General features: G+C 46.2%; 5 protein-coding genes and 1 pseudogene across 5 annotated transcripts; all 6 read left to right on the forward strand.

Moving 5' to 3' along the window:
- The first annotated feature begins 7,213 nt into the window (after positions 1-7,213).
- On the forward strand, positions 7,214-10,854 carry LOC127346524 (disease resistance protein RGA2). Its single transcript, XM_051372820.2, has 3 exons — positions 7,214-7,637; positions 7,940-9,100; positions 9,615-10,854. The coding sequence occupies exons 1-3, from the start codon at positions 7,350-7,352 to the stop codon at positions 10,560-10,562; spliced, it is 2,397 nt and encodes a 798-aa protein (XP_051228780.1). The 5' UTR covers positions 7,214-7,349; the 3' UTR covers positions 10,563-10,854.
- Positions 10,855-11,226: 372 nt separating this feature from the next.
- On the forward strand, positions 11,227-13,741 carry LOC127346534 (BURP domain-containing protein 14-like). The gene has a single exon (XM_051372829.2). It carries the CDS (start codon positions 11,227-11,229, stop codon positions 13,534-13,536), a length of 2,310 nt encoding a protein of 769 aa, XP_051228789.1. The 3' UTR covers positions 13,537-13,741.
- Positions 13,742-18,084: 4,343 nt separating this feature from the next.
- Positions 18,085-21,070, forward strand: LOC127346432 (uncharacterized). Its single transcript, XM_051372801.2, has 5 exons — positions 18,085-18,340; positions 18,431-18,669; positions 18,758-19,024; positions 19,111-19,448; positions 20,588-21,070. Exons 4-5 carry the CDS (start codon positions 19,113-19,115, stop codon positions 21,068-21,070), a joined length of 819 nt encoding a protein of 272 aa, XP_051228761.1. The 5' UTR covers positions 18,085-18,340; positions 18,431-18,669; positions 18,758-19,024; positions 19,111-19,112.
- On the forward strand, positions 18,238-18,991 carry LOC127329792 (protein ALP1-like). The gene is made up of 3 exons (XM_051356234.1): positions 18,238-18,340; positions 18,431-18,669; positions 18,758-18,991. The coding sequence occupies exons 1-3, from the start codon at positions 18,238-18,240 to the stop codon at positions 18,989-18,991; spliced, it is 576 nt and encodes a 191-aa protein (XP_051212194.1).
- A 3,317-nt stretch (positions 21,071-24,387) lies between the features above and the next one.
- Positions 24,388-36,323, forward strand: LOC127346406 (uncharacterized). Its single transcript, XM_051372800.2, has 4 exons — positions 24,388-24,667; positions 26,421-26,876; positions 34,822-35,351; positions 35,477-36,323. Exons 2-4 carry the CDS (start codon positions 26,552-26,554, stop codon positions 36,176-36,178), a joined length of 1,557 nt encoding a protein of 518 aa, XP_051228760.1. The 5' UTR covers positions 24,388-24,667; positions 26,421-26,551; the 3' UTR covers positions 36,179-36,323.
- Positions 36,324-38,903: 2,580 nt separating this feature from the next.
- Positions 38,904-47,492, forward strand: LOC127329782 (BURP domain-containing protein 14-like; annotated as a pseudogene).
- Positions 47,493-71,105: the final 23,613 nt, after the last annotated feature.

The raw sequence follows: 71,105 nt of genomic DNA on the forward strand, positions 1-71,105 counted from the left end.
CTTGAACTCCATGTCTGTACTCCGACGCAGCAGGCCCTTGCCTCTAGGTGCCTGTACTCCCAGCGCTTGGTCTTGGCTAGGTAAGGGTATGTGCAATGGTGATATCTTACACGTGTCAAGTAGGATAAATGCTTAGGTGGAGGAGAGAGAATGTTAAAAAGGGTTTACCTTCTCTTAATTAAGAGATGGTCTCTTAGCATAACCTCTCTCACCATAAATTTAAAATATCTGATTACTATAAATAAAATTAAAAAACAATCTATTGTACATCATGTTTTGTTGTTATATGTAAATTACGTAGCGGCGCTGAGTTAAGACAGTTTTATTAACCATTGTACATGCAAGTTCGTGTGCCAGGTCCGCACGGCGCCGCACAGAGACAGTGCGCCCTGCCGGACAGCTTTTCCTAACGTGGGCGTGAACTGCGAGAGAGTGGTCACCAACCTGTGCCGGTGCCTGAAGATTTTTTGTTGTTGGAATATGGATGCCTTACTTGTATACCAGGCGTTTGTGTTAAATTGTTAATCCTCCCAACAATTTGGGAACAACACAAACCACGGCTGTAGCTGAAGAAGGCTCTTGGAGTCGATGACTCAGCTCATCGAGCTCCTCCATGGAGCCGGTCGGTCGTTGATGTTCTGATAGTCAATGCACATGGCATGGAGGAGTCCGCTTGTCTGTTGTATGTCTCAGGCTCTCAGCACAGCAGGCCAGGCGGTGCATGACTGGATGAGGTAGAATGGCTCCATCCCTCTGTTCTTGGAGTTCATATGTTACTGCCTTACTGGGTTTTAAATTTGGGTTGCTCATATGTTATTTGCTTGCCATTGTTGTGTTTACAAAATTCACCAATTTAATGTCCAACGAAGCTGCTGGGAAGGATAAGCGCACACTTGTCTATTTTCCAACATATACATATAGTTGTTTTGTGGGAAGTCACGAGGAAAGCCACGTGGTTTTGTTGGTGAACTGAGGCTGCTCGGGCTTCTCTTATGTCTGCACTTATAACTGCAACTTTATTAAGTCTGGAACTATGTTTGGTCTGCTCTTGTCTGGCTGCTTGGTGTTATGCACTCAAGTTCATATCTCCTTTATATGTATTTGTTAATCAATGTGTCTTACCAATAGAAGAAAGTGGAGGGTTCTGTGTTGGAATGTTTGTGGGATTAACTCTGAAATTAGGCAGAGGGAAGTCACAAACAAAATTGTTGAGAGTGAATGTGACATCATATGCCTGCAAGAAACTAAGTGTGAAGCTTTTGATTGGCATTTTCTTAGAAAGTTTCGTCCAAAGCGTTTTAATTGCTTTGCTTATGGCCCATCTAGGATATTATCGTGTTTTGGAATTCTTAGGTGTTTACTGAACAGTTGATTGAGACTCAAAGTGGATACAGATATTCCAAATGCTAGGTAGTTTCGCTTTGAAAACTATTGGATTGATCTCCCGGGTTTTTATGATTGTGTTGCAAATTCTTGGACAAGGGCATCAAACAAATCTTATAGCTCTGCAGTCACAACGGATAAGCTTAAAAGTTTGCCGTTTGACTTGAAGAAGTGGCATGTTAGTTTGTCGAGGCTCCAAATATTAATTTAGAACTGCAATAAAGTCATTTTTATTATGGATTCACTTAATAGTGAAGCAACACTTAGATGACTTGTTACTTACTGAATGTAACTACTGGAAAAAGAGGTGCACAATGGCCAGTGAAAGGTAAAGGAGAAATTCTATAGCAATCCTTCATGCTGAGGATGGTCGTGAGGTATCCGAACACCATGAAATGCAAGGATTTTTTGGCTAGTTAGAAGGAAAGATTGGGACCTTGGCACCTTGTTCATGCTGAGGATGAGGAGTATTCTGCTCTTATGAAGAATCAAACTTGGCACCTTGTTCCGTCTGCTCATGGTCAGAATGTCATTGACTGCAAATGGGTCTATAAAATTAAACCCAATGCTGATGGTACTATAGATAGCTATAAAGCTCGTCTGGTTGCCAAGGGGTTTAAACAGCGGTATGGCATTGATTATGAGGACACCTTCAGTCCGGTGGTTAAGGCGGTGACTATTCATCTTGTTCTGTCTCTTGCTGTCTCTCGAGGATGGAAGCTTCGTCAATTAGATGTGAAGAACGCGTTCTTGCATGGTGTTCTGGAAGAAGACGTTTATATGCGTCAACCTCCTGGGTATGAGACTCGTTTTGGGCATGTGTGTAAGCTCGACAAGGCGTTGTATGGACTCAAACAAGCTCCGCGAGCCTAGACCGGCGTCCCTGTTGTTTGGTTGCAACCTAGAATCTGCTTTTGCTTACCTCTTACCTTCGGTGGTGAGATTACCAGTGATTAACAGTACAAGTAAGAACACAATTCACAGTTCATGCAAACTTAGCACTGATCATAGTTCAAACACGGTCATAGTTCATGACACACCATACACGATCATAGTTCAACACACGACAGGGACAATAACTAGACACAGACATGGTAGCAGCGACACAGAACCAGGTTAGCTTCAGACATGACTTTGGAAGACGACACACCTGGTGGCGTTGCCATGGTAACGACACATGGTCATCACCTCAGTGTAGGTGTGGTCGAAGATGAGCACATTGTACTGGAAGGTTGACACCTTCTTGAAGATGAGGAACTGGCCTATCTGCAGCTGATGAGCGACGGCGAAGGCCGCCCACCCCTGGTCGATGTATGCGTCATCGCCTTCTCTCACCGTAGTAATCCTCAAGTAGTAGCTAGTGTTGCTGGTGACGATGATGTTCGAAGGGATTTCTCCGAACCACCTGACGAAATCATGAGGGATCCGGAACCGGTTGAAGGTAGGCCTGAAGACGATGCGCAAGAACTGGTCCGGCCCTACATCCCGCTGGAAGTGGCCGACGTTAGCCGCCCTTCGCTTCTTTGACGGTCCCTCCTTAGGGTTCTTAGTAGGTGATCCAAGTTTGAGCTTCTCAGTCTGCCACAAGAACACATGGCATTAGAGGTGTGCCTGCTCACAAGTATATAGATGAAAACGAACATTGAAAATATGTGATGCCTCATACATTGGCTCACACGACAGCTCAAGGGACTGCCCTCAAACTAAGTCTAGTGTGCAAGTAATCACACACACGACTAAGTTTGAGGGCAGCACCTGGCCTTCCAGTGTGCCATTGTTCAATCATTGACCAATGCACTAGACAAACAAAATGAGGCCTCATATATTAAATCACACGGCAGGCAAAGGGACTGTCCGCAAACTAAGTCTAGTGTGCAAGAAATATGGCACACATGACTAAGTTTGAGGGTAGCACACTACCTTCTGTTGTGTCATAGTTAAATCATTGGCCATTGCACAACTGAAGAAGTACAAACATGGAAAGCAAGGTAGCATAGGCCTCATACAATGAGCACATACCGAGGAGATGTTTGATCAGAATCGATGGCATGGTGATATTCAGTCATGCCATAGGTTCTGATCAATCATCTCCTCACACTATGATTCCCGGTTACAATCATCAGCCTAGTTCAATCAGAAACACCACAATCTAGAACAAACTAGCGCGACTCATTCCGCACAACAATCTGAACATGCTAAACCCCAGCACAAAAAACCTTCCCCTCTTTGCATGCAGAGTATGATCTGGCAGTTTCAGCAATCCACCGTCCGATCTAGGAAGGATCTACCGCAATCCGATACTAGAGTAACAGATCTAAGCAAACCGAGATCGTGAAAAGCAAGAGCTGGACAAGAACAACAAGAAATGGGGACGAAAACCTTGCAAACATCAATCCAAATGCTATCCTAACTGAAACCCTAGCATATCTAATCTGCATGTCATCGCAAAAGACCGACAATGGCATGTTATGGCAGAACGAGTACCAAGGTGAGAAGGAGAGGTCTTTACCGCCATTGTTCCGGCCGAGGACGAGTTCGAGGTCGCGGGTGAGCTCGAGATGCCAATGAAGACTGCGGAGCAGGTTGCGGCCGATGTCCCGATGATGCTCGCCGACGTCTCCTCCTCTGGTACCGGTGCTCCTCCGTGCGGCAGTGTGGCGGGTTGGTCGGCGGGGGGAACCGCCGGGTGATGTGATAGTTTGGGGGAGGTGAGAGTGCGGTCGCGAGTGAGAGGAAGGAGAGGGGTGCGGTGAGGCTAATTATGACGCGTGTTCCCGAAGGGAGGCGGAGGGGACGCGGCGTCTCCGCCTCCCTTCTCCATGTGTGCATGCTTCTGGCCACAACGGGCCTAGCTCCGGAGAAACTATCATTCCGGGCGTTCCTCCAGGGCCTGTCGGGGTGCTTTAAAACCCGGTTCATGCAAGAACACAGTGGCCTGCAGGCATCCAAATGGACCGAAATTTGTTGGCCCGATGCGAGTCATGGTCCATCCAGCCTACCAAACGCACCTTGAATCAATCACACAATGTCGATGCAGCCTGCAGCCTCTGGTGAGCCGCAAGGAGATGGCCACTACCGCTGCGATGGAGGCATTCGGCGGCGCGGAGACACCTGGAGATGCCCGCTACAGGTCGCGTGGGTAAGGATCGCGCGGGTGGCAGCGAACGTGGAGCGCAGGTGTAGTTGGCAGTGGCGGACGCAGGAAGAATTGGAGGGGGCACACCTCAATTTTTTTTGTGTCCCCTAAAATGTGAAAAACCTTTGCATAATGAAGTAATGAACAATATACAAGACAAATTCATTGTAAACATTGAAGTTTAATACATATATCAAATGTGCACGATTATAAATAGTTTAAAACATGAAAAGAGTCTTGCATGATAGAATATGGCATAAATAGAAAATTACATCATTTCTTCAATCTACGGTTTCGCATTGCCATGAAAGTTTCAGTATCATCACTTACATTAATCTATGGTTTCGCATTAGCAATTTAGCAATTTTATGTGTTCTTCATCACTATAACACTTAAGAGACATAGAAAAACATACGGAGACACATGTACTGAGAAAATAGCTGAAACGTTGAATCTTCCCGAGAGGCAAAGAAAAGACTCACCTACACCTCGGTTCTGGTCGCTCGGTGTTCAGTGCGGCGGCCGGCACCCGGTGGTCAGTGCGGCACTGCAGCGGCAACTGGGCGGCGCCGCGGCGGGGCTGGGTCAGTGAGCCCATGAGGCGTGAGGGCAAGGTTGCAGAGGGCGGGCCGCGGGCAAGCGTCGGGCGCAGAGTCGACGATTAGTGGGCGGGCAGGGCCAGCGGGCAGCGGCGGGGGCATGGCAGGGGCGGCAGCGGTCGGGGCGTGGGGAATCGCGGGCGGCGACTCGAGCCTGACCTGGACGCTATCTCCTGACGACCAGACTCCAGTCCACGAACCTCCAGGCTCCAGGATGGGCTCTAGAATTGCAAGAATGGGCCTTTTTTCAAGGGGTATACTTTGGGCTGGCCGAATTTCTAGGTGGGCCACGGCCCCCTGGCCCCCACGCTGCATCCGCCCATGGTAGTTGGCCCTGGGAGCCCCTATTGCCCGCTTTAAGCGGGAGCGAGCCTCCCTCCCGCCTGAAGCAGCATGTTTATGGGCCTCCCCGCTGCGGCCCAATAAAAGGTAGTCTCTCTTTTTCGGTTCCTTTTTGTTTTTTCTATTTTCTGTTTTTTTCGTTTGTAAGGCATTTTAAATCTGAAGTTTTAGAAAACTGAACATTTTAAATTATTTTAAAATTAAACATTTTTAAAACTGAACATTTTTTGGAATTGAACAAATTTCAAAGTGAACATTTATTAAAACTGAACTTTTTCAAACTCTAAATAAATTTCATTTTGAAAAAGTTTCAAACATAAAAAAATTTAGAAATTGAGAAAAAAATTAAAATTAAAATCTGAACGAATTTCAAAATTTCAAAGTTTGAACAAATTTTGGAAATTTGAACAAATTTTAAATCTGAACAAATTTGGAAATTTGAACAAATTCTAAATCTGAACAGATTTCAAAAAAGTTGGAAATTGAAAAAATTCATAAATTCAAAACGTTCAAATAAACTAAACGGAAAAGTGTTGAAAAACCTTAAAATCGAAAGAAATGAAAAAAAGCCAAAAACCAGAACCTGAAGGGGAAGAAAAGCTGTCCGTTACATGGGCCCGGCCCAGAACTGCTTTCCCTAAGCGGCGAGCCAAGTTTCCGCCGCAATGAGCGGAGAATAGGGGTGCTCGTTGGCCCTGACCGGAGCGGCGCCTGGGGTGTGTATCGGGATGGGCGGAACAGCAGCACGTGCGGGGTTTGTCGTGGAGTGGGTGCGCTCAATCGCTCCAAATAGGGTAGCTGCGCTTTTAATCAATTGGGTTAATTAATTGGGTTACTAAAATTATGCTTGATGAAAGATGCGATCAAAAAAAAAAGAGCTTCGTTCTTTTTAGGTACTATGTAGTAGAGATAAAGGAGCTAAGATTTCTGCTGAAATTTTAATCAACAACATTTCTTTAAACTATTTTTCCTTTTCAGCAAAATACAAAATACGCAAAATTGCCAAGATACCGTTTCAGTCTTATTTTCCCTCCTGCCCCACCTAGACCATTCAAGTTCGCTCGCGACGCACTAGTCTCCCGCTCTGGTCCGCCGCAGCGCGTCCCACATTTGTTGCTGAGTTCGTGACCGATATTGGTTCCATCTCCAGTTCGTAGGAGGTTTGGTCTCTGACTCTCCGGTCATCCTCTTTATATCTACAAAGATCCACATGACCGACTCCTCCTATCCCCAACCAAGCCTAGGATTCGATTGATTTTCTTCTGGTCCAAGGCCAATACACGCCCCGCTGCCTCGCGCCGTCAAACCCAACATGCCTCCCTTTCCAAACGCACGGATCTTGGAAGATGCTGGTCTCCTTGATGGAGGATATCTCGGCGGCAATCAGATAAACACCTGACGACCGGATTGAGATCTCCGAGAACTAATCCCCATGTGTCGTTGCCTATTCGATGTACCTCGGAGGAGTGATCCTCACTATGAGGAAAAAGTAGGGGGCATAGGGAAGAGAGTCATTGAAACGGTGGTATGCAGTTTACCTAGCTTCGAAACAGCAGAGTCTATTGCTGCTTATCTGAAATTCTCTGTATAATTTTATGTTGTTATAAAAATTGTGGTTGTGCCTCTATGACTCCGGTAATCCGACCAGTTGAGTTAGGTCGTCTCTGGGTACAGATACAGCTGAGATCTCACCGCACGGACACGAGTGTTGGTTCATCTAATCCGGGTCGGCCTCCAGTTCAGTGTCCGGCGCCAGCCCCTTCCAGGCGGAGTCGTTTATTACTGTGACGAGGCGACGTCGCTTCCTCCTCTCTGCCCCCGCTTCCACTCCGTTCCCACTAAAATCACGGCTCCATATTCTCAAAAAAATATCAAAAAATCACGGCGCCATGGCAGCCGCGACCGCCGCCGCTGCCGTCGACGGGATCCAGCGGCAGCTCGAATCTGTCGCTTTAAGGCGGGGGCTTCCGACAAAGCTCGACGAGGTCTTGGATTGTCTCAAGTTGCCCCTGTGCACGTTGCGGTTGGCTCTGTCGATCTTAATGGAGGACCAATCCTTGGAGGCGCGCGTGCGGTTGACGAACATCAAGATAGTGCTCTACGCGCTGGAGGATCTACTCGACGAGCTCGAATACCACGGCAGCATCAGGCACCGACCCAGCCGCCGGACCTGGAAGGTGAGTTAATTGGACTATCCAATTCCAAGCTGCTCCCTTCTCTCTCACACAGCACATGCTCGCAGAGATTTTATAAATGTGGCTAATTGCTCACGACTGCTGCGCATTTAGCTTGTTCCAAAGTCATGCTAACTGAACTATGTAAACATTGATTTGTGAAGCAGAGTATTCTAAGTAACAGAACCATATTTTTTCAGAAAAAAGATCCACATTTTTTTTTATTCTCAAAAAAAAAAAGAACCACATTTTTTCAAATCATCTTCGAATCTGAGTATTCTAAGTAACATAACCACATTTTGCAGGATACATTGTTCTGGTTATCAGGTCCATTAATTCTGCATACAAATGTTGCCCAAAGATTGGACACGATCAGCAGGAAGTTGCGTCATGTGAAGGACCATTCTGTCGAATTCTGTTCCCGTCAGCACACTGGTGCACTTCCTCAACAATACAAGGAGCAATTTGGATTTGATGGAGCCGCAATCATCGGAAGGGATCGTGAGAAACAAGATGTAAAAAGATTGCTCTTGCAAAACAATCGCAATAGTTTGTCCATCCTTCCAATAGTTGGCCAGCCAGGGCTGGGCAAAACGAGTCTTGCTAGGTTAGTTTTCGAGGATGGAGGAGAAGATTGGGAATTTGATTTCCGGGTATGGATAAGCCTTGACAATAACTTGTCCCTTACGAAAATTGGGACACACATTATCTCGGAAGCTAATAAATCAGTGAAAGGTAGTATACCTCAAGTTTGCAGAAATTATTCTTTGGGGTGCCCGTTCCAGCTTGCGCATGATGTTCAAGAGATACTTCATAATAGCAGCTGTTTAATTGTCTTGGACAATCTGTTCTCTATGAATGTCAACTTTCTTGTTAATCTGAAGGAATTGTTTGGGGCCAAACAGAAATGTGCCAAGGTCATAGTGACCACTTCTAGTAAACTAGTAGCAAAAGTGATGGGTACTAGTTCATCATACAACTTGGGTGGTCTATCTGAAGAACACTGTTGGACTGTATTTGCTGAGAAATCATTTGGAAACAAAGATGCAATAGTAGATCCGCAGTATACAGAAATTGGTAAGAAAATTGCAAGGAGGTGCAACGGAATTCCTATGTTAGCTCAGTCTCTTGGTTCAATGGTGCATAATCAAGGCATGAACACCTGGCTCGCTGTAAGGGATGAAGAATTGTGGAAACTAGAGGAAAAGTTTTTCCCTAAGTCAACAGTATTTTCATCATTCATGGCAATATATTACAGCATGCACCATACATTAAAATTGTGCTTCCTTTATTTGTCGGTGTTTCCTAGAGGTTCTATCATAGACAAGGATGAACTTATTCGACAATGGAGAGCATTGGATTTATTTCGATCAGAACGTGGGACCTTTTCTGCTTCTTTGCTCGGAGAAATATACACTGATGACCTTTTATCTGCATCCATCCTTGAAGTTGTAGATACATCCTTGGTAAGTTGTAGGCTACAGTTTTTTCATGATGAATACCAGTTGATTGCTCTAGACATAACTTTTATGTTACCTCTTCAATTAGTTACAGATCGTTTTTATCATATAATTGATGCCTATTTTTCTATGCAGTGTGTTGGATTGGTGTGGTTCCTTATGTTTGTAGTCAACTACTGAATTACTACATCAATTGGACACTTATGTTTGTAGTCAACTACTGAATTACAACAACATGGTCTCATTCACCTTGCTTGCTTAAGAAAGCATCAATTCTTTAAGGAAGTTTTTAATGGAGTATGCCATACGTGTTGGTCACTGTTTAGAAATCCATGAGATGTTTCCTGGACTCCTTTTTGTTTTTTTAGATTACTTTGGTCTGTCTTATTCCATGTTTAAACATTGTAGATTAGTTCTTACTACATAATAGTCTTTCTTCTTACTAAGGTTACACTATAACTAGTTCGAATTCAGTGGCGGTAGTCAGTTCCATGAAACTGACATGATCTTTCTTCATTAGGTCGAGATGAAATGCATCAGTTCTGTTGTTCTTCGTGTGAATAATTTGGCGTATGATTTTCTGAGATATCTGACCAGAGATGACGTAATGCATTTGGACTATGGCATGGCACTAAGTGGCTCTGTAGGGAAGCCACCTTTCCGTTATGCAACATTGACATGTTACACTAAGGAATCAGCAACTGACGAATATTTGGTAAGCAGTGCAAAGGCAGTGCTTTTCAGAAATTGTGAGGCAACAAAGGCTATAGCCGATCTGTTGCCAGTACTAAGATACACGCGTCTCTTGGATCTTAGTGGTTGTCCCTTTGAAGAATTACCAGCTTCTATTGATCAGCTGAAACATCTTAGATATCTCAATATTTCAGGCTTCAGAATAACAGCATTACCGAATGAAATGGGCTGCTTGCAGAACCTCAAGTTTTTGGATATCTCGAAAACATGCATTGAGGCGTTACCCACGTTTATCACAACTTTCCGGAAGCTGAAATATCTGAATGTACATGGATGCGATAGACTCCGAAACTTGCCCCCAGCCCTTGGTGATCTTAAGGGGTTGGAGTGCCTCAACCTGTCGTCCTGTCCTCTAATATGCAAGTTACCTGCATCTTTTTCTGGACTTCATAAACTGCAGCGGCTGGATCTATCAAACTGCACCGGTCTTGATCAGTTGCCTCACCCGTTTCAGCTGGAAAGTTTAGAGAACCTGAACCTGGAGGGGTGCTTCAGGCTCAAACAGCTACCAGAATCTTTTGGCAACCTTTCTTTCCTTCGGAATTTAAACTTGGCAGGCTGCTCTAGTCTGAAGCAATTACCGGAGTCTTTTGTTGACTTGCCTATGTTACAGTGCTTGAGCATTTCACATATTCACATTGAGTTGCCGGATCCACTAGTCAAGCTCCAGAGGCTCCGCAAACTGAAAATCACATATTGTGATGCGGTGATATGAGGACCTTTGCTAAGTACCAAAAAGCTGGTGCCGCTAGGTTCTTCGTGAAGGTGGCAAATGACATCGGGGTGCTGGTTTCGGTTCGAGCTGAAGGAAGAAAATCATTTTGAGAATGTTCCTCCGAACAGAAGGGGCGCTGTTTGCGGATTTGAATGGTGTTGAATGTCGAAATATGTTTTTAGATGCTTTATTTATGCAAGTGGATGGATGATGTTTAATTGCATATTTTCCCCTGTTCTGTAAATACAGACTTCAGATTCAATTTTCTTGCAACTCGTAGGCCATTACGGCATATGCTGGAGTTTTTTTTTCTGTGAACCGTTGTCGTCAGTATAATGTTTCAAGTCTCCTTTTGTAAGTGCAACTTTCAGAAAATTCCTAAATACCAGAGGGTATAGAGAAAACCAGCATACCCACTCTAACATTCTGGTGCGCTCATATTAATATACCCACTGTAAACATTTTGGTGCGATCTCAGATGGCAGGTTCAGATGGTCGTGCGCGCGATGCTGGGTTTGGTTTGGTCAGAGTGAGACTGAACTTGATTCTGAACGGCCAAACCACCAACACCTCTTCTAATTCTCCAACGCTTTGTAGCTGCGCCTCCCGCCCAATTCAATCCTCCTATAAATCTCCCGCTGCATCCCCAACTTCCCATCCAACAATGGCGCCATCTCGCCACTCTCACCTCTTCTTGGTCACCATCCTCCTGCTCAGCCTCGGCCTGCCACGCTCAACTCCATTGCCATTTCCATGGCTATCCGATGACGTCCTCCCACCAAACCCTGCTCCCCCGTCGCGTTTCCTGACGCCACGCCGTTCGCCGGCGTACATGGCCGTCTCCCCTTCCCCTTCTCGGCCTCCACGTCCCTTGACGCCACAGGGATTTCCACGGGCTTTGCCCTTCTCCTATGCTGTCGACTCTCCTTCCCCTGCTCCGGCGCCGCGAGGCTCACCGCGGTTCTCTGATCCACCGCCACGTTTCCCAACGCCAAGAGGGCTGCCACGGCCTTCGGTGTCCTCTGATGCCTTCTCCCCACCCCCGTCGTCTCCGCCCTCGCGTTTCCCGTCGACGCCGCCGCCGCCGCAGCGACGCTTGCCTCGGCTGACGCCGTCGTCGGCGCTGCCCGTGAACCCGTTCACGGCCAAGGCGGCCTTCATCCGGTACTGGAACCGGAAGGTGCACAGCAACCGCCTCCACCCGGCCTTCTTCTTCGCCAAGCTGTCCCCGCTCTCCGCGCCCGACGCTGCCGCCTTCTCCTCCCTCGCCGCCGCGGGCCAGCTCGGCTCGCGCCTCCCCGCGTTCTGCGTCGCGGCCTCCATCCTCTGCCCCGCCACCTCCGACGCCATCTGGTCTGGACCGTCATCCGTGGCCGCCGTCACGTCCGGCTCATCGCCAGCCTCCAACTCGACCACTGCGCCGTTCAAGAACTACGACAACGGCAACTTCAGCAGCTACGGCAACAGCGGCGGCGGCGGCGCCGACGCCTTCGCCGTCTACTCCAGAGGCCAGATCAACCCGGTGGACTCCTTCCACCGGTACGGCAAGGGCTCGCTCGGCCGCAACGACTCGTTCGCCACATACGAGGCGCTAGGCAACGTCGGCACCGCGAGCTTCAACTCCTACACCTCCGGCGCCACGGGCGGCTCAGGCGAGTTCGCCGCCTACGACGGCGAGACCAACACGGCCGCCGTCACCTTCACAACCTACGACGCCGCCGGCAACGGCCGTTCCCGCGAGTTCACGGCGTACACGCAGGACGCTAACTCCGGCGTGGAGAGCTTCACGGGCTACGGCAAGGCGGCGAACGGCGCCGGCGAGTCCTTCAAGGCGTACGGCAACCACTCCAACTCGATCATGTCCGGCTTCATCAACTACGGCGACAAGGCCAACAGCGCCACGGACAAGTTCGAGTCCTACGGCGTCAACGGGAACGCGCCCCAGAACACGTTCCGGAGCTACTCCCCCGGCAGCAACGGCGGCGCCGACGATTTCAAGGGGTACAGGGACAACGCCAACGTGGGCGACGACAGCTTCACGTCGTACGCGAACGACGCCAACGGCGCCACCGCCGACTTCGAGAGCTACGGCAAGTCGGTGAACCCGGGGAGCGTGGCGTTCAAGGGGTACGGGCAGGGCTCCAACCCCAACCACCGGATCGGGTTCACGCACTACACCGGCGACAACACCACGTTCAAGGCCTACTCCAACGACGGTGTCGAGTTCAAGGAGTACCAGAACATGTCCAAGATGGAGGTGTCCAAGGTGATGGCGGACCTGTCGTCGGGGCATCGTCGGCAGCAGCCGAAGTGGTCGCCGGAGCCGGGCAAGTTCTTCCGGGAGCGGGACCTCATAACCGGCAACCGGATGCCGATGCCGGACATCAGCGACAAGATGCCGCCACGGGCGTTCCTGCCGAGGGACATCGCCGCGAAGATACCGTTCGAGGCGGGCGCCGTGTCGGAGTTGTTCGGGGCGCCGCCCGGCACGGCGATGAGGCAGGTGGTGGCGTCCACGGTGGACGAGTGCGCGCGACCGCCCAGCCGGGGCGAGACCAAGCGGTGCGCGACGTCGGCCGAGGACGTCCTCGACTTCGCCGTGGAGATGCTGGGCGACCACATCGCGGTGCGCAGCACGGAGTCCGCGGCGGGCAGCGGCGGGGACATCAGGCTCGGGAAGATCGCCGGCGTCGACGGCGGCAGCGTGACGTCGTCCGTGTCGTGCCACCAGAGCCTGTTCCCGTACCTGGTGTACTACTGCCACTCGGTGCCGAGCGTCAGGCTGTACGAGGCTGAGATCCTGGCCGTCGATTCCGACCAGAAGATCAACCGTGGGGTGGCGATCTGCCATCTCGACACGTCGGAATGGAGCCCTAACCATGGGGCGTTCCTCGCGCTTGGTGGGAAACCGGGTGAGATGGAGGTGTGCCATTGGATCTTCCAGGGTGACATGACTTGGACGGTGGCTGATTGATCTGATGACGGCATTCCTATATGAACGAATCATCTATATTTACTCTGTTCAAGTTAAAAGTTTTTTTTTTTGGCACATGTGGATAGTTTTATCTCATACCGTTGGTCAAATTTCATTGTTTATGCAAAGAGAAGGTAAAGAATAGGTGTAATCCTAACCTACATGTAGTGAATCAAAGCACCTTGTGCATGCTCAGCATGTAGCACTTAGACTGCTCATAGTGGGAGTAACTTAGATAGTAACATCACACATTTCAAGGTATTTTGGTGACATGGCATAGCAATAAATGAAAAAAAAGAGTGAGGTGGTAACTAGCTATGTTACCATAACATCACACACCCCAAGATAAAATGAGTCTACAAACTAATAAATGAGACTTTGCATGATTCATTTTCTAAGTTACTTTCCACTATGAAGGTAGTAACATGGACTAGTAACATATGCATGACACTACCTTATGTTACTCCCCACTATGAGGAGCCTTAGAATGCAACTACTTCGCCTATTCCTAAGTTCTAACCTACAAAGCTGTGATGGCAGTGGCATAGAACGAAAATAATTTAAGGTAGGATAAACTATAAAAAGATCAAAATAATCCCAAAACATTAATTAATACTCCCTCCATTTTTGTTTAGTTCACGTCTGGGTTTAGTCAAAGTCTACAAAGTTTGATCGAAAATATAGAAAGATATACTAACATCTGTAATACAAAATATATAATATGAATTATATTCTACAAATATTATATTACAATAGAATTTACTTCTCATATGTTAATATATTTTCATAAATATTTTTTATCAAAATTTACAAAGTTTGACTTTAAACAAACCTGGAACAAAGTAAATGTGAACGTGGGGAGTACTATACTAGTGTATGATTCTAACATAATCGCTTGGTACGAAAAAAATAGAAACACATTTAAATATTAGTAGATTCTGAAAAGGTGAAAAATAACGAAGCTTTAGTGACCTATAGAAATCCTAGGAAATGGCATAGCTTTATCCTTCTTTGTGCATATTTCTGGTAATTTTTATTATCTATCAAGATATTTAAATATCTCTCGCTCGGTGTAGAGCATCATCAAATCATCAAGAAGCCACCGCGGACATTTTGTTGTGCAGCTCAGTCTTGATGCCATTTGTTGCTAAGAAGGCGCTTTCAAATATCAAGACAATCTTTAAAGTCTTTAAATATCCGTGAATAATGAATAGCTCAAGTGTATATTGTATATTCTCGTGCTCATAACTAGAGAAACCCCATGATATATCTATGTAAGATGAGCAAGCTTAATCACATTGAACATAGAAATTGAGTCTCTAGACTCAAGACAAGAGGAGTTCTTAAACAATTCTGAAGGTAGCTCATTAAAGCAATGGTCAAAATCGATAACAATAGAGTATATAGTAAGATAGAAGATGTCCAAACTATAGAAATAATCAATAGTGATAGTGGTGTCTTTCACCTTCGATTGATTTCTCCTCAATTTTATCCATACTTAGGATTATGATGCCTTTTTCTATGTAAATTGACATCTTTCAATAGGGGCTATCAACTATCATTTCGCCCATTTTGAAACACATTTTTCCACATGCTTAACCAAAGATATTGAATGGACAAATATAGTTAGAATTTTAGATCAATAAAATGTACAAAACTAGAACCATGCAACATAATTTAACACATATATGCCTATACTTGGTTTTGGCTACCCATAAGCTGGCCAAAATACCCTCAAGTTCTCTTTAAATAACCCACCTAGTACTATAAACTCAATTCAGCACGTGGGAGCATGTGCTCCTGTCACCGAATTTGAAATGTTAAAAAAATTTGAACTACAATTTCGGTGCTTGCATATCGACACGGACAAGTTTTACGAAAAACTGATTTTTTTGTGACTTGTGTGAAAAAGACAAAAAAAGTCACATACACAACCTTTTTGTACACCAAAATTTTGTGTTTTTTACACATGACACTAAAAATTTCGGTTTTCTGCGGAACCACTTTGTGAACATGTAGAATTTTGAGATGTACTCACTAAATTTTGTTTCCAAAATTTTCAACTTTTTAAAAGTATATTTAAAATGAAAATTTAAAACCGGGAGCATATTGTCCCGGGTGCCAAAACATCACTCCCGTTGTTTAGAGTTGGGTTTTGTGACAAAACAAGGATAAACAAAATTGTGTTCGTTGCCTGGTTCAATTTGGTCGCCGTTTCCTCTAAATAACAACAACTCTTAGGGCTCGTTTGGTATCCAGGAATTTACCCCGAAATCACGGAATTCATTTGGCAATTCCAGGAACATCCTGTTTGGCTGTCACGGAATCATAGCGTCATTTCATTTGTCAATTCCACCGAAATAACGCCGCGCCTTAGGGTGATTCCCGTCCAGGACCTGTCATTTGGGAAACCTAGATCTCGTCTCGTCGTCCTCGATACCTCATCGCCGCCTTCCGCCTCGCCGCCTACCTCATCGCCGCCTACCTCATCGCCGCCTTCCGCCTCGCCGCCTACCTCATCGCCGCCTTCCGCCTCGCCGCCTCTATCCCTCCACCTCGCCGCCTCTATCCCTCCACCAGCCTCCCTCCCTCCACCTCGCTGCGACGCTGCCTCCCTCTCTCCCTCCCTCCCTCCACCTCACCGCTTCCCTCCCTCCACCTCTCCTCTTCTCTGGATCAAGGTCCAGCCGGACGTCACCTCGCCGTGGAAGCTCGTGCGCCAGTCGGGCAACTTCGCCTTCACGTCGTCGGAGGCCGGGGACTACCTCGCCTGCTTCTGGGCGCCCTACCACCGCCCGCCCACCACCATCGCGTTCGAGTTCGACTGGCGCAGCGGCGTCTCCGCCAAGGACTGGAGCAGCGTCGCCAAGAAGGGACAGGTCGATGTGAATTGCGTCGCCAAGAAGGGACTATCTGAAGCTGTGAACCTAAGGCAGAAGGTGTTCTGAACTCCGAAGGTGATGATGATGGATCAAACTGTTTGCATTGTTCATTGCTTGGTTATTCTTGAGCCTTTGTGCATGGTTATTATTCTTGTGTTAACAATGCTTGATTGATTTGGTACTGAAGAATGACCTCTGTCTGAAACATTATTCTTGCATGACTGTGGCATCTGAAATCATTCATCTATTTTCGAGGTGGAAGCATGCACAAATCTTAATAATTACTTGTTGATTTCATCGATCCTTATTTCAACAGTAACTTGGCCAATTCAACCATGTCCTGTGAAATTGTTTGCATGTCCATTCTTCAGCTTCAATGCATCGTTATTCTTCAGTTGAGTGCCCAGTGATGCAGTAGTGAGATCCAACTGCATAGTACTGTGGAAGGATAACCATTCAAACTGATCAAGCTTCTACTCTATAGTTTTCTACCTTCTACAGTACTACTTTTGATTTTGACAATTACCTGTGCATACAATGATTTGTGTCTGCGGTTCTTTCGTCTCAAAAATGATGCATGCTGATAATGTGAGTAGCACTGTTTATTTTTGTCTAAAACTTGGAATACTTTTCTTTTTTGCTTGTCTTCAGTTTCTGCCATATGGTATCATCTTGTCCGGAAGAATGTTCTAATCCAATGTGTGGTATCTCAAATCTCCCATGTTGGTAATCTAACAAGCGCAATTCAAATCAGTTTAATTGTAGGTATTTTTACCTCCAAAATTTGTGTTTCTGTGGATATTACATCTGTGGCGTTCATAATCGAGGACGTATGACTGATGTTTGCTAGCACCGATTTTCTTATTCTACTGCCAATGCCATCAGGCTGTTTCCATACTTTAGTTAGTTATTTAATCCTGCACCCTCTTGGACTGGACATTACTTAAGTCTGAAATAGCAAGTAACCTCTAGGTATGGGAATGGTAGTTAGCTGGTCAGGTAGGTTAAGTTGATCTTGGCCAGATGTCATTGTGTTCTGCTACCTTCTGCTTAAATTATACTCCTACTACCCGTTAAGCTACATTGTTGCAAGAACTTAATTATCCTTCATGAATTCTTGTTTGCTTGCCTAGTGGTGGTAGGTTGATTGATTGATTCTTAGAAAATATATTTGCAGATGGCTGATCTACCACTAGAGTTATATCATGAGAAGAGGAAAAAAAGGAAGCGGGCAGCAGCTGGGTTCTTTATTACCGTAGTTGCAGTAGCTCAACATATGTATTGTAGGAGAAAGATAGTTGAGCTTGGTGATTTCAGTGAGGAAGAGGCCGAGAATAGAATTAGGAGGCAGATGCTTAGGAATATTTACATGGGTCCAAATCTATATTGCTATGATACTCTAAGGTTTACCAAAAGGTCCTTCTTTGACCTATGTGCCATGTTACGTGAAAGGGCTGGACTGAAAGACACCTTTCATGTGACCGTTGAAGAGGTTGTGACCATTGTATTGCTTGTACTTGGCCATGGCATGAAGTTTAGGTTGATTCGTAGCACCTATAGGTTGACACTTGAGCCAATTAGTAGACATTTCAATGAGGTCTTAGGAGCCATTCTTTCTTTATCCCATGAAATCATCAAGTTGCTGAGACCACTGCTCTTTGAACTACCCGAGGATCACAAATGGAGGTGGTTCCCCGATGGGCTTGGAGCCTTAGATGGCACACATGTTGATGTTCGTGTTCCGCTACGCAAGCAAGGTAGATATAGGAATAGGAAGAAGGCCATAACAACAAATGTGTTGGGCGTCTGTGACCGCAACATGAAGTTTGTTTATGTGTTGGCTGGCTGGGAAGGTTCAGCGTCAGATGGTAGAGTGCTGAGAGATGCAATGGATAGAGATGACTCTTTCAAAGTTCCAAATGGTAACTCCTATCTTAGTACGATACAACTTTTGACTAGATATTTGCATTTGTCAACTAAAATCTAATGTGGCCTATTTTCATAAACCTTAGGAAAATACTACCTAGTAGATGCTGGATACACGAATGGTCCAGGCTTCTTCGCTCCATTTAGGAATACAAGGTATCACTTGAAAGAGTGGGCTGCCAATGGGAATAATCCAGAAACTCCACAAGAGCTCTATAACCTGCGGCATGCAATTGCTAGGAACGTAATTGAGAGGATTTGGGCTCTTATAAAGATGAGATGGGCTACTCTAAGGGCTAGTTCATTTTTTGGAATAAAAAATCAGGTATCATCTAATATTTTTTTTTAAATTCAAACCATTTGTTGGAACCTTTTGAGTTTTGTATTAACATGCCATACTAACTTAATGGCAGATTCGAGTAATCAATGCTTGTTGCATATTGCATAACTTCCTAGCTGATAGGCAAAGAGAGATGGATGATGTGATGTTGCAAGCGGTAGATAATCAGCTAAATAATGTCGTCATTGATGTGGATGAACCCGACATGATTACCCACATTGAGATGACGAATGAGTGGAACAACAGGAGATTGACCCTAGCTAATCAGATGTGGGCTGATTATCAAGCTAGGCATGGACAAGCTTGAGTTTGCTTGAATGTTGTACATATTTTCTTTTTGGTATGTTTCATATATGTCCAGTTTTTTACACTCTCTTATATACATACACTTGCCACTAACTCATTGTAATGTTTATGTACATATAGAGATGGATTCGAGCAATGCTCCCACTAAGAAAGGTAGAAGTTACATCAAGTGGACAGATGCAATGGACAAAGCTCTGTTGGATGTGTTTGTGGAATACTTCAACAAAGGAGATCGAGCTCAGAATGGGTGGAAACCCCATGTATACACAGCTGCAGTTAAGAAAGTGATGGAGAAATGCACAGTCGAGCTTACCAAGGATAACATCATTGCTAGGAGCAAAACTTTTGACAAGCATTATGTCATTGTCAACAATATGCTTAGCCAGAGTGGATTTGGTTGGGACGATGACAAGAACATGATATCCGTTGAAGATGATGTTTGGAACAACTATGCCAAGGTAATCTCTATATCACTTCCTTATTTGCTGGCTTTGAATCATTCCACTATACCGCATCTAGCATTAGTTCACCTGTACAGTCTACTGTCTACTGCCTAGTATGTAATAATATTCCTACCGCGAGATGTGTGAGTTAGTGGACATGAGATTAATTGCAGCATTAGGGACACCATCTCCTTTTCTTTGATATGCTGTGACTGAAGGGTTTAACTCACATGAAGGAGTACTTGCTTCATGGAGTTTCCAGGTGTTGTTAGTGATTAAGTAGCTGTTTGTTTGATGATGTATTCTTAAGCAGCTGAGCTCTACTGCTGCTCTACCAATATTCAAAAAACATGGTTATGCTATATCTGACTAATGTAACCTGTACGACTGCGAGTGGTGTGCTGTTATAATACAATTCATCCAGTATGAACTTGAAAGTTCAGACAGACGCACGGCAGCTGGATCTTGACGCATCGAAAGTACTCCGTAATTCGCAGAGCTCATGTTCAGTTAAGCTCATGTTCGTCTGCCAGAGCAGACGACACATTCTGAATCTTCTTACTCACCCAGGTCAAATTGACCAATTTGCTTCTTGAGATTAGCACTCCAGTTTAGCTCTGTCATATAAACTGGATGCAAGAACTTTGTGAATTATGGGAGCAGTAGCTCTGATTGTTAGCAGTAACTCTAGGCGTTGTTGATCATTTACTTGCCGGGTACAAAACTTACCAATAGTTGTTCACACTGAAGCAAGCAGGCATCAGCAATCCAGAAAACTCCATGGGCTCTGAATTAGTTCCACTGTGACAAGATCCTCCTGCTGCAGCAGTGCGACGTCTGAAATTTTCTAGCCCATCTTATTTACATGAATTACATTATGGCTACCAATGAAAATAGCACCAGTCACATTGTACAGCAGCATCATTACAAAATGCCAATCGTTCTGAAATTTCTAGCCCATTTGACAGATGGATACCAATATTATTTAATTGCAGCAATCTAATTCAGACATCAAAATTTTCCTTTTCCGCAAGTCTGGCTGTTATTTGACTAAGGCAGCTTGTCGTTTTTGCAAACCTGGTTTTTCGTGTGCTAGAACTAAAGTTTGACCATACATTGTCTTTCATATTCACTGGTTATCCTATTATTTGTAGGCCAACAAAGATGCAGCCTCGTATAGGTACAAGGTCATCAAGTATTGGGACATGATCAGTACACTTTACAACAGAGACCGTGCTACGGGCGAGGGTGCAAGGACAGCAAATGAGAGCGCGGCTGAAATGGCGGAGGAGATAGCTAACACCACCGCAACCAATAAAGATGCCAACTCCTCAACTAAGGATGACGAAGATCGTCCAAAGAAGAGGTACCGTTCCGATGACTCGATTGCAACAATGCTTGGAGATAAATTGGACAATTTTACTGCTGTGTTCAAAGCCGATGCTCCTGAGCCGCCACCAAAGCCAGCAAGTCCTGAAGAAATCTGGGCTCTCCTTGGTGGAATACCAGAACTAGAAGATGATCAGCTCTTGGCAATATACGATGTTCTAGTTGCCGATGATCGCAAGTTCAAGTCTCTATTGGTACTGCCTGAAAGGATGAAGAAGAAGTGGGTTCTAAAGCAAATAAGCACATGATTATGTAGCAGTCTACCTGGAACTATTTAAACTATGAAACTTGTTGAAACTCTGGAACTTGTGATGTAGCAGCCTTTGTGATGTGCAACTTATTTAAACTCTGGAACTTGTATTTGTTAAGTTGATGCACTTATGTGGATTATGATCTATGTAGCAGTCTACCTGGAACTATTTAAACTATGAAACTTGTTTATTGTAGTTGTTTTATGGACTAGAACTTGGAAACTTGGATGATATGTGGATTATGATCTATGTTTCGGTATTTTGTAGAATGTTTTAAGGATAAAAAGTTACGAGAAATACTTGTTGCAATCACGTGATGCATGCGTTTTTATTTTAGTACATGGAAGTCATTTACAAATTCAATATTGAATTCTATTGTCATTTGCAATTCCTGTGACAACCAAACAAGTGTGTATTTCTGGAATTACAATGTAAATGAAATGAATGCATGAATTCATTTCAAAATGCGGAAATACATATGTACACCCAAGGATGGGTGTGGGTGTTGCTATAGCCGTTGGATGCTTCAAGATTCGGAAAAGATGTTAGGTCAGAGTGTGGTTTTTGCTTCTTTTCCATCGTTTCTGAAAAATTGCATGGTACCATGAACAGAAGCAAAAAGCCACCAGACACGGCTTTTGACTCCACGATACCGCTGCTGCGTTCCCCACTCACCCGACACGGCCGGCAGTAGCGCCTCCTCCTGATTCCTCTCTCCTCCACCATCATCTCTCCTCCCGAATCCTCTCTCCTCCACACCATCACCTCTCCTCCATCGTCAGGAGCAGCATGTCGCAGTCAACCTTGCGCAGCAGCACCAGCGGCGGCGGCGGCGCCGCCGGCGCCGGATTCGGAGGCGGCGGCTGCGACGGGGGCGGGTGCAGCGGCGGCGTGGGCGGATCCGGCGGGGGCAGATCCGGCGGGGGCGGCGGCGCGGGCGGATCCAGCAGCGGCAGCGTGGGCGGGTGCTCTCCCGTTGGATGCGGGAGCGGAGGACATGGCAGCTTCGACGGTTGCCGCCAACGATGCAGCATCGGGGGCGCTTGCCGCGGCGACAGCTGCTGCTGCTGCTGCGCCGGCGTCGGATGCGGCGGCGCCGCCCGGTGCAGTTAGGAATGCAGCATCGAAGAAGAGGTTTCAGAGCATGTTCCGAAGCCCCAGATGCTGTGCGCTTGCAAAATCCCGCTTAGCCAGAAAACCTCGCTTAGCGCAAGGAATCCACACCGAGACTACTACATCTGCCGGAAAGCAGACAGAAATGTAAGCAATCCATTCGATTTTCTCTGTCCTTCGTGATTTTTGCTTGCTGTTGCTGCAATTCTCCTCACTACCTATTTACTCCCGTTATTCCCACAGGAACCATACTCTTGCAAGACATGGGTATGGGTTGATCTCGTCGCCGATTATGTGGAGAAGATGGTCAAGTTCAGAACAACAATTCTTCAGGCGAAACACGGACAGGAGTTGGCGGCCATACGAGAAGAGCTTGATCAGAAGGCCCAGGCTCTCAGAAGAATGCAGACAGAGTTAGATGACCAAGGCCTAGCCCGACAGATAGAGATTAGTGAGTTGCAGTCACAGATCAACTCACTAAGCTCATCTGCCTCAAAGTTCAGGAAGCTCCGCATGGTGATGACTGTGTTTGTTGCCATGAGCTGGTTATTAGCCCCTGGTTCAATCATGGTTACACTTGCTGCCACTGCCATAGCAGCTCTGATGTTTGTTGTGTAGGTTTGCATGCAATGTGGAGGGCCACATTTGCTTGCAGTCTTTTGGATGTTGATCTAGTGTTTGCCTGTTGTGTAGGTCTAATGTAACCAAGGTGTACTTCTGAATGTTTATTAGATTGAATGAAGAGCCAAGTTTCCATTTTTCTGTATGTTTTTTTTGCTCCCCTGCTTTTGTAGTTGCTGCATTTTTGTAGAAGAACACTAACATTGTTTTAATCCCTGGTCGTCCTCTTGCTGTTGGTGTGCTCTCACATGTGGTTTTACACATGTACAGAACCTGGAGCACCCCATGCCCCGAATATCTGGCTTTTTTCCATGCATCATTGTTTCCACAATATCTGTCCTTCCACAGTGGACCAACTTTTTTCAGCTTGTGTTGTCAAGTCATGTAGAGGCATGGCATGGAAGCCTCGTTGCACATCATGGAGTTATTTTTTCCAGCTGCCACAGGTTCCCCCACCTGGACATACTGAGTGAGTTCCACATCCACCTGCCCCTCTATCTCCAACGCATTGTTCATCTCTCACACCAGAGAGGCTGTCGACATGGATCTGAGCAGTGGGAAGAACACAAGCATACCATCTGTAAGTGTTGAACCACATGCCTCACAATGCACTCCCTCGTTTGGCCTCTAATGGAGAATACTGTTGTTTGTTTGAAGCATATCATCACCTTCCCCCCCTCTTTTTTGGCTTTTTCTTTTGCAGCAAATGATCCAAAAAGCAGACACCTGGGCAACTTACAAGTTGAGGAGTGCTCGGAAGAAGGCTGGGCAGACGGAAGGAAGGCTGGTGGAGGAAGCAGAAACTGTAGCATCAGATTCAGAGCTGTCTGAGTCGGAATGTGAAGGTTCTCGGACCTCACGCAGCTCAGCCAGGCATGCTGCATCGGTCATGGCAGATTTCTGCTAGTCGGCGGCGCGGTGCGGCCGGCTTGCTGACGACCGCGGCGACGCCGCACGGGGACGGCGCGTCGACGGCGAGGAAGGCTCCCTGGATACGGCGCACGGGGGAGAAGACGGCGCGGTGTCGGCAACTGTCTAGCGACGCCGGCGGCTACAGCGTGAGGGAACACAACGGAGAGGTTGGGGATGGAGAACACGCACCCTAGTCCTTTCTGCTACTCAGCGCGTCTCCTGTCCCCGGCAGGTCCCGTGTCGCGTGGCAAAAAAGCCGGATGAAAAGGAGAACGGACGTGACAGGTAAAATAGAGAAATGCAGGATAATTTTCCACCAGGCCAGCCTTCGCACGAATCTCCAGGCCCGGATCAACGGTACAGAGTACACCCACACCCATGCTTGGGTGTACAAAATCCACACTCTTTCAAAATGCTACAAATGAAATGAATTCCTGGATACCAAACGAGCCCTTAAGGTTTTTAAGATACTCGAAATCAGCACGTTTTTTAGTAGGTCTCCTATCACAGGTGCTCAAATCAGGAAAAGAAAAGCAGGCTCGTCAGTCGCGGACTTTAGAACGGGAAAAGATCGTGCGGCTGTGGGCTTTGGGCTATATACTCCAAATTTCTCTCGTCTAGGGCCGAAAAGAGCGTTAGACATGCAGTTTTGTGCCTGGTAAAGTCAGACAGTTTTCCTTTCAGTGGTAAATTTTCTGCTCCACGGCGCGCCGCCCAGCGGAGAGATAGAAGCCGCCAGCTCCGCCCGCCCCCACCGGTTCTCACTCGCCGATGCCGCCGCCTCTCCGTCCCCGTTCTCCGCCGACAAAGACGCCGGGGAGCTCCAAGTTTTCGTTCGATACCAAATCCACTCTCGCCGTGCGTCCACTTACGCGACGACGCTTCGAAGCTCTTCGATTCCGGCTGCTCCTCCACCGGACTTGGCAGCGACCAAGCTATATCTCCCCAGTAAGTTCGTTCGCATCCCTGTCTGTTGTGCCTCGATCTTCTCTCTCTTCCCCGTTCCTCTTCTTTCCTTTCTTCAGATTTATTCACTTTTTTCTGTTTTTGAGAGCTAATTTTGGCACTAACTTACTTGAATTTTCATCTCAGAACAACTATCAGTAACTTAATTTTGTTTGATGTACTGGGAACTTAACCATTTCCTTAATTACCTTTTTTTTCCGTCCAAACACAATTCCACGACCATGTGGTATACTTGGTGAGCAACTAAGCAATTGTTAAACAAACAAACACAATTCCGCGACCTGAAAAATATCAGGTCCGCCTTGGATGATTGTTTGGATTTCCGGCGCACGCCGGATATTCTGTTCCGCGCCGGAATTTTAGCTGGGCCTCGGCAGGTCTGCGAAAATTACCTCCGTTTTTGGCTGAAAAACACAGTTGCGTGAGTAGCTCAGCAAAATACTAGCGTAATCTACTACAGATGTCTGTATTACATGACTGCTAAACGGGCATTAAGGTAGTCTAGGTGCGGTCAGTACATGTGATGGGTTCGTTAACGACATTGGGCACAGGTCCGGAGCACCCATTTGTAATATACGAAACCTTGTCTTATTCTTTGTCACGTACTCACGTGCATTTGCATCTAGTCATTTTTTTTCTTCATAAAGCACGGTGGTTCTATTTTTTACAGTTGGCACCACTGTTCAAAAAATCGTTCGATTCAATGATTAATCGCCCGATTAATCCCTATTTAGTGGTCACCGATTAGCCGATAAACTCATTTATCGCCCGATTAACTCATTTATCGCCCGATTAATCGGCCGATTTGCCTATTAATCGCTAATCGTTAGCTGACCGAGTTGAACCCGATAAGCGATTTCCTCAACATTGGTTGGCACCATATAAAGTGACTCCAGGCTACTGTCAGTAGCCTAGTGGTGCGATACACAACGACAACTAACCATAATATAACTGAATCGATCGACCCATAAACAACTACACCTCCAGAGGGGCAGAGACTGGAAAGTGTCTTTCAAAATAAACCCATCCAGCTCGCCTAAATTAAGAATTAAGGATGTCTATATTAGTAGAAGAGTGCCGGTAGGAGTGTTCTGTGGATCACCAGCATTCCAGTGTAAGTTCAACTTAGTCGTGGCCGTCAGTGATGGAGTCGATCAACACTGAGCAACAGACCCCCACCGGTGAGGATGGAAGCGTTTCCCCACCTGAGCCACCTCCGACTTCAGTAGTCATGGATCCGACCCTTCTAATGGCTGCGAGCATGGGTCACTGTGAGGCGCTAAAAACTCTCCTGAATTGGGGAGATGCGCCTGTCTGGCCAAAGGCTCCTCAGATCATCGTCCAGGTCCCCGTTGATGGGGATGCCCTCGACCTTAGCATCACTAACAGAAGCTTGGACACGCAACACCAAGCTTCCACTGGTGTAGTTAATGAAGGTGGTGGTGATCAGCCAACTGCGCCCTCTGCAGAGTCTCTCTTTGAGGGAGTTACACCTCTTGGCGACACTGCCCTTCATGTGCTAGCAAAATCTGGTACTAGCTTCATTCTTCCATTTTTCGTTTATGTCAGGGTTTTTCTTGTTAGTTTGGATGTTGGTGCGTTTTGCACTAACTGCCTAACAATGTTATTTTCTATGACAGATAGTGTTAATAAAATATAGAACTGAGTAAACAGAAATGAAACTTCACTACTGATTTATAACCGCTTCCCATAACATTTGCCCTTCTTTTGGCAGCATATTCATCGAGGGAAAACTTCCTAGACAGCGTGTTTGTGGTCTATAATAAGGCAAGACACTTGTTGGATAAACCCAACAAGTTGGGTGACACGCCACTACACTGCGCTGCCCGGTCAGGTAGTGTTAAAATGGTGTATTGTCTACTGGAGTTGGCAAAAGGCGAGGGAGGTGACATTGACAGAGTGAAGTCTTTTCTAAGAAAGCAGAACATGCGTGGGGAGACGGCATTGCATAGTGCAATCCGTCAGAGGAAAATTGATATTGTGATATTGCTATTGATGGAGGATTCACAGCTGGCTCGTATTCCGAGTGAAGGGATGTCACCACTGTACTTGGCTGTCATGCTACAGGAATTCTATATTGCAATCATACTGCATGATAAAGACAACCAACTATCGTACTCTGGACCAGATGGACAAAATGTGCTTCATGTATCGGTCTTGAAGAGCAGAGGTACTCTACTTTGCCTTGAAGAAGGTTTTACTTTCATGCAGTACTTTCTTTAAAAGTTGCTGCAATATACTGTTTACCTGGCTACAAGAGAAAAAAAAACTATTTTCTCCGTCCCATAATAAGTTACTAAAGTTTATCTAGATACGGTTGTATGTAGACTTATTTTTAGCATGTAGATACATCCGTATTTAGAAAAATTTGCGCAACTTATATTGGGGTAGAGGGTGTTTTTCTTTTTCTTTTGACATGCGTCAAAATGCTCGTCTTTTTGTACTAGAGAAGTATGCCAAGATGTAACATAAGTTCCCGAAGGAAAACCATCAAAAATGAAAAGAATCGAAAGCATAGGCTAGCCGACACTAAAATATAACAACACAATATATAGAAGAAAGCAAATACTTAGGCAAAATATTGTGTGAAATTCCGAAATTTCTTGGTAAGTTGGTAACTTGTGCAAAATGTGTGTATGTAAAGTTTGTATTTTGATCTTGATCGACAAATTGATTTACAATAATACTGTTGGGGTAGTACTAGATCTTTTTTCTCATTCGTATGATTCTACTACGGCTGGCCCTACCAGATCCACTTTACCGTATTACATTGTTTTTTTTCCATGGGAGTAGTCGTTTGTATAGCAAAAAAAAAAGGATATGTTTTACAACACATTTTGAAGGACATTTTTTGTGAAAAAGTAGCAGATCACTGATTTTCATCAATGAAGGAGAAGAAATTCAAATCTGGTTGCAGCTAGAAGAAAAGAAAGAGACCAGGTCAATAGTCATTTTATTTGGCTTGGAGACTCCCTCCCGGGTCGCTCCCGTAGAAGACTCATCCTAACCCTAAAAAGCGCCTAGATCCCGAGCCCCACTGACCGTTGTCGGTGTTGGCGCCGGCGGTGGTGGTGGCGCCCCAACGCCGAAGGCTGAGGCCTAGTAGGCGGGCTCCTTTCGTCTCCTTTTCGCGCGGAGAGGCGGCGGTGTTAGGAGTCGTGCGGAGAGGAAGCGAAGGACGCGGCGGTGCAAGGAGGCAGTGGTAGAGCTATGTTGAAGTCAGGGGTGCCGCCCCCAGCCCATTACCATTTCTTAAAGGAATTTTGTATATCTAGCCCATTCCCCCCCCCGCCCCCTCGCCCCCTACACACACATACCCCAATTTAGCCCATGATAGTGCAAATTTTGTCCCCTAAGCCTCTCCGCCACTGCAAGGAGGCACTGCTGGCGCGGTGAGGGCGGGGCTGGTTGTGATGTACAGAGATCTGGCTGGGTGGTGCGGCTTGCCGGCGGCGTCGTCTGTGCTCGCTCGGGCCAGATCTGGTGTTGCCATCGCAGGCCTGATGTGGGGCTGCCCCTGGCTTTGGAGGGCCGTGGCTATCGAGCGGCGTTTGTGTGGCGCACGTGCGACACGGAGCCCGTGCAACTCAGGGGTGGCCGGGCCTACGCGTGGCTCTCTCCGTCGCTGGTCGCCCACTTGAGGTCATGGCTGGAGGTTGCCTAAGGACCCGCGCTGCTTGCCTACCAATGAAGGGATCTGGAAGAAGGCCGGCAACAACCTAGGGCTTGGCGGGGTGAAGTTGGAGGCTGTCATCGCCCTCGCTGGCGTTAAGTGCTAGCTTCTCATGGGTGGCGCATACGGTTGTTGTTTTTCGGATACCTTTTGGTGGATTGTGGAGCCGATGGGAGAAATCCCTATAAGGACGACGGCGACGCATGTGGGTGTCGTCACCTTCTTGAAGGCGTCGTCTAGCCCTTTCATCTTGCTCTGTCCTAAGCCACGAGGGAAACCCTAGATCCAGTTTGTTGTTTTCGGCAGTGGAGGCGCTACGGCGTCGTCCCCTCGTTGGAGGCACTGTTCTGGTTGCTCGTGGAGTCCCATGTTAGTAATCGGAGACAAAGTTGGCCGCTACTCGCAGCGTGGATGTTGTGGGTACACTGGTGCCGACATCTCTTTGATGATGCTTCGTCAGGTCCGGTCAGGTCATGCCGTCCACCTGCCGACTCTTCTAGGCACTTTGGGTGGGCTATACGCCGATGTGTGCCTTCCTAGCGTTTTGGTCTCCTTCGAGGTGTTTTGCTTCGGTTGTGATCTGGTCCGCCTTCTTAGCCAGTGTAACGGTTTTGGGTCCGGTTTTCTTATAAAATGCATACGTTTTCTCTTTTAAGCTTAATACAATGATGCACAGCTCTCCTGCGGATTCTCGAAAAAAAGGAGAAAGGGAAATAGAGAAACATTATAAGAATTGCGCTCAGAGTCTGCTATATGCACATGCGTCAGCCTTTGCCAGCTCCATCTATGTGATGCCACCGTGCACAGAGTAGCTGCTGGATTCATGTGATACCTGTCTTGCTCCAGCATCTCGCTTCATCTCAAATTATTTCAAACACCTGCTGGACAGAACTCATCTTCCCGGCAAAGACGATCCAGAGAAGCCACCAGGCATACAACTTAAGGCCCGTTTGGTAGCCTAGGCCGATTTTCTGCATGCGCCAGGGAGAAGAAGCCCCTGCGCGTTTCACACGGGCCATGGGCGACCTGTTGTTTGGTAGCCCGTGAAGCAAATCTGTGCACCGGATAGAGAAGCCATCCCCCATTGTATGGTTGCCAGCTTCCAGCCCAATTTGGACGCATCGAAATACAAATCAGTTGTTTGGTTGCACAAATCACAGGTCCATAGCCTTATCACAGTTAAAATTGGGTGAGAATACCATGCCATAGCATGTTACGCACGATCACACACCGTTCAGAAGAACAAGATCCTCACGATCACGACGATCAGGAAGATGATGATGTAATCTTCGACCCTTCTATACCTCCGGTGCACCTCTGTAGAGCATGCACTATCTTCGGCGGTAGCTGTGCTAACGACACTGGCTGATCGATGGCCTCAACTGCCATGGCCTCATCATCCAAGAAGCTCTGGTACTCTTGTTGTGCCTCCTTCAATGTTTCATACCCTTTGTAGCTGTTGTTTGAGTAGCCACTGACTTGGTCTTGATAGATCGTACATGAACTGTAGATTCCTTGAACCCTTCCTCGGAACACCACATACCACTAGCATGGCAAAAGAAGGAGTTGAAAGGACGAGATGTCGCCTACAGGGAGTGAATAGGCGTTTTAAAAACTATTACAGATTTGACTTGTAAAAATGCGACATTAAACTAATGCTTATTTTACAAGCACAAAACCTAAATATGCCAAACTCAACTAAGTGCAACAACACCAACTTAGATAAGCAAGATAGGCACAAGATATATATATAGCACAAGTGATAGAAAGATGTAAGTACAGCAAGCACGATGGCTATCACTAGGAAAGTAAACTCGGATATAGAGATAACCGAGGCACATAGATACGAAGATGTATTCCCGTGTTCCCCCAAACAAGGTGAGGTACGTCACGTTGGAGAGATGTGGGCTACCACGAGATCTCCTGAACGCCACGAAGGCCTTTCCCTTATGGCTAGCTTTTTCTCCACTCCAGAGATGGCAAGCTCCACAACCACTTCACAAGCTCCATGAAGGAGAAGCCCGGGTCTCTTCACAATCTTTCACGAAGAGGTCACCGGAGCACCAACCGCCAAGCCAACTAGGAGGTCACCCCTCCAAGAGTAACAAGCTCATGGTCTCTCACTCGAACTAATATTGGAGAGCTCAACACTATGCATGGATGCAAAGCAAGAACACCAAGAAAAGTTCTCAAATCCTTCTCTCCCAAATCCCACCAAAGCAACAAATTCTATGGAGAAACTATAGAGGAAAAACAAGGGTGGAAATCAACAAATGACTCCAAGATCTAGATCCCAAGAGTTCCCCTCACTTAGAGGAGAAATTCATTGGTGGAGGTTGTAGATCTAGATCTCCTCTTTCAAATCCCTCAAGAATATGCAAGAATCATGGGAGGAAATGGAGAGGAAGAAAGCTCAAGAGGTTCAAGAATTGTGGTAAAAAACGTGATAAAGAACTGTGAGGAATAATGGGGAAGAAGGCCCCTTTTACACCCCTTCAAGAAAAATGACCATTTGAGCTAAAATCGAGCCACCCCGCGCTGAGCCCGACATGACTGGCCAGGGTGCCGACCTACCCGGCATAGGGCCCGGTGGGTCGGACCAGGTACCAAGTAACTCGGCAGCAGCACCCGGTATGCCAGCCTAGGTGCCAGGCAGCCCGACAGCAGCACCCGGCATGCCGATCAAGGCGCCGAAAATGCGACAACTTTTGCATCCAGACTCCGATTGAGATGAAACCAATTTTGTTGGAAAGGTAACGACGAATAGAACCCCAACGTCAAGAAATGGTGAAGACGTCCAAACTCGAAAACGCAATAGAAGATGCATACGGATTCCGTTTTCGATGAACTTGGCTTGTTGAAAAGCTGGCAACAAGCTCAAGATCTTCACAAAGAGAAACACCAATAAGCAACAAGAATATAGGGATGCAACGTATGCAAAGGATTGAGCTCCCTAAGACGATGTGATCAAGTTACCCAATCGAAGCCCCTTCTTGATAGTGTGGCTATCTATCCTATAACCCGGTCTCCCGACAAGCACATTGAGACCGGTAAAAGGAAATCCTAGAAAGGCCATACCTTTGCCTTGCGCATCCCGCTTGATCTTGACGACAACGCTTCAAGCTCCACTCAAGCCAAAATGCCTCACTTGATCGTTGGTGCTTCGTGAAGACTCACAATTGCTTCCCCATACACCATGACGGGATAGCTTCATTGAGGCACATCTTCACATGTCCATTATCACCAGATGGACCGCAAGCTTCAAGCATGATATCTTCGATATGCTCATCTTGAACTTGCCCTTCTTAACCTCGATGACATCCAAAACCTGATGCCATCCTCTCATGGGCTATATGAGATCATACTCTTGATGCATACCTATGGCAAGATACCTAACCCATATAGACAACACAGGTGCACATAGCTCATGAAGCATAATTGACAAGTCTTAACGCCCACAAGATCACATGATCCAAATTGGTACGATCTTTATGCTTCATGTGTTGACCAACTTGAATTCAGTCTTTACTCTTAGTCTTGGTCAACCTTGTATCTCTTCATGATCTATCATAATATCTTGATCATTCATTGCTTAACACATAAGCTAGAACATGACTAACTTGAGTTCCACACAAGAACTCCATCTTCATTTCTTCTTCTTGATCATATCATATTCTTCTTTTCAAATCAATGATCTTGATGCAAACACCAAATGTATAACATTATATTCATGGCATCCACACTTGAATCCAACATATGGAATTCAAGAAAATACCTATGGAATATTCCTTCATATAAACACAATGAAAACATTAGTCCATAGAAGATTGCCATTAATTACCAAAAACACACTTAGGGGCAATGTACCCTTACACAAGTAAGATTGTTGATCGATCACAACCATGAACCAAGTCATAACTGAGCAACATAAGTAGAGAAACACAAATGTTGGCAGCAAATGGAAAACTAACAGGGGCATGCATGATCATTGTAAAAGTGGATCACAAGTTCATCCTACACTACTATGGTGTCATCCTACCACCACAACAAAAGTGGGTGTCATCCTAACACCGCAAGTTTACCATCACCTGAGGGGTTAGTATATAGCACCTCATCATAGTTACAAAACGGGGCCATCAAATGTATTTCAACCCTAGCTACTGCCAAAATGTACATCGTCATCAAGTCCATCATCTCCATGCATGCATCCGCTCACCCACGCCCTCAAGGGCACCACTACAGGTTGTAGTGGTACTTGGCAAGGTAGTTCCTTAGCCAGAGGATGCGGTGTGGGTCGTTCATGCCCAGAAAGTTGTAACCATGGGCCTTGTGGTCGACGAGGTGGCCCAGCGCCACCATGAGATCCTCCTCGGTGAAGCCAAGCATGTCCATGACCGCATTGTACAGCCGAGGGTGCATGTCTGTGGGCTTGTTGTCCTAGATGGCCTGTGCGACGTCCTTCACAGCAACAACCATGTTGGTGAAGGCCGCCAGCTCCTCATCGGCGAAGGCACCTCTCTTCCTCTTGCCGGCGGTTGGCACATCGGCTGCCTTTTCAGGTTGCCCATCGAGGATGACCGTGTCGGACTCCTGAGTGTCAGCATCCGCAGGTGAAGGCGCAGCTGCAGCCGTGCCCAGGGGCTCACTTGATCCCATGGCGTACTTGCCGGTGGCGAGGCCGAAGGAGAAGATGGCATGCATCTCGTCGTAGTTCGCAATGGGCACATTGAGGAACTTCGCGTCCCTTGGGTGATCCTACGATATGAAGGGACAATGATGTTAGTTGTGCACGTTTGTGATGAAAAGAGTTAGTGAGGTGGACAGAGCGTGCTCACCGTGAGCCCACAGTAGTGCTCAGCATCAAGAATGATGCATTTGGTATCGTCGCACCACTGAGCCTCGCTTAGATCGCGGAGCGTGCTAATGATGCGACACCTCTGCCGCTACTTCCTCAGGTGGTTGTACACCTGACAGGGCCTTCACCACACCAGTGAGATGGACTTCCTTGAATCCTTTGTCAGTTCTCACTCTGCTCTTGATCAAGGCGCACATCTTCTTCAACACGAAGCTGGACATGAAGGGGAGCCATTTCATGGTCGCGTTCGCCTTCTGTGAGGCCTTCAAGGCCTTGGCCGCGTCAGTGCGGTTCTTGCTCTTCTTTGTGGAGGCCATCCTCGCCGCCACCTCTGCCGCTACCTGAGCCACCAGGTCAGCCACAGGCCCATTGTCGGCCGGCATAGGGGTGACCGCCACCTTGGACTCATAGGGGGCTGTCAATCGGCAACTTGCGAAGGGATCTGAGGGTCCCCAACGCAGACAAGAGCCTGGCTAAAGTCATCATAGAAGGAGTCCTACACACATCGTAGCACAGAGAACGTGAATCTCCTTGAAAAGGAAGACATGGCTAAAGTGGACAATACAAAGCATACCAACATCATGCTAAATCAGCCAAGCAATACATGGTAACTGTGGACAGAACAAACCCTAGCAAAATCATGATAACTCATCACATTTGGGACAAACAAGGAATGGAAAATGTGACACCCTACCGAGATCATGATAACTCAGCACATTTGGGACTAACCCCTGCAACAAGATCAAACCCTAGCCAAGATCTGACAACTCCTAACCAAGATCTAAGCATAACTAAGCAACATGGGTGAGGGAATCCTTACAGTCATCGCTTGAGGTGAAGAAGTGTTGCACCAGGAAGAAGATGAAGCCGCCGAGATGCAGTCAGCACCGCCGCAGCTGTCGCCGACCGGAGATCTGTGTGCTGCTTACTCGCTTGCCGAGGGGGGGGGGGAGATCGAAATTTGGGGGTAGGGGGAGTGGAGGAGGGGGTAGAAATAGACGATGGGGCGCGACGAGAGGTGACGGAATCCTTTCCGCTCCCTTTTCGCTTTTCGCCGATGCGCGCCGCAGCTCGCGCCATCTAGCTCCTCGTCCCTGCTCGTGCGCCGAAGATTCCTTTATGCCGGAAACGGCTGATTCGGGCGTTCCTCCCGGACCAGGCCCAGAGCCGCTTTAAAAACAGTGCGATGCAACAACATGGAGGAGCACATGAAACCAAACGGGCCGAACATTGCTGGCCCGATGCGAGCCAAGGGTTCTCCAGGCTATCAAACGGGCCCTTCAGTGGCCTGGGGGCTGTAACCCAGCCACATTTTGTCAAAATATTCATCAAAATAGGCTGCACTACCGGCCGACAGCCTGGGCACGTGCCCGGGATTAGGGACGGTTGGGTCCGCCTATGGGGCCCTTAGTTTTGGGCGCGTCCTTGGGGGACATTGTACATGATAATATTCTTCTACGACTAGAGGGAATAGCTAACTTGATATGTACTGCTATTTAATAAAGTGAATTAATGTTCGAAATTCTTGTTTGAAATTCTTGTTTAAAACTAAAATTTATTTAACATAAAATGTCCAACCTCACGCAGAGATGTCTGAACTTGTATTGTCTTGGAACAAGGAACTTGCAAAGAAGCAATGCGATAATGGGAGTACTCCTCTCCACTCTCATCTTTCCAGGGCGGACTTTATGGTACAAATACTACTGGAATCTGAGTTATCTGCAGCTTACCAGCCAAATGGAAGTGGCTCCTTCCCGATTCACATTGCTGCCTCCAAAGGCCGGCTCGAGGCAGTTACCATTTTGCTTAAAATGTGTCCAGACTGTGTCCAATTGTGTGATATCATGGGACGGACTTTTCTTCATGTTGCTGTGGAGAATAGAAGGTATAATGTAGTATCATATGCTTGTAGGACACCATCGGTAGCACCTATTTTGAATACACAGGACAACAACGGAAACACCATACTGCATCTAGCTGTCCAGGCTGGAGATCTTAGTATGGTTTGTTCACTCTTGAGGGAACTGCAAGTGCAACTCAGTATACCAAATAATAGTGGACGAACTCCACTAGATGTAGCATGGTACACAACTCGACGTGGTATTTCATATCACGGGGTAATGTCCCCTATCACCATTTCCGATAATAATTTCGCTTTCTGTTTTCTGTTAGTTTGATGCTAGCTTATCATGGTTGTCTTTCACAGTTTGTTCTTATTTGTCTATTTCTTATCTTTGCGCAGAACCCACAAGTTATTATAAGGAAGTCACTTGGTTTTGCCGGGGCCACGTATGGTTGCTATGGAGCCAGTCTCCTAGATGAACAGGCTATATTCCAACCAGACAATGACAGACAGTCTGAGGAAATGAAGGATTCAACACAAACTCTTGGCATAGGTTCAGTACTCATTGCGACAGTGGCATTTGGTGCAACTTTCGCCCTACCTGGAGGTTACCGAGCCGATGACCACCCCAATGGTGGCACACCAATGCTTGCCGGAAGGTATGTCTTTGATGCGTTCATCATGGCCACCACACTAGCATTCGTTTGTGCCTCCGTGGCTACAGCCGCTCTAATGTTCTCTGGCATGGCAATGGTCGATCTGGCAATCCGTAAAAAGCACTTCCAGTTATCTACAGGCTTCGCGGCCAGTTCTGTCACAAGCTTAGGAGCTTCTTTTGCATTGGGTCTTTATGTGGTGCTTGCGCCTGTTGCTCATAGCACCGCTATTGCTGTTCTTGTGGTCACTTTTGCTGCGATGGTGATTGGAATCTTAGAACCTTTGGGAACCCTGAAGATTATAAGAGCACTGTGTCCTAGATTGGGCAAAGGGATTTGGCGGATTGTAGCACGACTAATTGTTGTGGTAGTTTTGCCTGCATTTTTGCCCTTTATAATAATATTCGGCTGGCCAGCATATTCAGTGAAATATCGACACAACTGACTTGGCAAAGGTGGGGGAATGGATTGGTCAAGGTGTACACGAGAGCTTTTAGGAGTTACCACATTTTCGGGAAGTTTAGCATATACTTTTGTTGTACTTGTACTGATTGATACTATGAATTAAGCATGTGGATTCGTTGTGTTTCTGTCTCCTGTTACAATTCCTTCTGCAAACACTTCTGTTATCTAACCACCTCTCTCCAATCCGCTGGCGAATTGGCCGCGTGGCTTTGTCTCTGGATATTGCGTCCATAGATGAGAGATGGCCTAGCCTGAGCTGTTTATGTTGGGTGTATACGTGTCAGCTCTGAAGAGCATACTTGTGGTTTGCGTCAAGGTAGCCCACGCTTCACTTCCTGCAAACTATCAATCCACTATTTTAAAGTCATAATTCCACTCCTATGTATGTGTCAAGGTAGCCCACGCTTCCCTTCCACCAAACTATCAATCCACTATTTTAAAGTAATAATTCCACTCCTTTAAATCTTGAACAATGGGGACGCCGCCACCGCCTAGGCGCTACCACCCTAGACGCAGCCGGCAGGAGGAGGGATGCCGCCACCTCCCGCACCGACGAGGTATCGACTTGTTAATGCTTACAGATTGTAGATTTAACTTTTCGTAGAAAATAGAGGGCAAGTAGATCTCGAAGGTTGTCAGACGAATAAAGACGTTCAACTCAACTATATTACGGTGGCTAGGGTTTGCAATGATTCGGTCCTTATTTCGTCCTCGACCCCCTTTAAATAGGAGGTGAAGCCGAGGCTTATAAGTGCACTGGGTCTTTCCCTATATTGATACAAGTTTACATAATAACTATAGTTTCCTAATCCGAACATCTTCAATATTCCGGGCTTCGAAAGCTTCGAAAGCTTCGAGTCCATGGACTTTCTTGATCAACTATGTACCAAAGGTATTCATACGACATGCCCCTTAGGCATGCCTATCTCAGTAGCCCCCGAGATTTTACTCCAGTTGTAGGGTCGAGCAAAATCTCCATCTTTCATCTTTTTATAATATTTCCAAATTACACACAACCTTTACTCAATATTTATATTGTATAGGGATAATGGTAAATGAGGCTGGTTCATCTGACAGATCAGGTACTAGTTAATTTCTCTTGTAACAAACCTGCATAAACCTACTTTAAGTTCAAGTCCCTGGACTCGAACCTGGGATACTGGTTCAACACAATACGTGCCGCTTTAGGACTTACCGAAGAGTGAATTCCAGCTGTTTTATCGAGTACCCGGCGCGTCCGCTGGGATTTTTCTTCACATTTGTTGACGTGGATAAAGTGGGAGAGCGTATTCGAGTGCAATACCATGTAGGACGGATCCATGGGTCTTACCTTCGTGACCCTTTTGCGAGTCATGACATTCAGAATTTTTATCGCGACGGACGCGCTCTAAGAATATATTATCGAGTGCCTTTGTTCGGCTGATGGAATACTCCATTTTGTCGAGTTGATATATTTCATCAAATAATATCTTGAATCCCGATGGGAGTACATGACGAGTTTCATGAAACTCGAAGATGTATGCCCACAACCGAAATTCTTCGGTTCCATTCTATTGCCTTGCTATCTTACTTTCTTTATCATCAATTTTCATCGGATGTGCGACCAGTGCTTCCGATGGGAGTAGCCCCCGAGGCTACAGCCGAGTGTTTGCACTTGGGTGTAGGCTCAACTTTTGCTATTAATCAACTCTATTTTTTTCTTCATTCACCTTGTCTTATCAGCAGTATAATCTATACTGCTGATAAGAGTAGCCCCCGAGCATATGGTCGGGTGATTGCAGCTGAACATAGGCTCCAATTTTTTTTACTTCTCGCCATATATTGTCTTGTTAACTCGAGTATTTTGTCAAACGTGACGTCGATGCTGACGAAGACCATGTGTTGTCGCCTCGGGAAGATGCGACTACTGGTGGACCACTGTTTTGTGGGTCCAACATTCAAGCTCCTCTCCCACATCATCGAAGTGGAGCTCGCACGTTCTCCGACATTTTCGGCATATGCGCAGTAACTTCTTCATTTCCAAAATAAATGGTAAAAATATCTTTACTGTGCTGCCAGATGTAAGGCCAGGATTATTCCGCGCATATCCAACGGTCGAAACACTTCATCTTCCAGGTTATAAAGGTTAACCGTGGATCTCACTTTTCATCTTCTTCACTCCGCCATACAAATCCTTTGCCTCTGCCATTGCCCTAGCTCTCGCACTAGTAACAATTGGGGCTTCTATAACAATTTTAGTTCGTCAGCGAAAGGGCAAAATCCGTCATGGACATGTGTTGCTGACGGTTTGCAGGACCGTGGCGGACCTCGCGTCACAGATGGCCAGACTGGCGGTTAGATTTTCCCATCATGGACCCGTGACGACTTTGTGCTGGCCCAGAGCCCACCCGGCCCGCTCCGACGTGACGCCTTTGGCCGTCGCGGATTGTTGTCCCCCGGTCGGATCCTTCGAGGCATTATGTCAGTTCAATGATTGGCCTGTCAGTCCTGTCACATGATGTCATCATTGTCGTCTAGCTGACAACTCCGGACAAACCTCCTCCTACCACGTGTCCATGTAGAATTGCATTCGAAGGCTGACACGTGCCACGAGCGTGCCCATTGGCATATCGACACGTGTCACACGGAATACCAACATGTGCGTGTGGATGGCCCACTAACGTTCTGACACGTGGCACAATGAACTTCCACCCAACTGGGCCCACATGCAGGACCACATGTGGCACGGAAGTGAACTTTGGGCCCATGTTGGTAGTTACTACAGCGGGCCATTAATTGACGACCCAATTGTGTCGGTCCGGTATGGGTATGACCCATTAGTGGACGGCCCAATTCTGGCAGTCCGGCATAGGATTGGCCCATTAACGGACGACCAATTTTTTGTGGTCCGTTATGGGAGTGGCCCATTTTTTGTGGCCCATAACGACAAACCAGTTTACGTGGTCCTTCTCTTGGCTCACTTACGGTCGGTCTTAACAGCCTAAATGCGCGGCCTTACTATCCCGGCCCGTTATTAGGTGATCCACCGCCACGCTTCCCAACGCCAAGAGGGCTGCCACGGCCTTCGGTGTCCTCCGATGCCTTCTCCCCACCCCCGTCGTCTCCGCCCTCGCGTTTCCCGTCGACGCCGCCGCCGCTGCGACGCTTGCCGCGGCTGACGCCGTCGTCGGCGCTGCCCGTGAACCCGTTCACCGCCAAGGCGGCCTTCATCCGGTACTGGAACCGTAAGGTGCACAGCAACCGCCTCCACCCGGCCTTCTTCTTCGCCAAGCTGTCCCCGCTCTCCGCGCCCGACGCTGCCGCCTTCTCCTCCCTCGCCGCCGCCGGCCAGCTCGGCTCGCGCCTCCCCGCGTTCAGCGTCGCGGCCTCCATCCTCTGCCCCGCCACCTCCGACGCCATCTGGTCTGGACCGTCATCCGTGGCCGCCGTCACGTCCGGCTCATCTCCAGCCTCCAACTCGACCACTGCGCCGTTCAAGAACTACGACAACGGCAACTTCAGCAGCTACGGCAACAGCGGCGGCGGCGGCACCTGTCAACACCCGGATTTTTAAGTCCAGATGCATGTTATGCCATACATCGCAATCCCAGGAATATTGTTGTTGCGAGACATAACAGTTGAATATCATAAGTCATCATTCATTACATACCGTAGTCGTCTTACAAATAGAGATCACATGATCCATATTACACAAATAGTTGATCTAGGGATCAACATACACAAAGTTCATAGTTTCATAGCGGAAGCGTAAATAGAAGGGACTCTCTAGTCCACAGGCCAACGTCTGACGTCAGAAGATTCCCTAGTTGTCGTAGGCGTCCTGCTGGTCGTCATCTTGACAGTTCTGCTCCTCTTCATAGTCTGGCCATTTGAATAGCTAGGGATACAGCCGTGAGTACTTTAAAGTACTCGCAAACTAATACTAATATAAGTGCTAACAATTATAGTAAGGGGTGCTAAGCTCTAGTTTATTTTGCATAAAGCCAATTTTAGTTCACAAACATTTTTGTAAACCACTCTTCATGTGCTAACTAACTCAAGTGGGGACATTAGTGTCATTCCCACAACTCCGTTGTGATTTCAAGTCAATGTCATCTTTCAAGTTCAAATTCACAAGCCACCCTTCACCATTCATAGTTTTCGAAAAGTTCTGATGACGGAACAGTATGGCCTGTCCAACTGTCCATAACCGAGGACGCGGCTATTCGAATAGGTTTAACTCTGCAGAGGTTGTACACTTGTGCCACAACAATTGCAATAGCTCGTCAGGGGTAACTGGCCCTGATTTATCGTACGCAGTACGCGAACTACCAATCCTAACCTTTCATTTACATATTCTAGTACAGGCACCTCTCCCCATGAGCTTGGCCTCCCAGTGAAGACAGACAGTCAGCCTGGGAACTGCACAGGGCTTGGGCCGGACATTCACCTCATTTCGCGTCATATCATCTCATTTCTTTTGTTGTAGATGCAGCTTTCGGCATAACCCCGATGACGCTTGTTTAGAGGGAACCCATACTAAGACACACAAACTTCCGGTTAAGCCCTACCCAGATTCAGGTATTGTGGGGGTACTTGTAAAATTGGAATGGTATCGCATCCGAACCCAACCATCAGATTTTTGTAAAGTTCACCAAGTCATTCACAGATCATATTCACCTTCAAAATCTTTCAATAGAATGACTCATCATTCCAAGGTTTTCAAAGTCATTTCACACACACTTGTTCCCATCTAGAATAGTCACTTTTCACTTCGCACTAGCATCTAAGTATGAGGGGTGCTAAGTACTTTGCTTTGCTTCTAGGCTAGCTTTGACACTCTTGTGCTCATCCAAAACTAACTAAGTGAATCATGAATCAAAAATACTTTGATAAAACAAAAGTAATAAAAGCTTGTAAAGTAAAACTGGGAAATAGGATCATAAGCATAAAGTAAATAAGGTAAAGCCTTGCTCATGGTGAGCTTTGCACTTTGCAAGAGTATTATCTTGCTTTTCTTGAGGGGGACTAACTTTACTACTCTAGTAAATTTCTCTACTTTGACCCAAGTTAATTATAAAAGTAACTTCTTGAGAAAACAGGTAAAAACTTGTAAGATATAAACTTGGGATAGGCTTATGTAAGAAAAGATAAGATTCATGGTGCCTTGCCCCAAGGGGCTTTGCACTTTGCAAGAATATTAGCTTGCAACCATATAACTTGCAAAAGTCTAGCTTGCATTGGTGTTAGCTTGCAAGAATATTAGCTTGCCTTGGTTGAAGTGGGGGTCCAAGTTTTCTTCTCCTTCCTCTTTGTAGAAGTCCTCCTCTTCTTGATACTCCTTGGTACTAGCGTCTAAAATACGAATACGAGGTATACAATCATCATACCAAACTTACATACTAAACTAAGCACACACAAGATTTACACAACTTAAATTAGCATCACACACTACTATTAAGTGGGTGGATGTGTTCCTTTCTTATTTTAAGAAAAATAATTTCCTCTCATACTAACTTAGGTGTTACTTTTAATTACTTAGAGAAATAATTTCCTCTTATTATCTTATTAAGATTTAATTTCTCTCATGAACAATATATGACCTAGGTTGACCAAAGTCAACCTCTTCATACTCATCATTTAAGAAAATGATTTAAATGAGGTTCCATACCTCATGCAATTTAATACTAACATGGTAGTGATTTAATGTCACCAAATACTCAATATGAGATTATATAGACCATGGTCACGACCTCATGTTGAATTACTTGAGACCAAGATTTAAATGAGAGGAAAACCTCTCATATGGTTTAACACATAGTTGTAACTAGGTTAACAACTACCATTGAGGTGATTTAACATCATCAACAATTCATTGGCTATTCTACCATTACTTGTATTTACACCAACTATTCTATTCACACAATTACTACAATTGGGGTGCATTGGTTGTGTTGCTTGAGGAAAATAATTTCCTCTCCTTACATATGTAAATGATAATTTCCATATGGTTCTTGAGAAATAATTTTCTCTCATTGAAATCTTCTTAAGATTTAATTTCTCAAACAATCATACATGAGATCATGTTGACCCAAGTCAACCATTCATCATCATCATTTGAGAAATTGATTTAAATGAGGTAGAGTACCTCATACCATTTAATAACACTACATAGGCTTTAAATCTCTAAGTACTTCATATAAGAGAGTTTGGACCAGGGGTCCAAACTTCACATGAATTCATTTGAGACAAAGTTTAAATGAAGTATAAGACTTCATAAGAATTACTTAATAGTTTTGGACAATATCCACTAGTTAAACTAGCCATATTATCCATTAATTAAACTAGGGCATGATCATGTAAAGTGACCACACCATTTTCTTGCATAACCAATTAGTGTAAGTCAAATGTGAGCTATTGGAGTTGGAATTAACTCAATATCTATTTTGGTTGATTTTTAAGAATTATTTGAAGTCACAAAAGTCCCTGACTTGATATTTTTACTACTTTAATTCTACACAAGATTTAGGGTTCAAACCAGTGCCATTGGTTAGAGCATTTCATAAGCTTTCCAACAACATCAAATTCATCAAATTCGGTTCAGTAGATTTGCAGCTATTTAAATTTGAACAAAGCATCTGTGAGTCATTTGAAAATTAACCAGAATTTTAGATTTGAATTTAAACGGGCCGGCGGGAAACTAGGTGGGCTGCACAGCGAAAGAGGGAGTGGGCCGGCCCAGCAGTGCGTCCAGCGCAGCGGGCCAGCTGACAGGGGGACCCACCCATCAGTGACTTCACTCACCGGAATCGGTACGGGATGGTGCGGGCCGTTGGATTAAAAGGCGATCGCACGGTGGCGGATCGTCCTCGTCCTCGCGACGGACGGCGGGGAAAACCTAGCTACTGGCGGTAGGGTTGGGGTCTGGCGGCTTACCGGAGCTCCGGCGAGGCGAGGCGGCGGTGCAGGAGGATGTTGTCGAGGGTGGCGGAGCGTTTGGTGCAAGCGGCGTCGCCGGAGGTGGTCCCAATCAACGGCGCCCAAGCGGCGGTGCTGCGGGACTCCGACGAGCAATTGAGGGTCTCCCGGCGACAATGTGGCGAGGTAAGTGCTGGAGGATGATCAGAGAGAGGAGGGAAGCAAGTGAGTGTGAAGAAATCGTCCAGGGTTGCTCTCTTTTTATAGCGGCGCGAGGTGCTGCGGGGTAGTGGTGGTGGCGACATGCGCGCGGCGTTGCCGGCGATGGAGAGGGTTAGGAGGGAGCAGGGCGAGGTAGGTGGCATCACTGCGAGGCTAGCGCGTGTGCTAGCTAGGTGGGGGACGTCCTGGTTGGCGCGCGCGACGTCGAGGTCTGGCGGCACGGGTGCGGAGGAGGGGCGATGATGTCGGCGGCGGCGGTCCTCGCGCGAGCAATGGCGCGTGTCTGGCGGGCTCTGGTCGCGGTGGCGATGCTCAGGGTGCAGAGAGGGGGGCCAGGGGCTGCGCAGGTCGTCGGGGCGGCAGGTGGCCGTGGCGCGTCTGTGGGCGCGCCCACGCCGTGATCGGCATGCCTGGGCCGCCCTGGGCGCGACGCGTGCCAGCAAGGTGGTCATCCTCTCCGGCAATGGCGGTGCTAGGCACGCTTAGTAGGGCTAGGTGGCGCTCAGAGACATGGTGGCCAAGGGGTTAGTCGAAGGGGAGAAGGGGAGGAAGAACATGGCCGGCATGGCCATGTACATGCAAGCTATGCTTGTTCCTTTAGGGTTTCTGTGGTGGTGTGATGAGTAGAGGGGACAAGGGGACAGGTAGGGTGGAGATGGGGTAGGTTAGGGTTAGATAGGACACTATTTCAAATAGTGTCACATAGTTCCCTATTTGCAAATTGTGATTTTTGTCCTAATTCAATTGAGCTCAAAGGCTGCAAGATTTTGAAAATGGTGAGTTTGGTTAAGTTGCAAAAGACCAGAGACAACTATGTGTGGTGGTGGAATTTAGAAATTCAAAGAATTGCAAAAGGTGACAAAGTGAGATTGTTGATCATAATAAAAAGTCTCAACTTTGCATGAGCATAGTTATTGATCAAAGATGATTTTGGCATGGTGCTCTTCATCAAAGTTGTTCACCTTGATGTGCTCTTGGATGACATGCAAAGAGTTGGGAAAGTTTAGTTTGAAAAACTTGAAATAGAGAGGCTCAAAGTAGTGACCAGAATATAAATGGCAGTTTTGACCATTATTGTATGTGAGCCAATTTTGAGTTTGAATTTGATTTGAAAAGTGTTTCTTTGATTCCAAAAGTTGTAATGAGTGTTTAGTAACATTATTCAACTAATGGTGAAGATCAAAATGGTCTAGGGTCAAAATATATAAAAATGGCATAAGCCATATGTAAGGGTTTTGGGATTTTCTAGCTTTTATTCTTTTATTCCTCTTTGCTTCATTTTGACAAGAGTGAGGTTTATTTGGTGTTAGATTGAGTTAGATAAAAGGTTCCAACCATTTTGAGACAAAGTTGGTGCCTAGGTCAAGGTTTGATAATTTTGGCTAAGTGTGTATGTGAGTGAAAATGGGGTTTTCTCCCCGTTTGTTTTCTCTCCTTTTGTTTTGATCTTTCTTGACTCCAAAGTGATTCTTACTAGTTTAGGAACATTTCCAAACCATTGAAACCATTCCAAAAGGTCTAGCTCAAAGATTTGCAAAATTGGCCAAAACACATGAGAGGTGACATGTCAATTCTTCCTATTCTTGTAATGTGCTCCCCTTGCTTCACTTGAGCAAGGTTGAGGGTCAATTTAGGGTTAGATTAGGTTTAGAGATGGTTTCACACTATTTGGTCAAAGTAGAAGTGCATAGGACAAGAATTGGTGAAAATGGCTATGTGTCACATATGCTTCTATGCATATGTGGCATTTGATTTTTAATTTGACTAGGCTTGACCCAATTGATGTTGTTGAGTGTTGAAATGGTATATAGGAGTGATCCAACCATTCACTAGAAGTCTTAGGGTCAAGATCCTCAATTTCACAAATTTGATATTTTGCTCTCATATGCCTCTATGGCATTATTACTTTCTTTTTAAAATCTTTTGTTTCACTTTTGGATTGGGTTTGAGAAGTACTAGATAAGGTTTAAGAAGGTTTTCCAATTCTCTAAATAAAGTAGAAAGGCCTAATGTAGAGTTTTACAAAAATAGCCATAGGCACATATGCCTCTATGCATATGTTTGATTTTATTTTGTTTCACACTTGAATTGATTGGTAAGTGCTTTGTTGAGTGTGTTGAGGTATTTCAATTCATCTACTCAAGGTGGATAAGGCAAAGCTCCTTATTTTCAACAAGTATCCATAGGCTTGCATATGCCTTTTTCTTAAATAAGATCTTTCCTTTTTATTTTATTTCTCAAAGATTGATGACAAGAGGGATGAGGTTTAGGGTTTAATAAGTTTTGCAATGGTTCACCATTATTTAGCAAAGTAAGAAAAGGTAGGGTTCAAGATTTACATATTAAGGCTATAGGCCCACATATGTCTTTTTCTTTAATTTAAGTTTCTCAAAATAGATCCAAATGATTTTTGAGAAGGTTAGGGTTTAGGGTTTTTCTTATTTGATTTCTTTCTCTTTTAACCTCATTTGGTTTGTGATCTTCACTTGATCACTTTAGGGTTTTAGGGTTTATCACATAAGCATAATAACACTCATCCAGGCAAAAACACAAGTAATAGGTAGGAGCACTAAGCATAGCACCCTATATAAAAAAGTTTTTGTTGGTTCTCATTTTTGTAAAAAGGAAATTCATTTTCGCTTTGTTTTGAAATTTGGGGTGTTACAGCGCCGACGCGTTCGCCGTCTACTCCAGAGGCCAGATCAACCCCGTCGACTCGTTCCATCGGTACGGCAAGGGCTCGCTCGGCCACAACGACTCCTTCGCCACCTACGAGGCGCTCGGCAACGTCGGCACCGCCAGCTTCAAGTCCTACACCTCCGGCGCCACGGGCGGCTCGGGCGAGTTCTCCGCCTACGACGGCGATACCAACACGGCCGCCGTCACCTTCACAACCTACGACGCCGACGGCAACGGCCGTTCCCGCGAGTTCACCGCGTACACGCAGGACGCCAACTCCGGCGTGGAGAGCTTCACGGGCTACGGCAAGACGGCGAACGGCGCCGGCGAGTCCTTCAAGGCGTACGGCAACCACTCCAACTCGATCATGTCCGGCTTCATCAACTACGGCGACAAGGCCAACAGCGCCACGGACAGGTTCGAGTCCTACGGCGTCAACGGGAACGCGCCCCAGAAGTCCAGAACACGTTCCGGAGCTACTCCCCCGGCAGCAACGGCGGCGCCGACGATTTCAAGGGGTACAGGGACAACGCCAACGTGGGCGACGACAGCTTCACGTCGTACGCGAACGACGCCAACGGCGGCACCGCCGACTTCGAGAGCTACGGCAAGTCGGTGAACCCGGGGAGCGTGGCGTTCAAGGGTTACGGGCAGGGCTCCAACCCCAACCACCGCATCGGGTTCACGCACTACACCGGCGACAACACCACGTTCAAGGCCTACTCCAACGACGGCGTCGAGTTCAAGGAGTACCAGAACATGTCCAAGATGGAGGTGTCCAAGGTGATGGCGGACCTGTCGTCCGGGCATCATCGGGAGCCCCCGAAGTGGTCGCCGGAGCCGGGCAAGTTCTTCCGGGAGCGGGACCTCATAACCGGGAACCGAATGCCGATGCCGGACATCAGCGACAAGATGCCGCCACGGGCGTTCCTGCCGAGGGACATTGCCGCGAAGATATCGTTCGAGGCGGGCGCCGTGTCGGAGTTGTTCGGGGCGCCGCCGGGCACGGCGATGAGGCAGGTGGTGGCGTCCACGGTGGACGAGTGCGCGCGCCCGCCCAGCCGGGGCGAGACCAAGCGGTGCGCGATGTCGGCCGAGGACGTCCTCGACTTCGCCGTGGAGATGCTGGGCGACCACATCGCGGTGCGCAGCACGGAGTCCGCGGCGGGCAGCGGCGGGGACATCAGGCTCGGGAAGATCGCCGGCGTCGACGGCGGCAGCGTGACGGCATCCGTGTCGTGCCACCAGAGCCTGTTCCCGTACCTGGTGTACTACTGCCACTCGGTGCCGAGCGTCCGGCTGTACGAGGCTGAGATCCTGGCCGTCGATTCCGACGAGAAGATCAACCGTGGGGTGGCGATCTGCCATCTCGACACGTCGGAATGGAGCCCGAACCATGGGGCGTTCCTCGCGCTTGGTGGGAAACCGGGGGAGATGGAGGTGTGCCATTGGATCTTCCAGGGTGACATGACTTGGACGGTGGCTGATTGATCTGATGACGGTGGTCCTATATGAACAAGCCATCTATGTTTACTCTGTCCAAGTTAAAGATTTCTTTTTGGCACATATAGATAGTTAAGAAAATCTCAATCAAGTGAGACATACACACACCCTTTTTTTTTAATCTCATACCGTTCGATCAAATTGCAATGTTTTCATGTCAAACAGAAGGTAACAAATGAGCTGCAATCCAATGCACTAAAGTAGTGAATCAAAGCACCTTCTGCATGCTCAGCATGTAGCACTTAAAATGCAACTACTCCGCCTATTCCTAACCTCTAAAGACTACGAAAATAATTTGAGGTAGGAGGAACCCTAACAAATGATTTAAAGATTAAAATAGTCTTGAGGCATTAATACTATATATAATCTATGGAAATGAGAACATATCTAGTGATACCAACCACTAAATGATACTCCCTTCATTTCATTCTATAGTGCCTATAGTTTTTTGGCATGGAAATTAGCGTAAGAGTAGTCTTTACATAAGACCTCCTGGCTTAACGATTTGAGATCAGAGTAGAATGAGGAAAATCGATAACTTCCTAAATTGACATAACAAATCCCATAGATCTCTCTGGTTGACTCTCCATATATGTGCAGCCAGGTTCTACTATTAAAGAAAGAAAAACAATGCTTCCTAAATCTAAAAAATCATTGGGGTCATGCATTAGGAATCTCAATTAATTGTTTTCCTTTTGTATGTATTTTTTTCATGCATGTCGTGTGGGAGCTTACCGGTAGAGGGGGTAATTGAAAAAAACCAAGCTACAACCTTATATTCTAAAACAAATGCCAAAAATCTATAGACATTATAAAAAGGAACGGAGGGAGTACCATAGTACCAGTTTTCAAAATCAAAATTTAAAGTTTCTAAAAAGTCTAAAAATAATTGTGAGTTTTCATGATATGTGTGTTTATAACTCCTGAAATTTTCAGAATCAATTCGAATTAAAATAGAGAAACAAAAATGAAAAATCCAACATAAATAATGTCAAAAAAGAAAAAAACCACAAATGACAACATTCACATGTTAATTTGTCTTTTTGGTTTCTCAATGCGTCTTTTGATTTTGGTTACGAAAATTATATGGATTATAAGCACACATGTTGTGAACACTCACATATTTTTCTAACTTTTATAGAAACTTGAAATTTAAAATTTAAAAAATGGTATCATGGTATCATTTAGGGGTTGGTATGACAAGATATCTTCCCTATAAAAATAGTTTTGTACTAACATTATCCCTTTGTAATAAAAGAAATAGAGAAACATCCTGAACATAAGTAGAACCCAAAAACATTCCAATAGAGGTTTAAAAACCCTGCCAAAAATGAATCTTTAATGGCATATAGAAGTCCTGGAAAATGACAAAGCTTTATCTTCATTTTGGAATACGTTTCATAGTTTTATTATCGATCAAGATATTCAAATATCTCTCGCTCAATTTAGCATATCATCGAATCATCAAGAACCAGTTGCCGGACCTTTTATTATGCAACTTTGTCATGATGATCGTTGTCGCCCGAGAAGACCCTTTCAAATATCATGACATCTCTTAAGTCTTTAAATATCCGCGAATGAATAATGAATAGCTCAAGTGTATCTTGTATATTCTCATGCTCATGATTAGAGAAACGCTCGTGATAAATCTATGTAAGATAGGCAAATTTATTCATATTGAACATAGAAACTGAGTCTCTTGATGAGTCAAGACAAGAGGATTTCTTAAGCAACTGTGAAGATACTCACTAATGCCATGGTCAAAGTTGATGACAAAATAGTATACAACAAGATAGAAGGAGGAGGAGGCGTTTTGGCTCATAGGAGCAAATGCTCCCATTATACAAAATAATTAAAAAATAATTTTAAAAATGACAAAAAATTCTGACATAATTTTCTTGGTGTACATCATGACATTCTATGTTAGTGCACAAGTTTTCGTGGAGAAACAACATTTTATGTGGCTTGTACAAAAAAGACAAAAAAATGTCCTGTACGTGGTCATGTTATAGCATCAAAATTTGTCTTTTTTACAGGAGCCACAAAAAAATTTAGTTTTTTTTTGAAAACTTGTGTACGAACATAAAATGTGTAGATGTACATGTAAAATTTTATTTTAGAATTTTTTGACACTTCAAAATATTGATTTACATAATGGGAGCAAATGCTCCTATGAGCCAAAGTGAATATCCCATAGAAGATGTCCAAACTACAGAAATAATTAACCGTGACAATGGTGTCTCTCCCCTTTTATTGATTTCTCCCCTATTTTATCCATACTTAGGATTGTGATGTCATTTAGCAAACATTTTTTCCTCATGCTTAACCAAAGACATTGACTGAACTAATACAATTAGAATTTTGGATCAACAAAATATACACTACTAAAACATAACCATAGAACAAATTTTATCACATATACTAGAGTTAGTTCTCCCTACCCATAATCTCGCCAAAATACCCTCACGCTATCTGTAAGTAATCCATCTAGTACATTGTTTAAATTGAGTCGGGTTTTGTTGGATTGAGAATTAGCTATTGCCAAGAGAAGAGGTATAGACAATTTTAGTCCCACAACTTACACCCCAGGAGCGTTTTAGTCCCACATCTTGCAAACTGAGCAAGGTTAGTCTCACAACTTGCAACCGAGAAACATTTTAGTCCAATTCAACCAAATTACTACGATTTTGACCTACTTTTGATACAACTGTTGGTGCAAAATCGTTCTGGAACTAATAGTGGCATCAGAAATTTTGCAAAATGACCCCTGTGTATTTTTCTCTGTCGCTTGCAGGCCCACATGTCAGTAATAGACGTACGAAATTATAAAAGGGATTCGAACTTGAAACCTGTGCTGCCTAATAAATACACGCTTGACACTACATCACAGGCAGCAACATGATAATATTTTAGAACGCTAGCTTATTATATTTAGGCCATCTCTAACGGGGGCGGCGCAAACGGATGATGCGCGACCGTCTGTATCCGCGCGGACGAAAAATGTGTTTGCACCCTGTCCAACAGGGCGACGCATAGTGTTCAGGCCATCCAAACGCAGACGCAAACGCGGCGTAAATATGCGGTTATGCCTCCTTCTGTCGAGAAAGTGAGGCATGTAGTTTCTATTGGTGTTGGTGTTGCTAATTCAGGCTTGCTAGCAACGGTGCCTACATGTGTCGTCGCTAGAAGGTTTGTAATTTTCTCGCCACATTGGCTGCTACCTACTCTGGATCCGAAGTTAATTGATGGGTGCTCCAATGTCATGTCTTTAACGGCGTTGAAGTGTCGTGTGTGGAGTTCGTTTGTGTCGCCATGTGGTTTTTAGTGTTGGCTAGTGTGGGTGTGTATCTATTGTTCTGGTATTTGTTAGGCTTGGCAAGTGTGGACGTGGTTTGTTGTTATAGGTTTCCATCTAGTTTTTTTTCTAAAAACTGGACACTCTCTTCTTACTTAATTAATGAATGAGGTAAAGATTCAAAAAAAAAAAATCTAGTTAGAACTGTCTTTTTTGTATAGAGCCAATAGAAATCAATCCGGGTTAAATTTTTGCACAATGAAAGCTTACATCATTGCCCACATGTCAGTATATTTTATAAATTTTTGATGTTGACAACGGACGTGAGCATTTTTACGTACATGTGTGCGTTTTATTGTATAAAAGAGTTGCATCCTTCCAAGTAACAAACGATCATCTCGACGTAGTGGGTTGCGTCGGTGTTCAGCGATACGAAGGCATCGAGTTCGAATTCTTCCCCTGCCCAGAGTTTAACAATTTTTATGTCTGCTATCACGTGTGAGTTGTACCCGTGGGACCACCTGTCGGTCCTTGAGAAAAATACACAGGGTTCATTTTAAAAAATGCAACGCCATAGGTGGACAAACTTGGTCAAACTCATTGAAATTCGATCAAATTGGACTAAAAGGCTACCAAGATGCAAGTTGTGGGACTAGTGGTGCTCAGTTTACAAGATGTGGGATTAAAACGCTCCCTCGGTGCAAGATGTGTGACTAAAACACTGGTAGAAAAATGGCCTTCCGTCCAGCCCCATTAGTCGCCAAAATATACGAACCGCGACTAATGGGACCTTTAGTCGCGGTTCGGGTGGCGAACCGCGACCAAAGGCCTGGGCCCAGGGCGCTCGCTGGCCAGCTGGTGGACGGGAGGGGCTTTAGTCGCGGTAAAGGTCCTCAGGCCTGGCCCAAAGGCCTTTAGTCGCGGTTGGCCAGGCCAACCGGGACTAAAGGCCCATCCCTATAAAAGGGCCTCAGCTCACAGCACTTAGCCATTTGGTGCCACTTCTCTTCACAAGCTTCACAAGGGGGTGTAGGTTTGCTTTTGGTTCCTCTTATGCACACAAGGTGTTTGATAAAATGCCCCAAGAGCATGAAACAAACATGATATGAAGTGTCGGAGCCACACTTGAGCTTCCTCATTTATTTTTTCCTCCTCGATCGCGGTTAGCAACTTGAACCTTTCATGTGTCATTGATAAAATATGCATGTGTGTAGTTCATTGTTTAATTTATATTGTTTGTAGCTAGTTAGTTTAACAAATGCATGATGGTTAATTATATATTTTATATTATAATAATGCAGATGAATCGGCAATGGATGTACGATAACCGACTCTCCAGCGAGTTCACTACGGGTTTGAAAGATTTCCTCGTAGTGGCTAATGCGAACAAGCAGGGGGGTTTTGTTATCTGTCCATGTGTTACCTGTAAGAATCAGAAGGGTTACTCTTCCTCAAGAGATGTTCACATGCACCTGCTTCAGCACGGTTTCATGCCAAGCTATAATTGTTGGACCAAGCATGGAGAAAGAGGGGTTGACATAGGCATCCCAAATGGGCCTGCCGAAGATAGTACCCGGGGTTTACTGAAGGCCCACTACCCGAAGAATAAGAAGATTTGGAAGCCCAACATATTATTAAGGAAAGCTAGAGTTGTAATAGGAAGTGTTATTTGTAATCTTGCGGGATGAGTTAGAAACCTTCCCGGACTCTGTAACTTGTACAACACGAATCCCTCGGCTCCGCCTCCTATATAAGGGGGAGTCGAGGGACGAAGAATCATCGAATCATTGTCTCTCAAACCCTAGTTTTCATAATCGTCGAGTACTTTTCGGCTGAAACCTTCGAGATCTACTTGCCCTCTACTTCCAACTAAACCCTAGTCTACAACCCGTAGGCATTGACAAGTTAATACCTTGTCAATTGGCGCCGTCTGTGGGAATTAGAGGCGTCAAGGATCTGGTCTCGATGGCACGTTCAAGATTGTCGACTTCATCAACCGCAAAATCATCGACTTCATCAACCGCGAGCAACGCAATGGATCGAGGTAAACATATCGCTACTGGTCCTGTCGATTTTGTTCCTCACCCGCCCCCCCGTTTGGATGCATATGCGTATCTGGAGGAGCCTATGGAGATGACGTTCGGAAGGTTTCACTTTCGCGTCGAGAAAGAAGGATCGTATCGTGTCGAAATTCCGATTTCGTCGGGATCGTTGATACGTCTCCAACGTATCTATAATTTCCGATGTTCCATGCTTGTTTTATGACAATACCAACATGTTTTGTTCACACTTTATATCATTTTTATGCGTTTTACGGAACTAACCTATTGACGAGATGCCGAGAGGCCAGTTGCTGTTTTCTGCTGTTTTTGGTTTCAGAAATCCTAGTAAGGAAATATTTTCGGAATCGGACGAAATCAACACCGAAAGTCTTAGAAATACGCGAAGCTTCCAGAGCACCGGAGAAAGGCCAGAGGGGTGCCAGGGGGGCCCCACACCCTAGGGCGGCGCGACCCAAGGGGGGGCGCGCCCCCCTATGGTTTGGGCAGCCCGTGGCCCCTCCGACTCCGATTCTTCGCCTATTTAAGCCGTCGTGACCTAAAACTTCGACACCAATTGACGAAACTCCAGAAAGACTCCAGGGGCGCCGCCACCGTCGCGAAACTCCAATTCGGGGGACAGAACTCTCTGTTCCGGCACCCTGCCGGACGGGGAATTGCCCCCGGAGCCATCTCCACCGCCGTCTCCACCGCCATCTTCACCGTCATCGCTGCCTCCATGATGAGGAGGGAGTAATCCACCCCCGAGGCTAAGGGCTCCGCTGTAGCTATGTGGTTCATCTCTCTCCCATGTACCTCAATACAATGATCTCATGAGCTGCTTTACATGATTGAGATTCATATGAGTTTGTATCACAATTTATCTATGTGCTACTCTAGCAAAGTTATTAAAGTAGTTCTATTCCTCCTGCACGTGTGTAAAGGTGAGAGTGTGTGCACCGTGTTAGTACTTGGTTTATGCTATGATCATGATCTCTTGTAGATTGCGAAGTTAACTATTGCTATGATAATATTGATGTGATCTATTCCTCCTACATATGCATGAAGGTGACAGTGTGCATGCTATGTTAGTACTTGGTTTAGTCTTTTGATCTATCTTACACTATAAGGTTACCAAAACATGAGCATTATTGTGGAGCTTGTTAACTCCGGCATTGAGGGTTCGTGTAATCCTACGCAATGTGTTCATCATCCAACAAAAGTGTAGAGTATGCATTTATCTATTCTGTTATGTGATCAATGTTGAGAGTGTCCACTAGTGAAAGTGTAATCCCTAGGCCTTGTTCCTAAATACTGCTATCGCTGCTTGTTTACTGTTTTACTGCGTTACTACTGCTGCAATACTACCACCATCAACTACACGCCAGCAAGCTATTTTACGCACCGTTGCTACTGCTCATATATATTCATACCACCTGTATTTCACTATCTCTTCGCCGAACTAGTGCACCTATTTGGTGTGTTGGGGACACAAGAGACTTCTTGCTTTGTGGTTGCAGGGTTGCATGAGAGGGATATCTTTGACCTCTTCCTCCCTGAGTTCGATAAACCTTGGGTGATCCACTTAAGGGAAAACTTGCTGCTGTTCTACAAACCTCTGCTCTTGGAGGCCCAACACTGTCTACAGGAAAGGAGGGGGAAAGTAGACATCAATCGTCGGCGGTCGATTCCGATTTTTCAAGCTATACATAGTCAACCGAATCAGGAGAAGAAGAAACTTCGTCGTCACGCTTCATCAGCACCAGGGCAAGAGAAAAACTCGCCAAGATCTTTAGCGACATGTCGTTTGAGTCATCTGCGGACTCATATATAAGCGATGGCTCAAGCAGTGTCGACAACTACAACTTCATCGACAAATCCATTACAGTGGGCAAGGTCTTCGCCAATCTTAATGATGGTGTCACCAAACCCAACATAGATCTGAATACAAAGTATCATCAGATTTATGTCATCGGAGAGCCAAGCCATGACCAAGAAGAAACATCTGAGGCTTTCGACGATTTGGTAAATCCATACGTTGATCCCTCTGATTTGCGACGAGGTCTAGGCAATAAATATATCGGGCCACAACCACGAGACAGAGTTCGACTCCCGCAAGCAGCATGGGATAGAGGCGCGAGAGCTATAGATGGCTCGGAACCAATGGCCACCACAGCCACGCCAGAGGAATTACAAGCATATCAATATAGGCTCGCACGAGCTGCAAGGGAATTGGAAAAACAGATAGCTGAGTTAAACAGAAGAAAGGAGGCAGCCTCTGCATCAAGCAGGCGAAGGGCAGAGCTGAGTCGACAATCCAGAACTTCGGGTGATAGCCACAGAGAGGCTCGGAATAGAGCAAGATCGAGGTTACAACACGTACCCGAAGGAGAAAGAGAGCACTTGGTCCAAAACCTCGACATGTCTTTTATGTCGATAGACACAAGAGGAAACATCATCCCTAAGACACCAGAGGCTGGGTATATGGCGACACAAGCTTTTATCCTCGCATCTAAACCACCTCCAGGAGATCCAAGGAAAACACTGTACAACATGGCAATAGCAGGAGTTGGAGCCATGGGGACGGCGTTTGTATCAACACCTCCCGAAGGAACGGCAAGGCAAAATAGTCCACGACCTGCGGCAGCAGCAGTAGCTCCCGAAGGACCAAGTGGAGCAAGGGACACAGCAGCACAAGCAAGGGTCGACAGAGCGCGACAAAGCAGGAGGAAACATCGGCAGTCCCCAGAATTAAACGACGAGGATATGTGTGGCTTGCCGTGCTTCACGAGGAGAGTGCGAAAAACTCGAGTCCCTTCGGGATTCAAGTTACCTGATAATTTCAAAAAATTCGACGGCCTTCAAGATCCAGAGGATTGGCTAGTTGATTATCTCGAGACGGTGAAGCTCACAGGAGGAACGAGAGCAACTGCTATGCAAAGCATCCAGGTGCATTTGAGTGGAGCCGCACGATCTTGGATAAAGAAACTTCCTCCAGGATCCATCGGCAGCTGGGAAAGCTTCGAGGACGTGTTCTTCAAGAACTTCCGGTCCACGTGCAAGAAACCTGCGTCGTTAGAGGAGTTGAGAGCGTGCCGACAAAAGCCAGACGAGCCAATGAGAAAATATATCCAAAGGTGGAACATCATCAAAAACTCGGCAGAAAATATATCTGACGAGAGAGCGATAGATGCGTTTGTCGCAGGGATCAGGCGTGGAGGTTTTGTCGAGGATTTGGGGAGGACCAATCCAAAGACAGTATCTGCTTTAATGGAAATAGCAAACAGATGGGCAGATGGAGAAGATGCTGTTCACAACAAACGGCATAGGTCGCCAGAGGAAGATCGCGGTCGAAACTATCAACCAAGGCGACGATTTCCTCGGCAGTACCCGAGTTACGACGCTCCAGGTCAAATTTCGGCAGGCTTCCGAGCGAACACCGGAGGAAACAATAGAGATGATTACCAGAGAAGCAATGAGCAACGAGGCGACAATAGAGATGACTCTCGAAACAACAGGCAAAATAGTGGGCCAAGGTTCCAGAGGCCTTTCGTGTCTCCCGAAGAGATGATGAACGGGCCGTGTCAGATGCACTTTTTCCTCGACAGCAACGGAAAAAGACAGTCAGGACATCTGCAGAAAGATTGTCGTAATTTCCAGGCAATGTTAAGGTGGGCAGAGCATGCTAATGCTCGAGCAGCACAGAGAAATCCTCGAGAACCCATGAGTGAGATTCACTTGCCACCCCCTCCCGCGATTACAGATGACAATCGACATCAGCTCAGAATAGCGGCAGCACCTCCACCGCCGCCCTACGTTGATCCTAACTCTAATGGAGCGGTCTCGATGATTCAGAAGGGAAGGCCATCCAATAGAGCTCAGAAAGTAATTTCGCGGCAGGTGTTCATGGCAGAAAAAATGCCTCCACCAACAGTTGAGTACCTTAATTGGTCAGGGCAAGCTATTGGCTTCACCATAGCAGATCATCCACAGCAAGTTCCTCGACCAGGGCAGTCAGCACTTATCCTACCAGCAGTCATCGCAGGGTTCGACGTCTCTCGCGTGTTCATAGATGGCGGCAGCAGCTTAAACCTTATGTATGCAGATACAATAAGGAAGATGAATATATCCCTAGCAAACCTGAAACCAACGGACACGAGGTTCCATGGTATCACACCGGAGAAGCCAAGTTATCCGCTGGGGAAGATCAATCTCGACGTTCAGTTTGGGACTCGAGAAAATTACAGAATCGAGAAGTTGGAGTTTGAAGTCGTAGATTTTCCGTCACAGTACCACGCTCTGTTGGGGCGACCAGCATATGCTAGATTTATGGCGGTACCACATTACACGTACCTGCTGTGGAGGATGCCTGGACCTAAGGGACCAATCACAGTCAAAGGAAGCTTTGCTTTAGCCGATAAATGTGACAAGGATTTTCATCGGATATCAGAAACTTTCGGGATGCAAGCTGAGTATTTGGTGTCAAGGAGTATGACTGACTACGACGTGTTGCCAGACGTTGGAAGGCCAAATAAAGAATCAACTTTCAATACTGAGAAAAATTCTAAGGAGGTGCAGATTCACCCGACAGGCCCGAAAAAGACGACGTCCATCGCAAACGACATGGACCTCGCATAGGAAAGCGCGCTCGTCGAGTTCCTCCGTGAGAACTGGAAAATCTTCGCATGGTGTCCAGCTGACATGCCAGGAGTACCCAGGGAACTTGCCGAGCACCACCTAAACTTGGATCCACTAGCGAGACCAATCAAACAACCTTTGCGATGTTTTTCGGAACCAAATCGCAAGGCTATGCTGTCAGAAATCGATCGACTAAGAGAAGCTGGTTTTATCAAGGAGTTGCACACAGAAGCCACATGGGTAGCAAATCCAGTGCTGGTGCCGAAGAAAAACACTAAGGTCCTTCGCATGTGCGTCGACTTTACGTGTCTCAATAAACATTGTCCAAAGGATCACTTTCCCCTCCCGAGGATCGATCAAATTATCGACTCCACGGCTGGATGTGAATGTCTTTCCTTCCTGGATGCATATTCTGGTTATAACCAGATCAGATTGAAAGAATAAGATGAAGTAAAAACAGCGTTCATCACACCTTACGGCGTGTTTTGCTACAGAACAATGCCCTTTGGTCAGAAAAACGCGGGAGCAACATATCAAAGGATGATGCAGAAGTGTTTGGCGACACAGATTGGAAAAAACGTGCAAGTATACATAGACGATGTCGTCATAACGTCAAAAAAGGGGGCGACACTGATCGAGGACCTCAAGGAAACCTTTGACAACCTCGACAAATTCTGCCTCAAGCTGAACCCGACGAAGTGCTCCTTCGGCGTCCCAGCAGGAGAACTTCTTGGTTTTCTAGTTTCAGCAAGAGGGATTGAAGCAAATCCGGACAAAATACAAGCCATCGTAACAATGAGGAAGCCAACAAAATTGAAAGAAATACAGCAACTAACTGGGAGAGTCGCAGCTTTGAGCAGATTCGTCACCAGGCTGGGAGAAAAAGCGTTACCGTTTTACGCTCTGATAAAGCAAGGGGAGAAATTCCAGTGGAATGAAGAAGCTGATAGAGCTTTCGAGGATCTGAAACTCACAATCTCGACACCACCAATCTTAGTGGCGCCGAAGGAAAAGGAACCTCTCCTGCTGTACATTGCAGCCACACCCCAAGTGGTTAGCACGGTGCTAGTTGTCGAAAGAGAAGAAGAAGGAAAACTCCATGGAGTGCAAAGGCCGGTATATTTCATCAGTGAAGTTTTATCGCCTTCCAAACAGCGGTACCCGCAGTACCAGAAACTAGCATACAGAGTAATTGCAACGGCAAGAAAGTTGCGCCACTATTTTTCGGCACACCCGATAATAGTAGTAAACGAAGCACCTCTTCCAAATATACTGAACAACCCAGAAGCTACAGGGCGTGTCTCCCTTTGAGGAATAGAACTTTCCCCTCGGGACATCACGTATGAAAAAAGAAAGGCAATCAAGTCGCAAGTTTTGCCAGATTTCATTGCAGAATGGATGGAGCTGCAAAACACGGGACCCCCAGATTTGTCGAGAACTTGGACCATGAACTTTGATGGGTCCAAGAGAGTAGAAGGAGCTGGCGCAGGAGTGATACTTATATCACCCGAAGGCGACAAGTTAAAGTAAGTCCTCCGGATGACGTTCCCTAACGCATCCAACAATGAAGCAGAATATGAAGCCCTCATACACGGGATGAAGATGGCGAAAGCTTGCGGTGCAACTCGACTAAAAATCTTTGGCGACTCACAATTGGTGGCTCAACAAGTTATGAACCAATGTGATGCAGTCAATGATAGCATGATAGCATACAAGGAGGTGTACAATGAGCTCGAGAAGCTGTTTGATGGATGCGAGGTAAATCACATCAGTAGATTGAGCAATGATGAAGCCGACGTTCTCGCAAACATCGGATCGCAGTGCCTTCCAATCCCGCCAGGTGTATTTTGGGAAGAAATAGCAGAGAGATCCACGAAGCCGAAAAAGGTGCAGAAAAAAGCAAGGGACAAAAAAACTTCGGCGCCCCTCAAGGAAGCCATGGAGGATGAAGAGGACCAAGAGCTTGTGATGATGGTAGAAGTTCCATGGATGCAAGCATACATATCATATATCCTCAGGAAAGAAATACCCGATGATCCAGTTGAGGCAAGGCGAGTTATTCGACGATCCAAAGCTTTCACAGTGGTCAAAGGGGAGTTATACAAGCGAAGTATTTCAGGCGTCTTGCAAAGGTGCGTCACACCCGAAGAAGGAAGAACAATTCTGAAGGATGTACACGAAGGAATATGTGGGCACCACGCGAGTAGTCGAGCTATTGCAGCCAAGGTTTTTCGGGCAGGATTCTATTGGTTGACAGCAATTGAGGATGCCAAGGAAATAGTATGAACCTGCGACGCGTGCCAAAGATTTGCCGCAAAACCTCACTCTCCGGCCGCAGAACTGACGCCAATACCATTGTCGTGGCCCTTCGCCCAATGGGGACTTGATATGGTGGGCAAGTTGCACAAAGCTTCGCCAGGAGGATATGAGTACCTGCTGGTCGCTGTCGACAAATTCACCAAGTGGGTAGAAGCGAAGCCAATAAATTCACCAGATGCAGCATCGGCAATAAAGTTTGTGAAAGGCCTCGTTTTTCGGTTTGGAGTGCCTCATGGCATTGTCACAGATAACGGTACAAACTTTACGTCCAAGGAATTCAAGGAGTACTGCGCAGAAGTAGGTATTAAATTGCACTTTGCGTCAGTTGGGCACCCGCAAACCAATGGCCAAGTCGAGAAAGCCATTGGTATCATCTGCAACGGCCTCAAAAAGCGCCTGCTAGGACCGCTTGAAAAAGCTCGACATACCTGGCCAGAGGAATTGCCAAGTGTTTTGTGGAGCATCCGAACAACACCAAATACGACGACACAAGAAACTCCGTTTTTTATCGTCCACGGAGCCGAAGCAGTATTACCAATTGAAATAGAGCATGATTCTCCAAGAGTAACCAAGTATGACGAAGAAACATCACAAAAAGCTCGGGAGGATGACATGGACACACTCGATGAAGCTCGAGACGAAGTACTTTCACGAGTCACCAAATACCAGCAGGACCTCAAAAACTACCACAGTCGACGGTTAAGGCCAAGATCTTTTCAGGTCGGAGATTTGGTCTTGCGGTTAAATCAAAAAAGTACTGAAAAGCTCGAATCACCATGGCTAGGCCCTTACGTCATCACGGAAGTCATCGACGGAGGAGCATACAGGATCAAGGACAAGAAGACGGGGGCTCCCGAGAAAAACCCCTGGAACGTGGCGCAGCTCAGGCGGTTCTACGCCTAGAGTCGAAATATAGTCCTCCTTTTTAAAAATACAACGTACTGAAACGCCCGCGAGTTTTCAGACGCACTCTTTTCCTTTTCGGGGCACCGAGTGGGGCCGGAAAGGTTTTTAATGAGGCGGGCTCGCGGTGCTGCGATATAATAAAGATAGTGGAGATATACTTCTTATTCTTCGACACGCTCAGGGGCTCAACGCCTTCAAGTTACAAAAATACATACAATATAGATAAACTAGACTTACCGAAATATTTCGCCTTGGTACAATAATACCTCGCCAAATATAACATCGGAAGCTAACAAATTATAAATATAGTATACTCATCAAAATCTCATTGCTTTGGTCTGAAAACCTCGCAACAAAAATATAGAACTTCGACACCAAGACACTCGGGGGCTTGTAACCCACCGAAGGAAAAATAAATATATCTTCTTATGACTAGAGGAAAAAATCTTTGAGATAGCAAAACAGTATAAACTCCAGCCAAAGGCTCGGGGGCTCAGCGATCAAAAATAGAAATAATACAGAGTTGACAGCTTTACAATATAGATTATGTGTACAAATACACAAAGATATATCAATGGTGGAGCTACAACAAGAAAAGAAACAAAAATCCTCAATGAAAACCTAGCACATGGTCTATGGTTATACGCTCAGTAGAAGGACGAGTACTATGCTCAGCATAGCTTCCCTTCACGAAGAACTCAGCATCCATCCGAAGAAGCTCATCCATCATATCTTCGGCGACAGGAGTCACCAAATCATCAATCTTGCCCATATTTCTCTTCTTCTTCGACATTTTAGCCAGGCACGTGGGAACAATTTGATCCATGGGCAATTTTGGATAGCAAATTTTTATCATCATCATGGTAAACCTTGCGCCAGCAGAGAGTTGAGCCCGCACAAAGCCATGGATTCGAGGAGCATCCCGAAATTTTTCCATTAAAGCTGGAAGGGTCTCTAGCATCTTGTTCCGAGGGAACATGGTTCCATAAACTAAAAATAAAGTCTTCGTACAGAAGTCGAGGAAGTCACGGACCTGAGCCGCGCGATCTTGGAATCTAACAATTTGGCAGGTGCGCTCAGGAGTAACCCAAAAGTTAGACCCATGTTGTGCAGCCAGTCTAAGCAAAACATTGGCTCGAGCTTCAACACGTTGGTCTTCGGCAGCAGTATCCAAAAATGAGCCTGGCACAGCAAACAAATTATCAAGGAAAGAAAAAACAACAAGAACAACATCCAACATGGTTATGAACAGGAAACATACCTGTCATGTCCAAGCTAGCGTCAGTCATCAGTTGAAGCATATAATTTTCGCGAGAAGAAGTTTCGGCAGCCTCAGCAACAGCAGCATCCTTTGCAGCAATGGCTTCTTTTGCCTGTTGAAGAGCAATTTTCTCTCTCTCGGACGCTTGTCGAGATTGTTCCATCATCGCAAGAGTTTGTTTCTTCATGGATTGGAGTTGTTGGCGAAGTTCTTGCAAATCTTGCGACAAGTGTTCACTTGAAAAATCTCCGGTAAGGGCTTTCTTCGAGAAAGAAGAAGCAGGCGAAGTATCAGCAGAGCAAGGATTGGTCGAGTAGTTATCAAATATTAACTGGAAAAGAAAGTCTCAGGATCAATAATAGTGCAAGGGAGAATTTCATTGATTTCCAGGAAAATTACATAGATATTACAGAAGGAGTTCTCCAAAAGGACTACTAAGATAATTGTCGCCAAAGCTAATATGGCGACAATAACAAAAGAAATAGAGAAAGCAAAAGAAGAGGCATTCAACTAGACCTCCGGCCTTGATGAGCTAGGAGTTGCAGATGGCTTGATCCCGAGATAGGCCAGGATTTTCTTCGTGTTGGGCTTCGCCGCCTTGATCAACGACCACCATTTTGTTTGTTCTATCTGCTCGGTGTCACCAACTTTCATCCAGTCAACAGTTTGTTGGCTGTCAGCGACCAAGGCAACGGTGCTCTCGACAGCAATCTTCATGTTCTCCTGCCGCATCTTCAGTCCAAGATCCTCTGGTGGATTGAAGTTCTTGGCAAGGGCAAGAAAAGTCTTGGGCTCCTCTTTCTTCGGGAAGAAGTAGGGGAACAGACTCGATAATCCTGCGTCAGCATGCGCCATGCCTTCGCGAACTTCGGTTCCATGAAACTCCAGATAAGAGAGTGCGTCAAGGAGAGGATCATTGGCGGGATTTTCTAGATCAAATTCTTGGTTTGTTTTACCTGCCGCAGAAAATATATGTTGGTCGACAGCAAGCAAGGAAAAGCAAGCCTAAGAAAGATAGAAGGGATCGACAAAGTTACCAAGGAAGCGTCGATTCTGCATGTTCAAGCGCTTAATGATCGCCTGTTCACGAGTGGCCTGGGCGGCCTTGTGCTCGTTCAAAGCAGTTTCGGCATCATCAAGTCTCTTTTGTAGATCGTCGACACCAGCAGCTTTTGCCTTGGCCGTCTCAGCCTCTGCTTTAGCTTGGCTAGCGTCAAGTTCAGCTTTCTTGCGAGCCGTTTCGCTTTGCTCTAGTTTTTGAGCAAGCGTGTCGACAAGCTTGTTGGCCTCTGCAAGTTTCTCTGCCAAAATAGTAAAGAATCATCAAAATGGCGACAAGATAGGAGCAAGAAGCTATAAACAAGGGGCAGCAAAAAAGTTATTACCTTCAGTCTTGCTGGCATACTCACGGTACCCAATGAATTGGGCACCGATGCGAACAAGCTCTTTGATCATAGGCTATCAAAGAAGAACAAAGAGAGAAAACGTCGGTATGGGAAAAATATGAAGGCATGAAAAAGCAAACAGAGGAAATATAGATAATGACAAGAAAACCAAGAGCTTACATCATCCAAGAGAGAATTGGAGGAGCTACCCAATTGGAGGGTAGGCTCCGGGACTGTTTCAACCCTTGTCCTTTTTGGTGAAGGGACAAGAGGGCTTGAAGGAGGAGTGGTGGCGCCAACGTTTTGTTGAGGAGGCGAGGATTCTTCTCCATCAACTGGCGTCTCCGAAAAAATTAAAGTATGTGACGTGCTCGTTCGAGCAGCCACATCAAGAGTTGGTACTTCCTCCTCATCATCACTGCGATGAAAAATCGACAGCATAAAAAGTAAGATAAGACAAAAATCTTCGAGAACAGAAATAAGGGGAAATACAAGTGACTTACGAGCTGATGAGGGATTCAAGATATGGATCATAAGTTGCCTTCTGACGTGAAGGACCAACTTCTTCGGCTTTGGAGGTGCCGGAATCGTCGACATCATTCCTCTTCCTTTTGTTCCTTGGAGAAACAGCAGGAGGAGGAGATTGCGCTGACGCAATGCCTTCGGAGGCAGCATCCTTTTCAGAAGATCCCGCAGATTTTAGAGAATCCACGGGTTCATTCACAAAAGAGGGGGCCTCTTGGTTGTCATCAGTAACAACGGCCCTTTCCTCGACTTCTCCACCTTCAGGAAGAGGAGGAAGCGAGACAAGATTTGGATGGTTCTGTAAAAAAAAATAGGGGAAGATATCAGAAAAGGAGTTACAAAAAAGATAGCAAAGCAATAACAAATAAATCGACAAACGTTACCTTGGGAAGTGGATTGGCGGCGCTGAATGGTTTTACACGGCAAAAAGAAGGGACATGATCTTTTTTGCTGAGAGATGAGATTTTTCGGACAAGCTTTTCTAAGTCCTTGACCTCCAAATCCACTAACAACCGATCTGCGTCCTTGTCGCCAGCATATTTCCAGAGAGGGTATTTGCGAGCCTGAAGCGGCTGCACTCTAGTTCTAAGAAAATATGCTGTGATTTGGATACCTGACAACTCTTTGCCGCGAGTATTTTGCAACTCATGGATGCGAGTCATCAGGGCTTCTGTCGCTATTTTTTCTTCTTCAGTAGCCTCTGCGTCCCAGGAGCGGCGGTGAAGGATTTTCTCGGCACCATCGAAGGGAGGGATGTTGTCTTCAGCACATCCATGGTTTTCTTCCTGAATGTACAACCACTTCTTGCGCCACCCCTGGACTGAGTCAGGAAGTTTGACGTCGAAGTAATCGACGGTGGGGCGAACGGAAATAACAACGCCGCCTATATTATAGGCGATGTTGGGAGAGCCATTACGGCGACAAAATAAAATGCGCTTCCATAGCGCCCAGTTAGGCTGGACACCAAAGAAGGCCTCGCAGAGGGTGATGAAAATGGAGATATGAAGGATGGAATTGGGCGTGAGGTGGTGAAGTTGCAGACCGTAAATAAAGAGCAGTCCGCGGAGAAAAGGATGAATGGGGGCGGAAAGGCCGCGGATGAGGTGGTCAACAAAACTTACCCGATACCCCATTGGAGTGGTTGGGTAGCTTTCCTCGCTAGGGAAGCTCAGCGCGTTGGGCTTCTTGCTGATCCCCAGCTTCTTCAGCAGATTGATGTCCTGGGTGGAAATCTTGGACCTTTCCCACTCCGCGGTTCCCAGATCCACGGCGGCCATTGATGATTCCGGCGTGCTGTGCCTGGTCAAACGACGCGGTGGCATCAACAATGGCGCAGGAATGCAGCTTCGAGAAGATGAGCTTAGGGGATTGAGGAGCGCAGGAGGAGGTTTTGCAGAGGAGAGCAGAGGTGCGGTGTGAGCGGAAGTGCTCGAGGAGGAAGAAGGAGATCTTATATAGAGGTGCGGCGAAACGGCGGACCGTTGGATGGAAAAAATGCGTGGCAGATGATAACCACGTGGAAGTAGGGGTAAAAAAGTATTTTAACATTGGAGAAGTTACGGTACGTGCGCCAGAAAAAGCGGAGGACGTGTGTCCCCCACTTGCACGACGTGTCAAGATAGTGGATCAATTGGGCCCGCAAGGCAGCGGGAGGAGACTTCTCGCGATTTTTAACTCCCAATCGTGGCTATCGTCAGCAATAACGTCACCTTGGCAGAAGGAAAAATTCGCCTCAACATCTTCATAAAAGGCGACATGGAAAAATAATGCTGAGCCTTTGATCAAATACAAGTTTTTGATCAAATGCTCGGGGGCTACTTTGAAAAAATGAAAAGATCAGAAAAGACAAAATAGAAATGGCGTGAGCCTATGATCAAATACAAATATTTGTTCATAGCCTCGGGGGCTACTCCCATCGGGAGCGCTGTTCGCGCACCCGAGCGATTGTAAAACTTCGGGAGAGGACAAAAATATAGCGGCATAAGGCGTGGAGCCTACAACCAAGCACAAGTCCTTGGCTGTAGCCTCGGGGGCTACTCCCATCGGGAATGCTGTTCGCGTGCCCGATGAAATCATAAAAAAAAAAGAGAGAAAGAAAGAAAGAGAAAAAGAAAGATAGTAGAGCAAAAGAGTATATTTCGAGTTATAAATAACTCTGCATATACTCCCATCGGGAGAACAATTTAAGTCATCTTTGACTCAATAAAATGTGCCATTCCAACAGCCGAATAAGCACTCGACAATATATTCTCAGAACGCCAAAGTTGCGATCAATTTCTGAATGCCGCAAATTTGCGAAGGTAAGTCCCCAGATCCGTTCTGTGTGGCGTGGCGCCGTCTCTGACGTCGGTTTGCTACTTTTATCCGTATCAACAGATACGAAGAAAAATCCTAACGGACGCGTTAGGTACCCGATAAATTTTACTGGGACTCGACAGAATGGTAAGACCTTAAGCGGCACCTGTTGAAGTTTACACCGGTATCCCAAGATCATGTCCAGGGACGTGATCTTGAAGTAGGTTTTTGCGGATTGCCACTAGAGCAGTTAACTAGTACCTGATCCGTCAGATGAACTAGCCCCAACTACCATCATCCCTGTACAATATAGAAGTTTATGAGAAGAAATATAGAAAAGTTAAAGTTGTCGAATAAAAATAAACAGTGGAGATTTTCCCTGACTCTACGATTCAAGCAAAATCTCGGGGGCTACTGACATAGGCATCCCAAATGGGCCTGCCGAAGATAGTACCCGGGGTTTACTGAAGGCCCACTACCCGAAGAATAAGAAGATTCGGAAGCCCAAGATATTATTAAGGAAAGCTAGAGTTGTAATAGGAAGTGTTATTTGTAATCTTGCGGGATGAGTTAGAAACCTTCCCGGACTCTGTAACTTGTACAACACGAATCCCTCGGCTCCGCCTCCTATATAAGGGGGAGTCGAGGGACGAAGAATCATCGAATCATTGTCTCTCAAACCCTAGTTTTCATAATCGTCGAGTACTTTTCGGCTGAAACCTTCGAGATCTACTTGCCCTCTACTTCCAACTAAACCCTAGTCTACAACCCGTAGGCATTGACAAGTTAATACCTTGTCAGGGGTTATAATGGAAGAAGATGAAGAAGGGGATGATTTCATCGATGAAAGCTATCTTGCTCATTTCGGTGATACTTTCATGGAGGATGCTGAAGGTGAAGGGGAAGGTGAAGAAGAGGCACATGATGAGCCCGTTGATGATCTTGGTCGGACCATTGCTGATGCACGGAGACGCTGCGAAACTGAAAAGGAGAGGGAGAATTTGGATCGCATGTTAGAGGATCACAGAAAGTCGCTGTACCCCGGATGCGATAATGGTCTGAAAAAGCTGGGCTGCACACTGGATTTGCTGAAATGGAAGGCACAGGCAGGTGTAGCTGACTTGGCATTTGAAAACTTGCTGAAAATGTTGAAGAATATGTTTCCAAAGAATAACGAGTTGCCCGCCAGTACGTACGAAGCAAAGAAGGTTATCTGCCCTCTAGGTTTAGAGGTTCTGAAGATACATGCATGCATCAACGACTGCATCCTCTACCGCGGTGAATACGAGAATTTGAATGAATGCCCGGTATGCACTGCATTGCGTTATAAGATCAGAGGCGATGACCCTGGTGACGATGTTGAGGGCGAGAAACCCAGGAAGAGGGTTCCCGCCAAGGTGATGTGGTATGCTCCTATAATACCACGGTTGAAATGTCTGTTCAGGAACAAAGAGCATGCCAAGTTGTTGCGATGGCACAATGAGGACCGTAAGTCGGACGGGGAGTTGAGACACCCCGCAGATGGAACGCAATGGAGAAAGATCGACAGAGAGTTCAAAAATTTTGCAGCTGACGCAAGGAACATAAGATTTGGTCTAAGTACAGATGGCATGAATCCTTTTGGCGAGCAGAGCTCCAGCCATAGCACCTGGCCCGTGACTCTATGCATCTACAACCTTCCTCCTTGGTTGTGCATGAAGCGGCAATTCATTATGATGCCAGTGCTCATCCAAGGTCCGAAGCAACCCGGCAACGACATCGATGTGTACCTAAGGCAATTAGTTGATGAACTTTTACAGCTGTGGGGCAGACCTGGTGTCCGTGTGTGGGATGAGCACAAAGAAGAGGAATTTGACCTACGAGCGTTGCTTTTCGTAACCATCAACGATTGGCCTGCTCTTAGTAACCTTTTGGGACTGTCAAATAAGGGATACAATGCATGCACACATTGCTTACATGAGACTGAAAGTGTACATTTGCCAAATTGTAAGAAGAACGTGTACCTTGGGCATCGTCGATTTTTTCCGAAAATTCATCCAGTAAGAAAGAAAGTCAAGCATTACAACGGCAAGGCAGATCACCGGCCGAAGCCTGCGGAACGCACTGGTGCTGAGGTATTTGATATGGTCAAGGATTTGAAAGTCATCTTTGGAAAGGGTCCTGGCGGACAATCAGTTTCGAAGGGAGCTGACGGGCACGCAGCCATGTGGAAGAAGAAATCTATATTCTGGGAGCTAGAATATTGGAAAGTCCTAGAAGTCCGCTCTGCAATCGACGTGATGCACGTTACTAAGAATATTTGCGTGAACCTCCTAAGCTTCTTGGGCATGTATGGGAAGACAAATGATACAAAGGAAGCACGGCAGGACGAGCAACGTTTGAAAGACCCTGATGACTGGCATCCGGAATGATTTCAAGGTCGTGCCAGCTACGCTCTGACCAAAGAAGAGAAGGTCATCTTTTTTGAATGCCTGAGCAGTATGAAGGTCCCGTCTGGATTCTCGTCCAATATAAAGGGAATAATAAACATGGTGGAGAAAAAGTTCCAAAACCTGAAGTCTCACGACTGCCACGTGATTATGACGCAATTGCTTCCGATTGCTTTGAGGGGGCTCCTGTCGGAAAATGTTCGAGTAGCCATTGTGAAGCTATGTGCATTCCTCAATGCAATCTCTCAGAAGGTAATCAATCCAGAAGTTCTACCACGGTTACAGAACGATGTGGTCCAATGTCTTGTCAGTTTTGAGTTGGTGTTCCCGCCATCCTTCTTCAATATTATGACGCACCTCCTGGTTCACCTAGTCGAAGAGATTTCCATTCTTGGTCCTGTATTTCTACACAATATGTTCCCCTTCGAGAGGTTCATGGGAGTATTAAAGAAATATGTTTGTAACCGTGCTAGGCCAGAAGGAAGCATCGCCAAGGGCTATGGAAATGAGGAGGCAATTGAGTTTTGTGTTGACTTTGTTCCTGACCTTAAGCCGATTGGTCTTCCTCGATCGCGGCACGAGGGGAGACTAAGTGGAAAAGGCACAATCGGAAGGAAATCAACGATATCTATGGACGGCCATTCTCTGACTGAAGCACACCACACAGCTCTGACCAATTCCAGCTTGGTGGCTCCGTACTTTGAGAAACACAAGAATATTTTACGCTCGGACAACCCGGGGAAGCCTGAATCCTGGATTAGGAAGGCCCACATGGAGACTTTCGGCAGTTGGTTGAGAAAACATTTAATGAATGACGATGATGTTGTAGATCAGCTGTACATGTTGGCCAAGACACCATGTTCGACTATAATGACTTTCCAATGGTACGAGATAAATGGGAATACATTTTACACGATCGCCCAAGATAAAAAGAGCACCAACCAAAACAGTGGTGTCCGCTTTGATGCAGCAACCGAGAATGGGCAAAAGGTCACATATTATGGTTACATAGAGGAGATATGGGAACTTGACTATGGACCCTCCTTTAAGGTCCCTTTGTTCCGGTGCAAATGGTTCAAGCTAACAGGAGGTGGGGTAAAGGTGGACCAGCAATACGGAATGACAATGGTGGATTTCAACAATCTTGGTTACCTTGACGAACCTTTCGTCCTAGCGAAAGATGTCGCTCAAGTTTTCTATGTGAAGGACATGCGTAGCAAACCGAGGAAATGGAAAGATAAGAAAATGATCAGTACATCATGCGATGATCCAAAGCGCCACATTGTTCTTTTAGGGAAAAGAAACATTGTGGGAGTGGAGGACTGATAACCCACAAGTATAGGGGATCGCAGCAGTCTTCGCGGGAAGTAAATCCCAATTTATTGATTCGACACAAGGGGAGACAAAGAATACTTGAAAGCCTTAACAGCGGAGTTGTCAATTCAGCTGCACCTGGAAACAGACTTGCTCGCAAGAGTTTATCAGTAGTAACAGTTTTATAGGAGTAGCAGTAGTGAAATAACAGCAGCAGAGTAACAGAGACAGCAGTAGTGATTATAGTAAACAGCAGGATTAAAATACTGTAGGCACGGCGACGGATAACGGGCGTTGCATGGATGAGAGAAACTCATGTAACAATCATAGCAGGGCATTTGCAGATAATAATAAAACGGTGTCCAGGTACAAAGTAATCAATAGGCATGTGTTCCATATATAGTCGTACGTGCTCGCAATGAGAAACTTGCACAACATCTTTTGTCCTACCAGCCGGTGGCAGCCGGGCCTCAAGGGAATCTACTGGATATTAAGGTACTCCTTTTAATAGAGTACCGGAGCAAAGCATTAACACTCCGTGAACACATGTGATCCTCACATCACTACCATCCCCTCCGGTTGTCCCGATTCTTGTCACTTCGGGGCCATTGGTTCCGGACAGCGACATGTGTATACAACTTGCAGGTAAGATCATAAAACAATGAATATCATGATGAAACAATAACATGTTCAGATCTAAGATCATGGCACTCGGGCCCTAGTGACAAGCATTAAGCATAACAAGTTGCAACAATATCATCAAAGTACCAATTACGGACACTAGGCACTATGCCCTAACAATCTTATGCTATTACATGACCAATCTCATCCAATCCCTACCATCCCCTTCGGCCTACAGCGGGGGAATTACTCACACATGGATGGGGGAAACATGGCTGGTTGATGAAGAGGCGTCGGTGGTGATGATGGCGATGATCTCCTCCAATTCCCCGTCCCGGCGGAGTGCCAGAACGGAGACTTCTGGCTCCTGAGACGGAGTTTTGCGATGTGGCGGCGTTCTGGAGGGTTTCTGGCGACTTCGACTTCTCTCCGTGCGTTTTTAGGTCGAAGGCAATAAGTAGTCCGAAGGAGGGCGTCGGGGGCTGACCGAGGCCGCCACACACTAGGGCCGCGCGGGCCCCTCCTGGGCCGCGCCGGCCTAGTGTGTGGGGCCCTCGGGCCCCCACCTGGCTTGCCCTT

Source organism: Lolium perenne, chromosome 5 (genome assembly GCF_019359855.2).
Source record: "Lolium perenne isolate Kyuss_39 chromosome 5, Kyuss_2.0, whole genome shotgun sequence".
Lineage (NCBI taxonomy): Eukaryota > Viridiplantae > Streptophyta > Magnoliopsida > Poales > Poaceae > Lolium > Lolium perenne.

Bases quoted from the DNA above. Each gene is read 5' to 3' on its own strand.
- LOC127346524 (XM_051372820.2), top strand. From the start codon at position 7,350: ATGGCAGCCGCGACCGCCGCCGCTGCCGTCGACGGGATCCAGCGGCAG. The intron at 7,638-7,939 runs GTGAGTTAATTG...CACATTTTGCAG, and splicing joins CCAGCCGCCGGACCTGGAAG to GATACATTGTTCTGGTTATC. The intron at 9,101-9,614 runs GTAAGTTGTAGG...TTTCTTCATTAG, and splicing joins AAGTTGTAGATACATCCTTG to GTCGAGATGAAATGCATCAG.
- LOC127346534 (XM_051372829.2), top strand. From the start codon at position 11,227: ATGGCGCCATCTCGCCACTCTCACCTCTTCTTGGTCACCATCCTCCTG.
- LOC127329792 (XM_051356234.1), top strand. From the start codon at position 18,238: ATGAAGTTTGTTTATGTGTTGGCTGGCTGGGAAGGTTCAGCGTCAGAT. The intron at 18,341-18,430 runs GTAACTCCTATC...CATAAACCTTAG, and splicing joins CTCTTTCAAAGTTCCAAATG to GAAAATACTACCTAGTAGAT. The intron at 18,670-18,757 runs GTATCATCTAAT...ACTTAATGGCAG, and splicing joins TTTTTGGAATAAAAAATCAG to ATTCGAGTAATCAATGCTTG.
- LOC127346432 (XM_051372801.2), top strand. From the start codon at position 19,113: ATGGATTCGAGCAATGCTCCCACTAAGAAAGGTAGAAGTTACATCAAG. The intron at 19,449-20,587 runs GTAATCTCTATA...TATTATTTGTAG, and splicing joins TTTGGAACAACTATGCCAAG to GCCAACAAAGATGCAGCCTC.
- LOC127346406 (XM_051372800.2), top strand. From the start codon at position 26,552: ATGGTGTATTGTCTACTGGAGTTGGCAAAAGGCGAGGGAGGTGACATT. The intron at 26,877-34,821 runs GTACTCTACTTT...AACCTCACGCAG, and splicing joins ATCGGTCTTGAAGAGCAGAG to AGATGTCTGAACTTGTATTG. The intron at 35,352-35,476 runs GTAATGTCCCCT...ATCTTTGCGCAG, and splicing joins GTGGTATTTCATATCACGGG to AACCCACAAGTTATTATAAG.